The 70,995-nt window shown below is 47.1% G+C and overlaps 2 protein-coding genes, 1 non-coding gene and 1 pseudogene across 4 annotated transcripts; 2 read left to right on the top strand and 2 right to left on the bottom strand.

Moving 5' to 3' along the window:
* Nucleotides 1–27,394: 27,394 nt before the first annotated feature.
* On the top strand, nucleotides 27,395–27,527 carry LOC118643011. Its single transcript, XR_004961907.1, has one exon. It is a non-coding gene; the product is annotated as a small nucleolar RNA SNORA66 (small nucleolar RNA).
* A 10,342-nt stretch (nucleotides 27,528–37,869) lies between these two features.
* On the bottom strand, nucleotides 37,870–44,024 carry LOC118642171 (annotated as a pseudogene).
* Nucleotides 44,025–44,925: 901 nt separating this feature from the next.
* On the bottom strand, nucleotides 44,926–52,020 carry TRIM72 (tripartite motif containing 72). Its single transcript, XM_036280123.1, has 7 exons — nucleotides 51,830–52,020; nucleotides 51,160–51,556; nucleotides 48,731–48,826; nucleotides 48,413–48,643; nucleotides 47,925–47,947; nucleotides 46,456–46,574; nucleotides 44,926–45,524 (listed from the first exon to the last, which is right to left on the bottom strand). The coding sequence occupies exons 2-7, from the start codon at nucleotides 51,547–51,549 to the stop codon at nucleotides 44,953–44,955; spliced, it is 1,431 nt and encodes a 476-aa protein (XP_036136016.1). The 5' UTR covers nucleotides 51,550–51,556; nucleotides 51,830–52,020; the 3' UTR covers nucleotides 44,926–44,952.
* Nucleotides 52,021–68,292: 16,272 nt separating this feature from the next.
* LOC118642512 (apoptosis-associated speck-like protein containing a CARD) lies at nucleotides 68,293–69,563 on the top strand. 2 transcript variants are annotated; one of them, XM_036280321.1, is made up of 3 exons: nucleotides 68,293–68,608; nucleotides 68,837–68,893; nucleotides 69,250–69,563. In XM_036280321.1, the coding sequence occupies exons 1-3, from the start codon at nucleotides 68,338–68,340 to the stop codon at nucleotides 69,504–69,506; spliced, it is 585 nt and encodes a 194-aa protein (XP_036136214.1). In that variant the 5' UTR covers nucleotides 68,293–68,337; the 3' UTR covers nucleotides 69,507–69,563. The 2 variants fall into 2 exon arrangements, with proteins under 2 accessions (XP_036136214.1, XP_036136215.1); XM_036280322.1 differs by lacking the exon at nucleotides 68,837–68,893.
* Nucleotides 69,564–70,995: the final 1,432 nt, after the last annotated feature.

Here is a 70,995-nt window from a genome sequence, read left to right as displayed (position 1 = left end):
ACTCTTACTTAACATTGTACTGGAAGTCTTAGCCACAGCAATCAGACATGAAGAAAAAATAAAAGGGATCCAAATTGGAAAGGAGGAAGTGAAACTGTCATTATTTGCAGATGATATGATATTATACATAGAAAACTCTAAAGACTCCATCAAAAATCTACTAGACTTAATAAATGAATTTGGCAAAATAGCAGGATACAAAATTAACATAAAGAAATCGACGGCATTCTTGTACACCAATGATGAACTCACAGAAAGAGAAACTGAAAAGCAATCCCATTTACCATCGCACCAAAAAAATTAAGATACCTAGGAATAAACTTAACCAAAGAAGTAAAGGACCTATTTGCAGAAAACTACAGGTCATTGAAAAAAGAAATAGAGGAAGATATAAAAAAGTGGAAGCACATATCCTGTTCATGGATTGGAAGAATTAACATTATTAAAATGTCCATACTACCCAAAGCAATCTATAGATTCAATGCAATCCCCATCAAAATACCAACGACATATTTCATAGAACTAGAACAAATACTTCAAAAGTTCATATGGAACCAAAAAAGACCCCAAATAGCCACAGCAATCTTGAAAAAGAAGGACAAAGTAGGTGGGATCACAATACCAGATATCAGGTTATACTACAAAGCGACTGTAACCAAAACAGCCTGGTACTGGCACAAGAACAGGCATATAGACCAGTGGAACAGAACTGAAAACCCAGAAATTGACCCAAGGCAATACGCTCAATTAATATTTGACAAAGGTGGCAAGAGCATACAGTGGAGTAAAGACAGCCTCTTTAATAAATGGTGTTGGAAAAATTGGACAGCTACATGCAAAGAAATGAAACTAGACCATCAACTTACACCATACACAAAAATAAACTCAAAATGGATAAAAGACTTAAATGTGACCCGTGAATCCATAAAAATTCTAGAAGAAAATGTAGGCAACAAAATTTCAGACATCATACGGAGCAGAATTTTCACTGATACATCACCTAAGGCAACAGAAACAAAGAAAAAAATGAACACATGGGACTACATCAAACTAAAAAGCTTCTGCACAGCAAAAGAAACAATCATCAAAATGGAAAGGCAACCCACTGTATGGGAGAACATCATTGCCAATGATGTATCAGAGAAGGGGTTAATTTACAATATATATATAGAGTGCTCATACAACTCAACAAAAGGAAGACAAAAAACCCAATTAAAAAATGGGCAGAGGAGCTGAATAGACACCTCTCCAAACAGGACATACAAATGGCCAAGAGACATATGAAGAAATGCTCAACATCACTAATCATCAGAAAGATGCAAATTAAAACAACAATGAGGTATCACCTCACACCTGTCAGAATGGCCGCCATCAAGAAATCATCAAACAACAAGTGTTGGCGAGGGTGTGGAGAAAAGGGGACTCTAGTACACTGCTGGTGGGAATGCAGACTGGTGCAGCCACTATGGAAAACACTATGGTGTTACCTCAAAAAATTAAAAATTGAACTGCCATTTGACCCAGTGATCCCACTTCTAGGAATATACCCTAAGACGTCTGAAACACCAATCAGGAAGAATATATGTACCCCCATGTTCATAGCAGCACTATTTACAATAGCTAAGATCTGGAAACAGCCCATGTGTCCATCAGTAGACAAATGGATAAAAAAGCTGTGGTACATATACACAATGGAGTACTATGCAGCGGTAAGAAAGAAAGATCTCTTATCCTTTGAGACGACATGGAGGGACCTGGAAAGTATTATCCTAAGTGAAATAAGCCAAGCAGAAAAAGACGAATACCACATGATCTCACTTATATACGGAATATAATGAACATAACATTCTGAGGAATACGGTAGACCCAGAAACATGGCAGTAGGGCACAGACTGACATCCCTCAGAAGAGGGGGTGGGTGGGTGGGAAGAGATAAACCACAGAACTTATATGCATGTATGCATGACCAATGGACATGGACAACTAAGCCGGGACGGGGCGGGGATGGGTTGGGGAGGGGGGTGCCAATGGGGTAAAAAAGGTGAAATATCTGTAACAAAAAAATAAATAAAAAATTTAAAATATATATATATATAATTGAAAAACTGAATTCTAAATCATTGAAATATTTATATAGTATGGTATATGCGAAAATTAATTATATTCATAAGGTGACATTTAAAAACTTATTTTCATAAAATTACATTAATGATTATCTTTCATTCATAACATATATCATTGACTAAGAATTTGTTATTTATGTATTTGTTTTGAATAATGTAATAAATCCAAGTAAGCCACCACTGCAACATCAATAAACAACAAATATCTAGGAGTAAATCTATAGAAAATCTTGCAAGAACTCTTTACTGAAAACTAAAAATATTATGGAAAAACGTTTTGTAACAAGAATAACAAATCAATAAAATAAAGACTCCAGAAATAAATTCACACAGATGTTTCAACTTATTTTTGACAAAGGTAATATTGTGTAATATTTGGGAAAGAATTGCATTTGCAATAAATGTTTCTTTGTCAATTGGAAAAATAAATAAATAAATTCAATTGGAAAAACATTTTGAATCTTGCCTTGGCTGGTTTGAGCAAAATCAGTGGTTAGAGCGTCCGCCCACAGATCGGAGAGTCCCGGGTTTGGTTCCCGCTAAGGGTACGTATCTCAGTTGCAGTCTGTCCCCTGGTTGGGGTCATGTGGGTGGCAGCCACTCAATGTGTCTCTCTCACATCAATGTTTCTCTCTCTCTTCCTCCCTCTCTCCTTCCTGCTCTGTCTGAAGATAAATGCAAAAATGTCCTCAGGTGAGGATAAAAAAATTTTTTAAATGTTGAATCTTTTTATTTGCTTTGGCCGAAAGCCTTTCCCTTGGTATTGCTTAATCTAAGATCCAGTCCTTTGGTAAACATCGATTGTCCCTTTTAAAATCATTATCAGATAAAAAAGCTGTGGTACATATACACAATGGAGTACTATGCAGCGGTAAGAAAGAAAGATCTCTTATCCTTTGAGACGACATGGAGGGACCTGGAAAGTATTATCCTAAGTGAAACAAGCCAAGCAGAAAAAGACAAATACCACATGATCTCACTTATATATGGAATATAATGAACATAACAGTCTGAGGAATACAGTAGACCCAGAAACATGGAAGTAGGGCACAGACTGACATCCCTCAGAAGAGGGGGTGGGGGGTGGGGGGCTGGGGGGGGTGGGAAGAGATAAACCACAGAACTTATATGCATGTATGCATGACCAATGGACATGGACAACTAAGCCGGGGACGGGGCGGAGGTGGGGTCAGGGGTGCCAATGGGGTAAAAAGGTAAAATATCTGTAACAAAAAAATAAATAAAAATTTCATAAAAAAAAATAATAAAATAAAATCATTGTCAGAAGACTTATGAGGTTAGATCAGGGAATGCACAAATATATTAAGGAGACCTTCTGAGTTTTTGCAAAGAATTTCCAAAAGCTCATGAAGTTAATTTAAAGCTTGTAGAGCAATCTTTTCACAGTGCATTCCCAGGAGGTGAAATGTCAAACATCATGACCCACAGCCTGCAAATACAGTCCATTAAAAGGATAGCTCCAGGCGGATTCCTTCCAGCCCCACTGAAGGAGACCATCCTGGGGACTGATAGCTAATCCCTGTGCCACCAAGTTAAAAGGATTTATGTTTCCCTTTTTTCGTTTTGTTGTTGTGGTGGTTGTTTTTTATCCTCACCCAAGGACATTTTTTCATTTTTTGTTCAGATAGAGCAGGAGGGAGAGAGAGGAAGAGAGTAAGAGAGAAACATCGACGTGAAAGATACACATCGAGTGGCTGCCACCCGCACGACCCAACCAGGGCCGGGGACAAACTGCAACCAAGGTATATGCCCTTAGCGGGAACCAAACCCGGGTCTCTCTGAACCGCAGGCCGACGCTCTAACCACTGAGCCAAACTGGCCAGGGCTATGTTTCCCTTTTTAAAAAGGCTCTCACAATTGCACCTCATTCACCTGACTGGACGCCCCCGCCTATCAGAGACCTCAAATTAAAGGTATCCGGAGCAGACAACTAGTCAGACAAAAAGCAGATGGCCCTAGAAGACAATGGCTTTTCCTGGGATCAGGGACCAGTCCGGAAAAGTTAACTCCTGCTATTATATTTCATAATGTTGCCATGATGATTATATTCCTGGGCACATTACCGAACTTATTTTTCTGGCAACAAGCCAGTCACTTTCCCTGTGGTTTAGGTGGTATGTTCTAGTTATTCCATATCATTAGCTTCTAACTATATGGTTCTTCCTGATTTTTGCTGTTTTAACCCTTGTAAGTGGGAAAGCTAGGCCTAGAAATATTGTAATACAATGCTTCCCAGCCTAGCTCCTCGGGGAAGCTGTCTGAATGGCCATCCAAGGCCTGCCCCTGCCTCTGGCAAAGCTGATGATCCAATGGCTGATTCCTGTTAGCTATTTCTCGGCCACCTCTAATGCTACTGTTGATTTCACAAACCCTACTCTGTACTCCACTGTGGCAGGAAACAGCCCTATTCAGCCAATGAAGTTGGCACGCCAGTAACTTTACATACCGCCTAAGTGAGAATTGATTAATTTTTTGTTTAATCCTCACCTGAGGATATTTTTCTATTTTTCTTCAGATAGAGTGTGAGGGGGAGAGAGAGAGAGAAACATCAACGTGAGAGGGACACATGAACAAGTTGCCTTCCGCACGATCCTGACCAGGGTTGGGGACGAACCACAACCGAGGTATGTGCCCTTGGCCGGAATTGAACCTGTGATTCATTGGTCCACAGGCCAACACTCTAACCGCTGAGCCAAACTGGCCGGGGTAGAATTGATTAATTATTAAGGAAAACTTATAGCTCCACATTTCCCTTATAAGAAACTGTTTCAGAACTAGATGAATTTTCCCTGGATTCGGACCAGTCAATGAAGTCAATTTGTATGTTCTGGTAGAATGAGGTGCTGGCTAGTTTTTATGAAAAACACATAATATCAAATGTGAATCATTTTTTTTCTAGAGTTGTCCTTTTTATGCCAGAACTGGGATAACCCCTGTATTGATATGTGATTGGTTGTTCAAGTGGAAAGGACCTGTTCTCAACTGAGGTGATTTGGAGCAAAAACCGATGGCTAAGAGAAACTGTTGTATACAACCCTGATAAATATTTTGGAATGTGTATTGTTCTTTTCCCAATACCTGGAAACAAAGCAGGCAATTTTAAACATAAGAAAATTTCTTCAAATAGGAGTAATATTTTAACAGCAGTCAGTCTACTAACTTAAGGCTGTAACTTTTCTGTCTCTCTCGGGACTGATTATATCGAATAGAGTTCAGTATTTTGAAAACAACCTTCCTTTGTGAGTTCCTTATCTTTCACCTCATGCCAGTGCTTAAATATTGAAATGCATTTTAAGTGATGTCCGAGAGAATAAGCCTAACACTTAAATGTCTACTGGTATGGATAGCCTTTAACATAATTTTAAAAGCTAATGATTCTATGAATTGTGTTTTTTTATTTAAAGTGTGCTGTGTGGTGGATTGGTGTTTTCTCTGAGACAGGAAAAATCCTTTTTCAGATATTATCCACCAAATATGCTCATGCCCACAACACTTTAGTAGATGCTGTAGAGGATACAGGGGAAAAATGAGACCTGGTCCTATTCACCAAGAAATTTTAATTTGATAGAAAAGATCAAATTGTTCTCTAACAATAAGAGAACAGCCTAACTGCATTGGTAGTTGGTCTTAACTTCTCAATCATTGGTCCGGGAAATGTTTCAACCAGAGGCATGGCTTTCGGGTTGTCATGAGCAAGGGAGCGTCCCCAAAAGGAGTTACTCACACATGTTTGTATCTTTCCACAATGCCAGGTTTATTAGGGGAGACTCCCCAAAAGCAAATAGAGTCGCACGCAGGTTACACACAGAGAGGGGGAGCGTATGAGATGGAAGCGAGCAGAGCGAGCATCGGTGCGGTCTCAGTCGCTGGTGGCGTCTGCAGGTGTCTGTCTCCAGCCAGGTGGCTGCAGTGGTGGCGTGTGTCTGGCGCAGGAGCAGTCTGGCAGGGCTCCGAGTGTGACTGGTGGTATAGCCAAGCTCCACTGCTGAGTGGTCAGAGCTCTGAGTTCTAACAGGCCACAGTGGGCAGAGGTCCCACTCGTCCAGTGTCCAGATGGAGTTCTTATCCCAGGGTCCAGACTTGTGGTTTGGGGCATTCTAGGCCTCTCCTAAGGGAGTTCCCGTTACACCTTATTACCTCAGTCTTGACATAACTGTCCTGGCTGACAGTGATTCCATATTGGATTGTCAAAGTTGTCCAAAAAGTCTGTTCTTACTCTATACACTGGTAGACAGAATTATTGTACAATACCAGCAATCTTTTGAAAACTCTAAAATTCAATTCATTGGCTTTTTTACAGCATCTACTTTTGCCTAAACACTGTAACAACATTATATCAGATTCATGAGAAGGGGGGAAATGATGGAGAAATCAAACTGTTCCCCTTCCACCTCTAAAAGTATGATGATGTATTGGAAGGGGAGAAATATTTAAAATCTCTTCCAGTGGGGTAACATTTAGGTGAAACAAGTTAACACTGAAATAAGTGCTTAGAAATTTAAGGATATTGGGTCTTTACCCTTATAAATTTGAGCTACTTGCTTAATTGGTATAATTTGCTACATATTAATTCCATGTTCGTAAATATTTTTCCTGCCCTGGCCAGTTTGGCTCAGTGGTTGGAGCATCGGCCTGCAGACCAGAGAGTCCTGCAGGGGGCATGTACCAAAAAATAAATAAATAAATAAATAAATAAATAAATAAATAAATAAATAAATAATTTTTTTTCCCTGTTAACCATTACAAATTTCACAAACAGCTAATTGCATGGTAAACAAATTATTATGCCTCTTTGTAAACCTGAATACAATTCTGATACTTCCGTGGATGTAAATGATACTTCTAAATTCCAATACTAATTTATGTATATAGCCAACAAACCCTGTTCGGTGATTTTAATTGCCATCAGTAGAAAACATGTAAAGCATGTGAGGCTATGGTTTTAGTTATAGCTCCTGATTTCCATTAGTCCCATTCCTTTGAACTCTTCTCAGAGGTAGCTGAATCTCAATCATTCAAAGATGAGAGTGGATAGACTTTTAAGATTAATATGGAAGCAACCACCCCCTTAGAACTGTACGCTCAGTTAGACATACTGATGCAAAATGTAACCAGAGCATCAACAGAAAATCCTGCTCAGTCACTAGAGCCATTCGAGCTCAGCAAGTATCTTTAGGTTCTTTAGCATGGGCGGTTCTTGACAATAGAATTGCCCTTGATTATTTCCTCACAGCTCCAGGGGAAGTTTGTGCCATAGCTAATACCTCCTGCTGTACCTGGCTAAATACCTTTTCCCAGGCAGAATTAGAAACAACTAAACTCCTTAGACTTGAAAAATCTCTTAAGTGATATATATGGCCATTTGCTTCTAGCATCACTGGCTGGTTAGGATTGAAATTCTCTGATATTTTCAGCTGACTCCCAACTGAGCTCAGGACTATTTTAAGGTCTGGATTGCAAATTGCTTTGCTCACTGTTATTCTAACTTGTTCAGTATAATTTATTATCAAGCTATTGATGCTCTGCATTACCAAATATTTAAAGCCCCCTACTTGAGCAATTGTTGAACCAAGGATGGAAATGATTCATTAAGCCACTGCATCCCCTTCATGTTTGTATTTCATAATAGTTAAAATCTTTACTTCTGATGCCAAATACCCTTTTTATCAATAACCCCTGATTTTTCTTAATGTGAAATAAGTGTCTTTGTTGTTCTTTAGCCTTTCCCAAGTTGTTTTGACTGCTTTTATAGGAGACTGGCAATTTCTTTAATCCAGCAGGTGCTGAGAGACCTCTTGTGAACAAATGGCCTTGATGTTCCACTGGCTAATGCCCAACCACAGGAGTTTTGCCAAGAAACTAGATGGAACTGGGTTATGTAGCCAAGCTACTCCAGCACCAATATGCGACACTGACCTGATCAATCATCAATGCTGTCTGTCAACAGGTTTTTATTGAAAGGGGGAAATATCGACCCCAGGAAAGAATGTACCTTTTACGAAGGACTCCTTGTGGTTAATTAGGCCCAAACTCAGAGTCTAGCAGACATTGTTTATAGAGGCTTCCCATGTTTACTGCATATCAGGGAAAAGCCACAGGTGAGCTCTCTGCCATCTAAGCCAACCCTTATGAAGAAGCTCCTGGTATTATATTTCAACCAATGCAACTGAGACCTTTCTCATCCAATCTGAGTTCTGTGGCTATATCCTCATTTGCATATTTACCAACCAATCAGAGCAGCTCCATAACATAAAGTTCTGACAAATCAAGACAGTGCTATGTGGACCAGTCAAGCAGTGAGAATTTAGAGTCCTCGTTTGCATAGAAATGGACCAATCAGGGACCAAGTATGAGAACTTCTCCCCTTGGTCTTGAAGTGCAGGATCAAATACTACACTACCCCAACTTAAGGTGTTTCACTGGAGCTGTAACATTTGAGCTGCAACACAAGCTGTTTTACCTGAGCTGCTTCACTTGAGCCATTTCATTAGAATAAAGTTTCTCCCATCACTGCACTTCTATTGGCATTAAATTGGCAGCAGCAACCTTTTGTTGAAAAAATTCCTTATCACATCATCCCATTCCACAGCCAGATGTGCCATATCAAAGCAATACCCTAAACTGTAGTAAGTAAAAGTATTTGTTCTTGAACAAATATATAAGGCCAATAGAAAGAATGCTGGGTGTGTATACAAAAATCTGGTATTGAGAACAGTATAGGAACTTGGGCTAGAAATGAGAAATACTGGGTGGTCAGGAAGCCAAGTTAAGATTAGCAGCCCAGTGTCGAAACCACTGTTTCACATGCACAGTTGATCGAGGTTTGATCTTCCTGGGGTGGTGGTAATGAGCAACAACACTATTTTGCCCCCACAGCACAGACATGGAGATAGTTGCCAAGCAACCCAATAGGAGGAAGTAACCTCACCCTGACATGAAAAATGTCACTCCCTGAATCCTTCACAAGCAGGACTTTTGTGCAAGCCCACCCTTTAAAAAAGCCCACGTTGCCCTGTCCAGTTTGGCTCAGTGGTTAGAGTGTTGGCCTGAAGTCCAGAAAGACCGGGGTTCACTTCCCCCTAAGAGCACGTACCTTGGTTGCAGTTTGTCCCCAGCCCTGGTAGGATCATGCAGGAGGCAGCCACTCGATGTGTCTCTTTCACATCGATGTTTCTCTCTTTCTCTGTCTCTCTCTGTCTCTCCCCCCCCCCCCCCCCAACTCTATCTGAAAAAAAAATGGAAAAATGTCTTCGGGTGAGGATAAAAAAATTAAATTAAATTAAATTGCCCAACTTTTAGAGCAAGCCCATTTTTTTAACTTTTTTTTTTTATTAATTAATTTTTGTTACAGATGTTTCTCCATTTTCCCCTCACTGATTCCCCCTCTGCTTCCCTCCCTGGCCTGTCCCCAGCTTTGTTGTCCATGTCCATTGTTCATGCATACATGCATATAAGTTCTGTGGTTTATCTCTCCCCCACCACCCCCTCTTCTGGGGATTGTCAGTCTGTACCCCACTTCCACGTCTCTGGGACTACCCCATTGCTCAGACTGTTATGTTCATTATATTCCACAAATAAGTGAGATCATATGATACTTGTCTTTCTCTGTTTGACTTGTTTCGCTTAGGATGATACTTTCCAGGTCCCTCCATGTCGTCTCAAAGGATAAGAGATCTTTCTTTCTTACCCCTGCATAGTACTCCATTGTGTGTATGTACCACAGCTTTTTTATCCATTCATCTACTGATGGACATTTGTGCTGTTTCCAGATCTTAGCTATTGTAAATAGTGCTGCTATGACCATGGGGGTACATATATTCTTTCTGATTGGTGTTTCAGGCTTCTTAGGGTATATTCCTAGAAGTGGGATCACTGGGTCAAATGGCAGTTCAATTTTTAATTTTTTGAGGTAACACCATATTGTTTTCCATAGCGGCTGCACCAGTCTGCATTCCCACCAGCAGTGTACTAGAGTCCCCTTTTCTCCACACCCTCGACAACACTTGTTGTTTGATGATTTGTTGATGGCGGCCATTCTGACAGGTGTGAGGTGATACCTCATCGTTTTAATTTGCATCTCTCTGATGATTCGTGATGTTGAGCATTTCTTCATATGTCTCTTAACCATTTGTATGTCCTGTTTGGAGAGGTGTCTATTCAGCTCCTCTGCCCATTTTTTAATTGGGTTCTTTGTCTTCCTTTTGTGGAGTTGTATGAGCACTCTATATATATTGGAAATTAACCCCTTATCTGATATATCATTGGCAATGATGCTCTCCCATACAATGGGTAGCCTTTCCGTTTTGATGATTGTATCTTTTGCTGTGCAGAAGTTTTTGAGTTTGATGTAGTCCCATGTGTTCATTTTCTCCTTTGTTTCTGTTGCCTTAGGTGATGTATCAGTGAAAATTCTGCTGCATATGATGTCTGAAATTTTGTTGCCTACGGTTTCTTCTAGGATTTTTATGAATTCATGAGTCACATTTAAGTCTTTTATCCATTTTGAGTTTATTTTTGTGTATGGTGTAAGTTGATGGTCTAGTTTCATATTTCTGCACGTAGCTGTCCAATTTTCCCAACACCGTTTATTAAAGAGGCTGTCCTTACTCCACTGTATGCTCAAAGCAAGCCCATTTTGTCCTCAGCTTCTAAAAGCAGGCAAGCAAGACAGCCTCTTTAATAAACGGTGTTGGGAAAATTGGACAGCTACATGCAAAAAATGAAACTAGACCACCAATTTACACCATACACAAGAATACACTCAAAATGGATAAAAGACTTCAATGTGACTCGTGAATCCATAAAAATCCTAGAAGAAAATGTAGGCAGCAAAATCTCAGACATCACAAACAGCAAAATTTTCACTGATACAATGCCTAGAGCAAGAGAAACAAAGAAAAAAATTAATAAATGGGACTACATCAAACTAAGAAGCTTCTGCACAGCAAAAGAAACAAGAATCAAAATGGAAAGGGAACCCACTGTATGAGAGAACATCATTGTTAATGATATATCATATAAGGGGTTCATTTCCAAAATATATAAAATACTCATACAACTCAACAAAAGGAAGACAAACAATCCAATTAGATAATGGGCAGAGGAGCTGAATAGACACCTCTCCAAACAGGACGTACAAATGGCCAAGAGACATGAAAAAATGCTCAACGTTACTAATCATCAGAGAGATGCAAATTAAAAGGTATGAGGTATCACCTCACACCTGTCAGAATGGCCGCCATCAACAAATCATCAAACAACAAGTGTTGGCGAGGGTGTGGAGAAAAGGGGACTCTAGTACACTACTGGTGGGAATACAGAGTGGTGCAGCCACTATGGAAAACACTATGGTGTTACCTCAAAAAATTAAAAATTGAACTGCCATTTGACCCAGTGATCCCACTTCTAGGAATATATCCTAAGAAGCCTGAAACACCAATCAGAAAGAATATATGTACCCCCATGTTTGTAGCAGCACTATTTACAATAGCTAAGATCTGGAAACAGCCCAAGTATCCATCAATAGATGAGTGGATTAAAACGCTGTGGTACATATACCCAGTGGCATTCTATGCAGCTATAAGAAAGAAAGATATCCTTTGAGATGACATGGAGGAACCTGAGAGTATTATGCTGGGTGAAATAAGCCAATCAGAGAAAGACAAATACCACATGGTCTCACTTATTTGTGGAATATAATAAACAGAATAAGCTGGTGAATAAAGTAGATCCAGAGACATAGAAGTAGGGTTCAGACTGACAAACCTTAGAGGAGGGGTTGGGGGAGGAGGGAAGAGATAAACCAAAGAACTTATGTGCAGACTTCCGGTCAAGATGGCGGCGTAGGTAAACGCGGTATCGCGTCCTCCCACAACCACATCAAAGTTACAACTAAACTACAGAACAACCATCATTCAAAACCGCCTGAAATCAAGCTGAATGGAAGTCATACAACTACGGAACTAAGGAAAAAAAAAAAAGCAGCTACATCCAGACCGGTAGGAGGGGCGGCGGCGCAGCGGCGAGACGGGCTGGTCCCACACCCAAGCGTGGTGGATAAAAATCAGGAGGATCCCGCGGCTGGGAAGGTCCTTCCTGAGGACTGAGGGGTCCCCGTCCCACACCAGGTGTCCCGTTCAGGGTTCCAGTGCCAGGAAGAGAAGTCCCCATAACTTCTGGCTGGAAAAACCAGCGGAAACTGAGGCTCAGGGAAGCTGAAGCGGCTGGAGCCCCAGGCAGCTCCTTAAAGTGCCCACGCATGGACTTATCGGACTCTCTCCCTCTAAGCTCGGAGGGGAGGCAGCTCGAGGGGCACCAGAGACACACAGGGAAGAACTGAGCTATTTGGCACTGGAGCGAGAGCTGGAGAGGGGGCTTCCTCGGGTACAAACGTGCTGTCAGAGGCCTTTGTTCCTTTGGTGAGCCCTTCCCAGGGGCGGCAGACAGAAGCCATATCTGGGACTCCAGCAACCTGGCTCACACTCGTAGCCCCGCCCTGCTGACTCCCTGAGGCCCCGCCCCGCCCCACACAACTTTCAAGCTGTTGCCACTTGCTTAACCATAGAATTGGCAGGTCTTGGATCCTGCTTCAGGTTTTTCCTAAATTCTTTCAAACGAGCAGCACCGGGTCTCAGCGAGCCCCATACCTCTCATTAAGTAATACACAGAAACAAACACAGGGAGGCAGCCAAAATGAGGATACAAAGAAACAGGTCCCAAATGAAAGAACAGAACAAAACCCCAATAAAAGAACTAAGTGAAAGGGAGATAAGCAACCTAACAGATACTGAGTTCAAAATACTGCTTATAAGGATGCTCAATGAACTTAGTGAGAACCTCAGTGAACTTAGGGAGGGCATCAAGAGCATAAAAAAGTACCAGTTAGAAATCATGGATGCACAGTTAGAATTAAAGGAGGCATTAACTGAAATAAAGAATAATTTACACAGCTTCAATAATAGAGTATGTAAATCCAAGGAGCAAACCATCGATTTGGAATATAAGGAAGCAAAAAATCCCCAATCAGAAGAGCAAAAAGAAAAAAGAATCCAAAAAAATGAGGATAGAGTAAGGAGCCTCTGGGATAACTTCAAGCGTGCCAACATTCGCATCTTGGGGGTGCCCGAAGGAGAAGAGAGAGAATATGAAATCGAAAACCTGTTTGAAACAATAATGGCAGAAAACTTTCCTAACTTGGTGAAGGAAACAGACATACAAGTCCAGGAAGCACAGAGAGTCCCAAACAAGATGAACCCCAAGAGGCCCACACCAAGACACATCATCATCAAAATGCAAAAGGTTCAAGACAAAGAGAGAATCTTAAAAGCAGCAAGAGAAAGGCAGCTAGTTACCTACAAGGGAGTACCCATTAGGCTGTCAGCTGATTTCTCAAAAGAAACTTTGCAGGCCAGAAGGGAGTGGCAAGAAATATTCAGAGTGATGAAAAGCAAGAACCTACAACCAAAATTATTCTGTCCTGCAAAGCTGTCATTTAGAATCGATGGGCATACAAAAACTTTCCCAGACAAGAAAAAGTTAAAGGAGTTCATCACCACCAAACCGTTATTATATGAAATGATGAAGGGTCTTTTTGAAGAAAAAGATAAAATGTATGAACAAACAAAATGGCAATGAATACATATCTATCAACAATGGAATCTACAAACAAAATGAACAGGAAGAACAGAAACATTCTCATAGATACAGAGAACATTTTATTGGTTGCCAGTTGGGAAGGGGGTTGGGGGAATGGGTGAAAAAGGTGAAGGGATTAAGAAGCACAAACTCATTGCTAGACTGACAAACCTCAAAGGGAAAGGGGTTGGGGAGGTGGGAAGAAATAAACCAAAGAACTTATATGCATAACCAATGGACACAGACAATAGTGTGGGAAAAGGTGGGAGGGGGGCGGGAGTGGGGAGGAGGGGGTCAATGGGGGAAAAATGTGGAACATCTGTAATACATTTTACATCCAACAATAAAGATTTGGAAAAAAAAAAGAACTTATGTGCATATAAGCGTTACCAATGGACTAGACAACAATGCTGTGGGGGGAGGGGAATCAAGAGGAGGGGGTCAATGGGGGGAAAGGAGAAACATCTGTAACAAAAATTAATTAATTTTTAAAAATAAATAAATAAAATAAGAATAAAACACAAGACTTATATCGCTCCTCTGCTCAAAAACTTACAAAGATTGCTCACCTCACTGGGGACAAGCCAGTCTTTTCCATAACCTGCACGTCTCTGCATCATCTGTGACCCCATGTCCCCGCTTGCCTCCCTAAACTCATCTCCTTCTCTTTGTCCCCTTGCTCCTCCCAGTCCAGCAAAGCTGGCCTCTTTGCTGACCTTCAAGCATGCCAGAAACACTTCCATCCTAAGGCCATCACGTTGGCTGCTCCTCTGCCTGGACTAGTCTTTTCCCAGATCTCTGCATGGCTCAGTCCCTTGCCTCCTTCACATAAGTGGGTTTTGTAACACATGACACTCTATACTCAAGTTCACAAATCCTCTTTGTCATGTTGTTTCTCCCAAGTTTTTCTAGCTTTGCTCTCAAGGGAATGAAGGTAGTAGGGTCCTCATCTCTTATTGCCCCACATGTCACCCAGAATTATGGCTCCTCCCTTCCCAGTCTTTCAAACCAATCTCTCCAAATCATTTCCCCTTACCTACACAAACAGTTTACTTGTGTCTAAGACCCTCCACTTTGTTTGACCCACCACATTCAAAGGAACGAGCCACATAGGATCTACTCCCCTTGAGAAGGTTCTGGGAAGTACAAATAACAAATATTGTTTTTTCATTACACTGAATTGCCAGTAAAATTTCACCTGAAAGTCATTCTCAGCAATCAGATTAAGCCTTTGGGGTCTGGAACCAGACTGTACAGAGAGATAAAATCCTAACTCTATAAATGACCTGGAGCAAGTAAGTTACTCCCTGGACCTCACTATCTTCACCTAGGAAATAATTGTAATAATAGTCTTCATCTCTAGCCCTGGCTGGTTTGGCCTAGCGGTTAGTGTCGGCCCATGGGCCAGAGAGGCCCAGGTTCGGTTCCTGCTAAGGGCACGTACCTCAGTTGCAGTTTGTCCCCAGCCTTGGTTGGGGTCAAATGGGTGGCAACCACTCTATGTGTCTCTCTCACATTGATGTTTTTCTCATTCTCTTCCTCCCTCTCTCCCTCCTGCTCTATCTGATGATAAATGCAAAAATGTCCTTGGGTGAGGATAAAATAAAACAAAATAGTCTTCTTCTCTTGTGGTTGCTGTGGTGATTAAATAAGATAATAGATGTCAAAGTGCATGTAGTGAATATTCATCATACTACCCACTGTCTTGGGTAGATCAGCCCTGAAGGCACATGAAGAGACTTCCCGTCAAGATGGCGGCGTAGGTAAACGCGGTATCACGTCCTCCCACAACCACATCAAAGTTACAACTAAACTACAGAACAACCATCATTCAAAACCGCCTGAAATCAAGCTGAATGGAAGTCCTACAACTACGGAAATAAAGCAGCAGCCACATCCAGACTGGTAGGAGGGGCGGCGGCGGCGCGAGGGGAGGAGGCGGCGGCAGCGGCGGTGCGACGGGCTGACCCCACACACACGTGTGGCGGATAAAAATCAGGAGGCTCCCGAGGCTGGGAAGGTCCTTCCTGAGGACTGAGGGGTCCCTGTCCCACACTAGGTGCCCCGCTCAGGGTTCCAGGGCCAGGAAGAGAATCCCCTTAACTTCTGGTTGGAAAAACCAGCGGGAACTGAGGCTCAGGGAAGCTGACATGGCTGGAGCCCCAGACAGCTCCTTAAAGGGCCCGCGCACAGACTTATCAGACTCTCTCCCTCTAAGCTCGGAGGGGAGGCTGCTCGAGGGGCGCCAGAGACATACAGGGAAGAACTGAGCTGTTTGGCACTGGAGTGAGGGCTGGAAAAGGGGCTTTCTCGCGTGCTGTCAGAAGCCTTTGTTCCTTTGGTGAGCCCTTCCCTGGGGCGGCAGACAGTCGCCATATCTGGGACTCCAGCAACCTGGCTCACACTGGTAGCCCTGCCCTGGTGATTCCCTGAGGCCCCGCCCCGCCCCGCCCAACTTTCAAGCCCACCCAAGCTGTTGCCACTTGCTTAACCATAGGATTGGCCGGTCTTGGATCCTGCTTCAGGTTTTTCCTAAATTCTTTCAAACGAGCAGCATCTGGTCTCAGCGAGCCCCATACCTCTCATTAAGTAATACACAGAAACAAATACAGGGAGGCAGCCAAAATGAGGAGACAAAGAAACAGGTCCCAAATGAAAGAACAGAACAAAACCCCAGGAAAGGAACTAAGCAAAATGGAGATAAGCAACCTAACAGATGCTGAGTTCAAAATACTGCTTCTAAGGATGCTCAATGAACTTAGTGAGAACCTCAGGGAACTTAAGGAGGGCCTCAAGAGCATAAAAAAGGACCAGTTAGAAATCATGGATGCACAGTTAGAATTAAAGGAGGCATTAACTGAAATAAAGAATAATTTACACAGCTTCAATAATAGAGTATGTAAATCCAAGGAGCAAACCATCGATTTGGAATATAAGGAAGCAAAAAATGCCCAATCAGAACAGCAAAAAGAAAAAAGAATCCAAAAAAATGAGGATAGTGTAAGGAGCCTCTGGGACAACTTCAAGCGTGCCAACATTCGCATCTGGGGGTGCCAGAAGGAGAAGAATGAGAACAAGAAATCGAAAACCTGTTTGAAACAATAATGGCAGAAAACTTTCCTAACTTGGTGAAGGAAACAGACATACAAGTCCAGGAAGCACAGAGAGTCCCAAACAAGATGAACCCCAAGAGGCCCACACCAAGACACATCATCATCAAAATGCAAAAGGTTCAAGACAAAGAGAGAATCTTAAAAGCAGCAAGAGAAAGGCAGCTAGTTACCTACAAGGGAGTACCCATTAGGCTGTCAGCTGATTTCTCAAAAGAAACTTTGCAGGCCAGAAGGGAGTGGCAAGAAATATTCAGAGTGATGAAAAGCAAGAACCTACAACCAAAATTACTCTATCCTGCAAAGCTGTCATTTAGAATCGATGGGCATACAAAAACTTTCCCAGACAAGAAAAAGTTAAAGGAGTTCATCACCACCAAACCGTTATTATATGAAATGATGAAGGGTCTTTTTGAAGAAAAAGATAAAATGTATGAACAAACAAAATGGCAATGAATACATATCTATCAACAATGGAATCTACAAACAAAATGAACAGGAAGAACAGAAACATTCTCATAGATACAGAGAACATTTTATTGGTTGCCAGTTGGGAAGGGGGTTGGGGGAATGGGTGAAAAAGGTGAAGGGATTAAGAAGCACAAACTCATTGCTAGACTGACAAACCTCAAAGGGAAAGGGGTTGGGGAGGTGGGAAGAAATAAACCAAAGAACTTATATGCATAACCAATGGACACAGACAATAGTGTGGGAAAAGGTGGGAGGGGGGCGGGAGTGGGGAGGAGGGGGTCAATGGGGGAAAAATGTGGAACATCTGTAATACATTTTACATCCAACAATAAAGATTTGGAAAAAAAAAAAGAACTTATGTGCATATAAGCGTTACCAATGGACTAGACAACAATGCTGTGGGGGGAGGGGAATCAAGAGGAGGGGGTCAATGGGGGGAAAGGAGAAACATCTGTAACAAAAATTAATTAATTTTAAAAATAAATAAATAAAATAAGAATAAAACACAAGACTTATATCGCTCCTCTGCTCAAAAACTTACAAAGATTGCTCACCTCACTGGGGACAAGCCAGTCTTTTCCATAACCTGCACGTCTCTGCATCATCTGTGACCCCATGTCCCCGCTTGCCTCCCTAAACTCATCTCCTTCTCTTTGTCCCCTTGCTCCTCCCAGTCCAGCAAAGCTGGCCTCTTTGCTGACCTTCAAGCATGCCAGAAACACTTCCATCCTAAGGCCATCACGTTGGCTGCTCCTCTGCCTGGACTAGTCTTTTCCCAGATCTCTGCATGGCTCAGTCCCTTGCCTCCTTCACATAAGTGGGTTTTGTAACACATGACACTCTATACTCAAGTTCACAAATCCTCTTTGTCATGTTGTTTCTCCCAAGTTTTTCTAGCTTTGCTCTCAAGGGAATGAAGGTAGTAGGGTCCTCATCTCTTATTGCCCCACATGTCACCCAGAATTATGGCTCCTCCCTTCCCAGTCTTTCAAACCAATCTCTCCAAATCATTTCCCCTTACCTACACAAACAGTTTACTTGTGTCTAAGACCCTCCACTTTGTTTGACCCACCACATTCAAAGGAACGAGCCACATAGGATCTACTCCCCTTGAGAAGGTTCTGGGAAGTACAAATAACAAATATTGTTTTTTCATTACACTGAATTGCCAGTAAAATTTCACCTGAAAGTCATTCTCAGCAATCAGATTAAGCCTTTGGGGTCTGGAACCAGACTGTACAGAGAGATAAAATCCTAACTCTATAAATGACCTGGAGCAAGTAAGTTACTCCCTGGACCTCACTATCTTCACCTAGGAAATAATTGTAATAATAGTCTTCATCTCTAGCCCTGGCTGGTTTGGCCTAGCGGTTAGTGTCGGCCCATGGGCCAGAGAGGCCCAGGTTCGGTTCCTGCTAAGGGCACGTACCTCAGTTGCAGTTTGTCCCCAGCCTTGGTTGGGGTCAAATGGGTGGCAACCACTCTATGTGTCTCTCTCACATTGATGTTTTTCTCATTCTCTTCCTCCCTCTCTCCCTCCTGCTCTATCTGATGATAAATGCAAAAATGTCCTTGGGTGAGGATAAAATAAAACAAAATAGTCTTCTTCTCTTGTGGTTGCTGTGGTGATTAAATAAGATAATAGATGTCAAAGTGCATGTAGTGAATATTCATCATACTACCCACTGTCTTGGGTAGATCAGCCCTGAAGGCACATGAAGAGACTTCCCGTCAAGATGGTGGCGTAGGTAAACGCGGTATCACGTCCTCCCACAACCACATCAAAGTTACAACTAAACTACAGAACAACCATCATTCAAAACCGCCTGAAATCAAGCTGAATGGAAGTCCTACAACTACGGAAATAAAGCAGCAGCCACATCCAGACTGGTAGGAGGGGCGGCGGCGGCGCGAGGGGAGGAGGCGGCGGCAGCGGCGGTGCGACGGGCTGACCCCACACACACGTGTGGCGGATAAAAATCAGGAGGCTCCCGAGGCTGGGAAGGTCCTTCCTGAGGACTGAGGGGTCCCTGTCCCACACTAGGTGCCCCGCTCAGGGTTCCAGGGCCAGGAAGAGAATCCCCTTAACTTCTGGTTGGAAAAACCAGCGGGAACTGAGGCTCAGGGAAGCTGACATGGCTGGAGCCCCAGACAGCTCCTTAAAGGGCCCGCGCACAGACTTATCAGACTCTCTCCCTCTAAGCTCGGAGGGGAGGCTGCTCGAGGGGCGCCAGAGACATACAGGGAAGAACTGAGCTGTTTGGCACTGGAGTGAGGGCTGGAAAAGGGGCTTTCTCGCGTGCTGTCAGAAGCCTTTGTTCCTTTGGTGAGCCCTTCCCTGGGGCGGCAGACAGTCGCCATATCTGGGACTCCAGCAACCTGGCTCACACTGGTAGCCCTGCCCTGGTGATTCCCTGAGGCCCCGCCCTGCCCCACCCAACTTTCAAGCTCATCCAAGCTGTTGCCACTTGCTTAACCATAGGATTGGCCGGTCTTGGATCCTGCTTCAGGTTTTTCCTAAATTCTTTCAAACGAGCAGCATCTGGTCTCAGCGAGCCCCATACCTCTCATTAAGTAATACACAGAAACAAATACAGGGAGGCAGCCAAAATGAGGAGACAAAGAAACAGGTCCCAAATGAAAGAACAGAACAAAACCCCAGGAAAGGAACTAAGCAAAATGGAGATAAGCAACCTAACAGATGCTGAGTTCAAAATACTGCTTCTAAGGATGCTCAATGAACTTAGTGAGAACCTCAGGGAACTTAAGGAGGGCCTCAAGAGCATAAAAAAGGACCAGTTAGAAATCATGGATGCACAGTTAGAATTAAAGGAGGCATTAACTGAAATAAAGAATAATTTACACAGCTTCAATAATAGAGTATGTAAATCCAAGGAGCAAACCATCGATTTGGAATATAAGGAAGCAAAAAATGCCCAATCAGAACAGCAAAAAGAAAAAAGAATCCAAAAAAATGAGGATAGTGTAAGGAGCCTCTGGGACAACTTCAAGCGTGCCAACATTCGCATCTGGGGGTGCCAGAAGGAGAAGAATGAGAACAAGAAATCGAAAACCTGTTTGAAACAATAATGGCAGAAAACTTTCCTAACTTGGTGAAGGAAACAGACATACAAGTCCAGGAAGCACAGAGAGTCCCAAACAAGATGAACCCCAAGAGGCCCACACCAAGACACATCATCATCAAAATGCAAAAGGTTCAAGACAAAGAGAGAATCTTAAAAGCAGCAAGAGAAAGGCAGCTAGTTACCTACAAAGGAGTTCCCATTAGGCTGTCAGCTGATTTCTCAAAAGAAACTTTGCAGGCCAGAAGAGAGTGGCAAGAAATATTCAGAGTGATGAAAAGCAAGAACCTACAACCAAAATTATTCTGTCCTGCAAAGCTGTCATTTAGAATCGATGGGCATACAAAAACTTTCCCAGACAAGAAAAAGTTAAAGGAGTTCATCACTACCAAACCGTTATTATATGAAATGATGAAGGGTCTTTTTTTTTTTTTTTATCCTCACCCGAGGACATTTTTCCATTTCTTGTACAGATAGAGTGGGAGGGAGAGAGAAGAAGAGAGAGAGAGAGGGAAACATCGATGTGAAAGGGACACATCAAGTGGCTGCCACCCGCACGACCAACCAGGGCCGGGGACAAACTGCAACCGAGGTACATGCCCTTAGTGGGAACCGAACCCGGGTCTCTCAGGACCGCAGGCCGACACTATAACCGCTGAGCCAAACCAGCCAGGGCATGAAGGGTCTTTTTGAAGAAAAAGATAAAATGTATGAACAAACAAAATGGCAATGAATACATATCTATCAACAATGGAATCTACAAACAAAATGAACAGGTAGAACAGAAACATTCTCATAGATACAGAGAACATTTTGTTGGTTGCCAGTTGGGAGGGGGTTGGGGGAATGTGTGAAAAAGGTGAAGGGATTAAGAAGCACAAATTCATTGCTAGACTGACAAACCTCAAAGGGAAAGGGGTTGGGGGGGTGGGAAGAAATAAACCAAAGAACTTATATGCATAACCAATGGACACAGACAATAGTGTGGGAAAAGGTGGGAGGGGGGCGGGAGTGGGGAGGAGGGGGTCAATGGGGGAAAAATGTGGAACATCTGTAATACATTTTACATCCAACAATAAAGATTAAAAAAAAAAAAAGACACATGAAGAGTATTGACCTCAAAGTTCCTGCTGTTCAGTTGGAAGCATTCTAGATTGTTCTACCTGCTCCCTCAATAATCTAAGCAAAGGGACCAAATGTCAGGCAGGTCGGAAAAACAGGCTTTGTGAGTGGGGGTGCTTGGGTGTTTCCACCAAGATCATATTTAGAGTATGGTTGGCCAAAGGTCACTTGCAGGGCAGGGACAGCCATGTAGTGCCTCCACCCCTGAAATGTTTCCTCTTACTTCCCATCATTGAAAACAGTAGCATTTCAGGGCCTGACCTGGGCAGTACAGAGAAGAAAACTATTCATTCCTGGAATGGGACAGGAAGGACATTGTACTTCCTTCGCCGGGGAAGAACACACTCCTTCATGTGGATTCTTTTGCTTATAGGGGTGAAGAGGGCTAGAGGCAAATGTCAGAGAGCAACACCTGTCCCCAGCTCCACAGAAGAGGTCATTCCTAGAGAGTGGATCAGGTGTGTCCTAAGATATCTGACTCTGTTCAAGTCCTGAAAGGTTGAGTCAGGCCTAGGAAGCCATTGTAATTGTATTTTTTTCCTCCCAATCTTACTAACAATTCAAACAGTATTTTAAAAATACTGAAAACAAGTCAAGAAAAAAAGAAGACAGTCCCACCACCATAATATATCAGCTTTTCTTCATTCTCTCCCAGCACAAAATATCATTTACAAACTTGTCACGATAGGATAGGTTTAATTTTGTATCATGGTTTTGTCGTATAACATTTTAGCATGAATATTTAGTGTAGCTTTACAGGACTCAATTTTAATACATATAAGATATTTCTCGCCCTGGCCTGTTTGGCTCAGCGGTTAGAGCATCGGCCCGCGGACCAAAGAGTCTCAGGTTAATTCTGGCCAAGGGCACGGACCTCGGTTGCAGTTCATCCTGGCCCAGTTGGGGGTGTGTGGGAAGTAACCAATCAATGTATCTCTCTCACATGGATGTTTCTCTCTCTCTCTCTCTCTCTCTCTCTCTCTCCCTCCCTCCCTCCCTCCCTCCCTCCCTGCTTCCAGCTCTATCTGAAGATTAATGTAAAAATATCCTTGGGTACGAATTTAAAAAAATAAGTAAATAAAATAAAGATAAATAAATAAAATAAAATTTTTTTAAAGGATTAACAGGGGAAAGGGCTCCCATCAGATCCATCTTTGAGGCAGCATCAGTTAGCAGTAAGCTGATTGGGCGCAGAACTGCTCTGTGAAGACTCAAACATAAATGTAGCTGGTCTGAGTTTATAAAGCTCAATATAACCCCCCAGGAGCACTTTGCACCTCAGATCCCGAGGCCCATGAACAAGAGATGGACCCAGCCTGCACCAACGTGAAACTAGGGACCCCTCTGACCACCAATGGGCAACTGGGCACTTGAGGAACTCTGTGCCATCTCCCCTATTCTTTCCCCAGACTATTCATTTAACAAATATTTACTGAGTGCCTGTTTGCTGAGTGTGTCAGGTGCTAGTCTAGGCTCCGAAGATACAGGTGTGAACAGGAGAGGAAAAACCCCTACCCTCTGAGAGTTTATGTTCTCAGGGGATAATATCATCCCAGGTCTTCATAAAGGCAGGGGCTCCGTCGTGTTGGCTCTAGCCCAGAGCCCTACACTGTATTTGGATAGGGCTCCATAAATGTTGTTTAGATAAAGGACATCGTATTTTTGAATTTGTGTTGGACACTGGTGGTTGCCTCTCCAGCATCCACTTTCCCTCTTCCAAAAAATTCTCAATTTCCACTTGGAGGACTATGTTATTTGGGAAAAACTGACTTCACCCCCAGCTCCAAGGGTGGAGCCAATCCAGATATTCCATACCTCTGGCTTCAGGGATTTGTTCAAGTACGTGCACGTGACCTAAGCCAGACCAATCAAAGTAGAACTGAGGACAAAGGTGTTTTATTTCTTTTCGGTATAATGCAAAAACCTGGAAACACTGCAATTGTTTATGCTACTGTGGAAAAGAAAATACACCTGAGGATGAACCTCCACATCACCAAAACTGAGTCAGATCCCTCATGGAAATGTGAAACTCTGGATCAAACCACACCAGAAAGCCTTGCTGTCTCTGGACTTTCCCATTGCATGAGTCAATAAATTATTTTTATTAGTTAAGTCATTTTGAGTTAAATTTTATTTGCAACCAAAAGTATCCCAACTGATACAGGAAATATTAAGTTTTATTTTTATTTTTTTTTATCCTCACCCGAGGACATTTTTTGATATTTTGTTCAGAGAGAGTGGGAGGGAGAGAGAGAGAGAGAGAAACATAGACATGAAAGAGACACATCGAGTGGTTGCCACCCACACAGCCCAACCGGAGCCGGGGACAAACTGCAACCGAGGCACGTGCCCTTAGCGGGAACTGAACCCGGGTCTTTCTGGACCACAGGCCGACGCTCTAACTGCTGAGCCAAACCAGCCAGGGCAGAAATATTAAGTTTTAGAAGAGTGTTAAAGTTGACACATGATACAAACTAACAGTTTCCAAAAATAGTCCAACACAAAAATGACAGAATGGGATGTGTGTAAATCTACACGAGTTTTCACACACTCCAAAGAAAAAGCAGAGATAATCGAGGGGCTTACTTAAACATATTGGACAGCTTCTGCTGGCAAATTTGAATAAGAAGAGACAAGTCGACCCTCTAGGTGCCTTCTTAAAAACCTTGCGACATTTCCCTGTCACCAACAGTTAAAAGACAAACTCCTTAGCTCCTGACAGTTTAGTCCATAAATAATTTTCAGTTTATGTCTGACCAGTTATAGCCCAAGCACACTACATCAGCCACCCTTAGCCTGCCCTGCTTGGTAGCCAGCGTGGAGGGTGGCCCCTCATGATATTCCTCTCCAAGTATCCACAGCCTGGTATAGTTTCTGTCCTCACTGAATCATGGCTGGCCGGTGTGACCAACAGAATGCAGCAGAGGCAAAGGTGTGTGACTTCCAAGACTAGATTGAAAGGCTTTGCTCCTTCGGATCACTCTCTGGATGCTAGAGGAAGCCACTCACTATGCTATGAGGACACTCAAGCTACCTGGTAGAGAGCCTGGTGGGGAAGAACAGAGGCCTCCCACCAACAGCCAGTACCAACTCACCTCCCTGTGAGTGAGCTACTTTGGAAGCAGATCCTTCAACCAAAGTCAAGCCTTCAGATGGTGGCAGCCCCAGTTGACATCTGACCACATCCTCAAGAGACACTGAGCCAGACTGCTCAGCCACACCATCGCCAGAGTCCTGACCCAGAGAAATCATGGGAAATACGAAATAACTGTTGTTGGTTTTTGTTCATTTTGTTTTTTTTAAGTATAGACTTAATTTTTAGAGTAGTTGTAAGTTTACAGCAAACTGAAGGGGAAGATTTCTCATATACTTCCCACCTCCACATAGCCCAGCAATGTTTAACCTTTTTCATCTCATGGCACACATAAACTAATTACTAAAATTTTCTGGCACACCAAAAAATTATTATATGTTTTGCTGATCTCACATAAAAAAAAATAGGTATAATTTTGATTCATTCACACCAGACAGCTATTATTGTGTAGTTTGTTGTTGTTGTTTTTTTATTTAACAATCTAATGGAAAAGAGGTCAGTGCCTCTGATTAAATAATCAGATATTATATTAAAAATTCTTGCGGCACACTGGTTGAAAATCACTGGCATAGCCTTTCCCATTATTAACATTCTCCATCACAGTGATATATTCACTGTCTTCATAGTTTTGCCTTTTCCAGAGCATCATATAGTTGGAACCATACAGTATGTAGCCTTTTCAGACTGGCTTCTTTCACTTAGCAATATGCATTTAAGTTTCCTCCATGTTGTTTCATGGTTTGATAACGCATTTACTTTTAGTGCTGACTAATATTCCCTTGTCTGGATGAGCCACAGTTTATTTATCCATTTGCCTACTGAAGGACATCTTGGTTGCTTGAAGGACATCAAGTTTGGACAATTATGAATAGAGATGCTATAAACATCCATGCACGCAGGTTTGTATGGACATAGTTTTCAGCTCCTTTGGGTAAATACCAAGGAACGTTGTTGCTGGATTTTACAATAAGAGTATGTTTAGTTCTGTTAAAAACTGCCAAACAGTCTCCCAAAGTGGCTGCACCATTTTGCATTTCCACAGGCAATGATTATTGTTTTATAGTCATTAAGTTGGGGGTAATTTGTTATTCAGTTTTAGATAAATAAATTGAACATGTCTAGAATGCCTTCTGCATCTTTTTTTAATCCTTAAAAATTGTTATTTGTGCCCGGCTGGTGTCGACTCATGCATCAAGAGGTTGCCAGTTCAATTTCCAGTCAGGGCCCATGCCCAGGTTGTGGGCCAAATCCCCAGTGGGGGGCATGCAGGAGGCGGCCAATCGATGTTCTCTCTCATTGATGTTTCTATCTCTCTCTCCCTTTCCCTTCCTCTCTCTCTAAAATCAATAAAGAAAAAATATATTTTCTTACTTGTTCTCCAAGTGCCAACTCAAGCTGTCACCTTTTCTGAGAAGCCTGCCCTGATTTCCTACTCAGACTCAGGCTCTCTTGCACACACTCTATTACAAGTTCTCACACTGATCCCATTAAATGTTTATGAGGTTTTTTCTTCCATTATAGTTTATTGAAGGTAATGATTTTGAATTATCCAAATGTATATTCCCAAGACTGAGAATGGCACATGCCACATTAAAAGGAGCTTAGCCGCCCTGGACGGTTTGGCTCAGCAGTTGGAGCATTGGCCGTGGATCAGAGAGTCCCAGGTTCAGTTCCTGCTAGGGGCACGTACCTCGGTTGCGGTTTGCCCCTGGCCCCGGTTGGGGTGGTGTGGGTGGCAACTAGTCCATGTGTCTTTCTCACATTGATGTTTCTCTCTCTCTTCCTCCTTCCCTCCCTCGCGCTCTATCTAAAGATAAATGCAAAAATGTCCTCGGGTGAGGATAAAAAAATAATGATAAAATAAAAATAATAAAAGGGGCTTAGCAAATGTTGATTGCATACATAAATAAATAAATCTTCAACTCTGGGCAAGACAAAGAATGCCTTATACTGGCCTGAGGAGAAAAGAAAGGGTAAAAAAGAAGAAACTAGTGAAGAGAAGAATCAAAGATCTTGTTGCAGGACTGGTCTAGCTCCTAGCTCTTGAGTTCACTTTGAAATCTCCTTTCCCCGGTCATTAAAATGTCGACAAAACCTAGGTAAGCAGTAATGGTAAGCAGTAGTGGGTGTTCCATTTTTGCTCTAAAAAAATTCATCTGCATGTAGAAAAGTGTAAAAACCATTGCAACAGAGAACTGGAGCAATAATGTGGCAAAGGCTGTTTCAGGGCCATGTGGGGGAGGGGTGAGGCTGGATCTTGACAGCACCTATAAAGGGGGAAGGAACAATCTGGTTTTAGACACTTCCTGCTCACAGAAAGAGCAAGAGGAAATGTGGTTTTAAAAGAGGCCCACCAGCCTTGGCCAGTTTAACTCAGTGGTTGGAGTGTCGGCCCATGGACCAATGAGTCTTGGGTTCGATTCTGCTCAAAGGCAGCACCTCGGTTGCAGTTTGTCCCTGGCCCTGGTTGGGTCGTGCAGGTGGCAACCACTCGATGTGTCCCTTTCACATCGATGTTTCTCTCTCTCTCGCTTCCTCTCTCTCCCTCTCTATCTGAATAAAAAATGGAAAAATGTCCTTGGGTGAGGATTTAAAACAAAGGCTTTGCTAGAAGTAAATGATAAAGATTTATTCAAAGTTCTGAGAGTTTGCAAACTGGGAACATGGTTAGGAAACAAAAAGTGTTCCCAAAAAGAAAGAAAAGATAAGAGTTCTTATAATAAAAAGTGCATTCTTGTGCAAACTCGATCACTAACTCTGCATGATGTTGCAGAAGTGAGGGGAACTAGGTTTGCTAATGTAATTGTGGTGACAGAGCATCAGCCCACAGACTGATGAGCTGTGGATTCAATTCCGGTCAAGGGCACGTACCTCGGTTGCAGTTCGTCCCTGGCCCTGGTCAGGATCATGCAGGAGGCAACTGGTCAATGTGTCTCTTTTTTTTTTAATTATTTTTTCTTTATTTTTTTTATTTTATTGATTTTAGAGAGAGAGGAAGGGAGAGGGAGGGAGAGATAGAAACGCTGATGAGAGAGAACATCGACTGGCCACCTCCTGCATGCCCTCCACTGAGGATTTGGCCCACAACCTGGGCATGTACCTTGACTGGGAATCAAACCAGTGACCTCTTGGTGCATGGGTCGACGCTCAACCACTGAGCCGCACCAGCTGGGTCAATGTGTCTCTCTTTGATGTTTCTCTCTCTCTCCCTCCCTCCCACTCTATCTGAAAATAAATGGAAAAATATCCTCGGGTGAGGATTTAAAAAAAAAAGAAATGTTATTAGCCTCAGAAGCTACTGAGATGGTCCATTCTGTCCTAGTACAATGTAAAAAAAAAAAAAAAAGTGCATTTCTAAGAATAATCAGTCCTGCATTCTTAGCCCTAGAGTTGGTCCAGAATGGTTATCAGTCAGATGTCAGGCTGTCCGGATAATGGATGTATCAGGTGGATGTCAGGTGGCCTGAATTGGTGAGTCCTTCGGGCGATAATCAGAAGGTTATCTGGAGGTCTGGTGCATGTCTGGGTGTTACACATAGTGAGCTGCTGTGTGGCGAGGCCATGACACAGAAGTGGAAAGTTCAAGAGTGTAAGTTGCTAGACCAGTTAGCACAAGAACAGTATCATTTCCTCATGCCTCAGCCTATTTGATTTTAGTAATTTCGCAGCTTAATTACAGAGACCCCATTTTATTTCTCCATTCTTTTCCTCAGTAAAAATTGAGGTCAAATTCTGACTTAGTTATAGATGTGGGAATTAAGTGATTGATCTGAACAGCACAACTAACAAAGTAGCATTAATAGATATATGTTGAAGATTAACTTTTAGAAATAGAATGTCAGTTTTTTTAAAGAATTAAAGCACATTTTACAAAAACAATTTTAATTTTATGCCCCAAAAGGTTTAGAAATGATATATGCCATATTTTCTGATCATGATACATTAAAGCAAAAAAAAAGAAAAGAAAATATCAAAAATACAACTGAAAATGCTTAATTTTTTTTTTATCCTCACCCAAGGACATTTTTGCATTTATCTTCAAATAGAGCAGGAGGGAGAGAGGAAGGAAGAGTGAGAGAGAAACATCAATGTGAGAGAGACATCGAGTGGTTGCCACCCACACGACCCCAACGGGTCGGGGACAAACTGCAACCAAGGTACGTGCCCTTAGCAGAAACCGAACCCGGAACTCGCTAGTCTGCAGGCCAACGCTCTAACCACTGAGCAAAACCGGCCCGGGGAAAAAATACTTAATTTTTAAAATTAAACATTTTAAGCCCGGCCGGTGTGGCTCAGTGAACTGAGCTTCGTCCCATGGACTGAGAGGTCTTGGTTCAATTCCCAGTCGGGGCACATGCCAGGGTTTCAGGCTTAATCCCCAACGGGGGGCGTGCAGAAGGCCACCAGTCAATGTATCTCTTTTACATCAATGTTTCTATCTCTCTGTCCCTTCCTCTCTAAAAAAATCAATGAAAAAAATTTTTTATTTAACATTTATAACATAGAAGAAATAGTTAACACATTGTATAACATGTTATATCATAAAATAATAATAATAATAAAACACTAATACAACTGTCATTGTGTGAGCGTTTACTCTGTGCCAATATAAAGTGCTTTGCATGTGTTAACTCGTCTAAATCTTCATAGAAATCCTATGAAGAAGATATCATTTTCATTCTGTAGATGAATAAACTGAGGCACACAAAAGTTATGTCATTATATACCAAGTTTTTACAACAGAGATTATATCTATTGGGGTGCTTTGGGCTACAAATAATGGAGATCCCAACTCAAACAATAGCCAATGTATCATATCACAGAACAGAAGCAGAGGGGGACTCCAGAGGGCTATTCAGCAGCTCAGTGGCACTACTGAGGACCCAGTGATTTCATGTCATTTCATTTGAATTCCATGATTATGCTAAACTGAGTTGTTCTCAAGTTCCTCTTCATTACTATAAAGGTTCTCCTTGATCCTTCGCCTGGGCCCGAGAGGGTCTCACTTCTGCGGTATCTACTGCTGTAATCTGCTTGGCCTTTTTCTGAACCCTTACAACGAATGCATGAATTCCTCACTCATTTGTTCATTAACATACTACATATTGAACAACTATTATGTGCCGGGCATTGGGGATCTAGAAATAAGCAAAATACGCAAAGTCCCTGCCCTTAGACCTTACACTCTATTTGGAGAGTACAGCAGACACTGTCAGCACCCTGCCTTCAAATCCCTCAGATCCTAACACCTTCAGACCCTGCAGGTCAACCCCCCACCATAATCCATTAAGCTGAAAGTGCTACTCTGCTCCCTATCAACTACTTTCACAAGTTGCTATACACATGCCCCAGCTCCCTTGCACCTTAGGTGGGATAATGCTGAGGTGCGTGTGTTTCATCATTTCCCAGAGCTTCCCTTCTGGACTAAGTCCAGCCACTCCCTGAGGTAACTGGCTCAGTAATGCACCCTTTGTACAACGTTATACAGGCTGAGTAAGTTCTGGAGATTTAATGCACAGCGTGGTGGCTATAGTTAGTAATATTATATTGTATACTTGAAACATGCTAAGAGTAGATCTTTTTTTTTTTATCCTCATCCGAGGACATTTTTACATTTATCTTCAGATAGAGCGAGAGGGAGAGAAGGGGGAAGAGAAAGAGAGAAACATCGATATGAGAGAGACACATCGACTGGTCGCCACCCACACAACCCCAGCCGGGGCTGGGGACAAACTGCAACCGAGGTACGTGCCCTTAGTGGGAACTGAACCCAGGACTCTCTGGTCTGTGGGCCGATGCTCTAACCACTGAGAAAACTGGCCAGGGCAAAAGATCTTAAGTATTCTTCATCACAGGAAAAAAATGATTATGTGAGATGATAGCCATGTTAATTAGCTTGATGTGGGAATCATTTCACAGTATATACATGTATCAAATCATCACATTGTACACTGTAAGTACATGCAATTTTTTTCTTGGAGAGAAAGAAAAATAGAGGGAGAGAGAGAGAAATATCAACATAAAAGTGAAACATCAATTGGCTGCCTCCTGCATGTGCCCCAACTGATGATCAAACTCAGAACTCAGGCATGTGCCCTGACCAGGAATCGAACCAGCAACTTTTCTGTGCAAGGGACAATGCTCAACCAACTGAGCCACACCAGCCAGGGCTATGCAATTTTTATGTGTCAATTATACCTCAATAAAATGGGGAGGAGGGGTCCTGCACCCCTAATTGGCTGCCTTTCCTCCCTTGCCCCTCTGCCAGTGTCCCTGCACCACCCTCCTTGTACTAGAACCCTTGTCTCCGTGTCTGCTTCTGAAAGAATGCAAACCAAGACAGAGAGACAGCTGGTAAGCAAGAATAAAAAAACTAACTGCTTCCAAGAAGTCAGACATCAGCAACATAAAATACTGCTGAGAGGCTAAAATAAAAACAGAACCAAGTCCATTGAATTTAGCAACACAGCCCTGGCCGGTTTGGCTCAGCGGTTAGAGCATCGGCCTGCGGTCCAGAGAGACCCGGGTTCGGTTCCTGCTAAGGGCATGTACCCTGGTAGCAGTTTGTCCCTGGGGTCGTGAGGGAGGCAGCCACTAGATGTGTCCCTTTCACATCGCTATTTCTCTCTCTCTCTCTCTCTCTCTCTCTCTCTCTCTCTCTCTCTCTTCCTTTTTCTCCCTCCCACTCTATCTGAACAAAAAATGGAAAAATGTCCTCAGATGAGTATTAAAAAAAAAAAAAGAATTTAGCAACACAAACTTGAGCTTGAAAAAGGCCCCAGCAGAGATGGGGGGCATGTGGATATCAGACTGCTGTGGCTTAAAGAGGTTTTTTTAAAATAGCTGTAGGACTTTTGGTCAAGATGGCAGCGTACATAAACATGGTGCTCGCCTCCTCCCACAATCACATCAAAATTACAACTAAACTACGGAACAACCATCATTCAGAACCGCCTGGAATCTGACTGAATGGAAGTCCTACAACTATGGAATTAAGAAGCCACATCAAGACTGGTAGAAAGGACTGAGACCCAGAATGGGCAGATCCCACACCCACAAGTGGTAGATAAAAATCAGAACGATATCTTGGCTGCAGAAGTTCTCCCTGAGAAGGTAAAGTCCCAGCCCCACACCAGGCCTCCCAGCCCAGGGTTCCAGAGCCAGGAAGAGAAGTTCCCATAACTTCTAGCTAAAAAAAACCAGTGGGGATTGTGGCTCAGTGATGGAGGGCTGCTGGAGTCCCAGGCAGTTTCCCTTAAAGGGCCTGTGCACAGAGTTACTCAGACTCACTTCCTCTGAGCTCTAGTGCTGGGGCGGCAGCTCACAAGGCACCAGGGCCCTGGCCAGTATGGCTCAGCAGTTAGAGCATCTGCCCAAGGACCAAAGGGTGTTGGGTTTGATTCTGGTCAAGGGCATGTACCTGGGTTGTAGGTTTGATCCTCAGTCATGGTTATTCAGGGGACAACCAATTGATGTATCTCTCTCACATCGTCTCTCTCCCTCTCTTTCACTCTCTCTTTAAAAAAATCAATAGGAAAATATCCTAGGGTGAGGATTAACAACAACGAAAAAAAAGGCACCAGGGGACATATGGGGAGGAATTGAAGCGTGTGACATCAGGATGAGAGTGGGGGACAACTTGCAGACAGAAGTGCTGGCAGAGGCCATTGCTCCTTTTTATTTTTAATTTATTGATGGGGGGGAGGGAAGAGAAACATAGATTTGTTGTTCCACTTAATTATGCATTAATTGGTTGATTCTTGTATGTGTCCTGACCGGAAATTGAACCCACAACCATGGCATATCAGGATGACACTCTAACCAACTGAGCTACCTGACCAGGGAGGGGAAGCCATTGTTCCTTTGATGAGCCCTCTCCCACAGAGCTGGCACGTGGGTACCATATCTGAGACTCCAGCAACCTGGCTCACAAAGTTCACCCCACCCTGGTGATTCCCTGAGGCCCTGCCCCACCCAACTTTCAGGCCCACCTAAGCTGTTTCTACTGGCTTTTCGATACGAATGGCCTGTCTTGGCTCATGCTTCAGATTTTCCTAAACTCTCTCAAACAAGCAGCATCTGGCCTCACCAGGCCCCATACCTCTTGCTAAATGGCCCCAGGCCTGGCACTAGCAGCAGCCAGTCTTAGTTCACAGCTTGGCCTTGCCTGGGCACCTCCAAACCCAGAATGAGCAGCAGCCATCTGCAGTTTGCTTTGTAGCTCATGCTGGGCCTCAGGCAAAACACAGGTGGCCGCTGACCTTGGCCTGCACCTCCCAGGAGGCCCCAGAGCCAGCACACCCAAGGACAGCTTCAGACCACATTAAAGCACCACCACGCAACCACCTCCACAAGCAACACACTCAAGGGGCAGACTGAGCAGGCACCAGAGCCCTGCTGAAGTAAGTCCTGCTCTGTGGGGTAGGCCCCTGCACAGCTGATCCTCCCAGTGGTCAGTGATTGGTGGTCTCAGCCAGTCCTTGCAGCTGATCTGCCTGGGGGTAAATCCCTCCCACTAATGTACCAACAACAATCAAGACTCACCTACAAGAGGAGGATGTACACATCCCACCCTGAGGCAATTGGGGTGCACCTCAAGGGCCCAGCTTAGGTGATCGGGAGGCACCTACTACCTTAGGCCACTCTACCCAGCCTGGGAGACATGGCAACTATACCTAATACACATAGAAATAAACACAGGGAGGCAGCCAAAATTAAGAGACAAAGAAACATGTCCCAACTGAAAGAACAGAACAAAATTCCAGAAAAAGAACTAAACACAATGGAGACAAGCAATCTTCTAGATGCAGAGTTTATAACACTGGATATAGCCCTGGCCAGTTTGGCTCCGCAGTTAGAGCGTCAGCCCGCAGACCAGAGAGACCCGGGTTTGGTTCCCGCTAAGGGCATGTACCTCGGTTGCAGTTTGTCCCTGGCCCCAGTTGGGGCCCTGTGGGTGGCAACCAGTCGATGTGTCTCTCTCGCATTGATGTTTCTCTCTCTCTCTTCCTCCCTCTCTATCTCAAGATAAATGCAAAATTGTCCTCTGTTGAGGATAAAAAAATAAATTTAAATAAATAAATAAAACACCGGTTATAAAGATGCTCAATGAACTTAGTGAGAACCTCAACAGCATAAAGGAGTACCAGTCAGAAATGAAGAATGCACAACTGAAATGAAAAATAATTTATAAAGAATCAACAGTAGCCCTGGCCGGTTTGGCTCAGCGGTTAGAGCGTCAGCCTGCGGTCTGGAGAGACCCGGGTTCGGTTCCCGCTAAGGGCATGTACCTCGGTTGCAGTTTGTCCCCGGCCCTGGTTGGGTTGTGCGGGTGGCAGCCACTTGATGTGTTCCTTTCACATCGATGTTTCTCTCTCTCTCTCTCTTCCTCTCTCTCCCTCCCACCCTACCTGAACAAAAAATGGAAAAATGTCCTCGGGTGAGGATAAAAAAAAAAAAAAAAGAATCAACAGTAGCCCTGGCCGGTTTGGCTCAGCGGTTAGAGCATAGGCCTGTGGTCCAGAGAGACCCGGGTTCGGTTCCCGCTAAGGGCATGTACCTCGGTTGCAGTTTGTCCCCGGCCCTGGTTGCGTTATGCAGGTGGCAGCCACTCGATGTGTCCCTTTCACGTCGATGTTTCTCTCTGTCTTTCTCCCTCCCACTCTATCTGAACAAAAAATGTCCTCGGATGAGGATTAAAAAAAAAAAAAAAAGAATCAACAGTAGAGTAGTTCAGCTGATGTGGCTCAGTGGTTGAGTGTCTATCCATGCCCTAAGAGGTTGCCAATTCAATTCCCGGTCAGGACACATGCCCAGGTTGTGGGCCTGATTCCCAGTGGAGGGCATGCAGGAGGCGGCCAACTGATGTTTTCTCTCACTGATGTTTCTATCTCCCTCTTCCTCTCCCTTCCTCTCTCTCTAAAATCAATAAAGAAAAAAAATTATTTAAAAAAAAAAAAAAAAAAGCTCTGGTACATATACACAATGGAGTACCATGCAGCTGTAAGAAAGATCTCGTATCCTTTGAGACGACATGGAGGGACCTGGAGAGTATTATGCTGAGTGAAATAAGCCAATCAGAGAAAGACAAATATCACATAATCTCACTTATTTGTAGAACATGATGAACAAAATAAGCCGATGAACAAAATAGACCCAGAGACATAGAAGTAGGGTTCAGACTGACAAACCTCAGAAGAGCGGGGCCGGGGGAGGGAAGAGATAAACCACAAAACTTATATACATGTATGCATAACCATGGACTCAGACAACAATGTGGGGTAGGAGGGTGGCGAGATGGGGAGGAGGGTGTCAATGGGGGAAGAAAGAGAAAGAGCTGTAACAAAAATTAATTAATAAAATAAAAATAATAAAGCAAGTGCAGCAAAATCTTAATTGTTGAAACTGGGTGAGGTTCACGATATTTTTCTCTCTGTTTTGCGGGTTTGAAATTTTTATAGTAAAAAGCTTTTTAATAAACAAACCAGTCCCAGAAGACAAAACATTTTCATGCCTCTTTTATATAGTTCATAAACAAGTAAAATGAAACTAAAAATATGTGTGAAGCCCTGGCCGGTTTGGCTCAGTGGTTGGAGCGTCCACCTGCGGTACAGAGAGACCTGGTTTCGGTTCCCGCTAAGGGCATGTACCTCGGTTGCAGTTTGTCCCCGGCGCTGGTTGGTCGTGCGGGTGGCAGCCACTCGATGTGTCCCTTCACATCGATGTTTCTCTCTCTCTCTCTTCCTCTCTCTCCCTCCTGCTCTATCTGAACAAAAAATGGAAAAATGTCCTCAGGTGAGGATAAAAAATATATATATATATATATATGTGTGTGAAAATTAAAAGAAGGAGCAGGAAAAATAAAAACCACAAATCCAGGCAAATGGTCCCTCTGCAAGGGAGGCAGGGCTGGACAGTGCATCTGTACATTCCTAGGAATAGTCCACTTGTTGGGTTAGGTGCTGGGTTCACGGGTGCTCAGGTTTTTCAATAAACGGGTAACAGAATACAAGAGGGGCATGCTCAGACCCACTGGCGACAGCACTGGGCAGAAGCAATTCTGTGCCCCCCAGGTTAAAAACAGCACACGGTTTCTGTACTTAGGGATCTCACACTTCTTAAAGTGGAAGTGGTACCTCAGAAAATCTCTGAAGTGGGAATTGAGAATGAAATTCTCTGCTGTTTGTTCTGCCACTAACCTACCACATTGCTTTGTAAGCAAATCCTGTGGATGGCTGTTTCCTCGCCTGTGAAATGAGCAGTTTGGCCAAATCGTCCTGAAGCTCCTGCTGAGAGGCAGGGTGACTGGACACGGGGCAGAGAGGCGAACACGACAGGTGTCTCTGGCCAGGCTTCTAGCCCCTCCCAGCAAGAGATCTGTACCCCATCACCCTCTCCAGGGCTCTGGGTCTGGCCTCCATTCTTTCTGCCCCCCGCCCCCATTTGTAGACTCAGTGCTGAGCCCATTCCTCCATGTCCCCAAACCCACATCTGCCCCACAGTTTCCTTCTTCCTCCCCATTGTGTACTCCCCACCCAAGAACCCAGACACCCTGACCTCGCCCCTAATTATTCTTGGGAAATCCATTCCTCCTTGAGTACCTGGAGACCCACTGCAAGGCCTGGGGGTTCACAAAGCCACCTACACAATCCCTCCTTCAGACCTGGGTTGCTGTCCCCAGACTTCCAAACACAGGCAGAGCCACAGTGGAACTTGGTCCTCACAGCAGGGGTGACAGTCCACCAATGAACACTCAGGGAGCTGCTTAGCTGCTGTGTCCCTCCCAGGCCAGGTCCACACACCCCCTGCCTCTCCCTTTTGTCTCCCCCACAGCCAGGAACTGAGAGCTGTCTGCAGCCCTCCCGCTGCCTCCACCTTTATCCCGGGAAGCCCTCTGAGGCTGAGACTCCACGCCAGTCAGAATCCCAGGGCCCTGGCTTCTGTGTGCGCCGGACTGCCCACCCGTGCGCTGCTCCTCCCTCCTGGGCCGTCTCAGAGACCTCTGAAGGTGAGCTGGCCCTTGTGATGAGCAGGCTAGATATGGAGGGGAGACAACCTCCCCCAGAGCCATGCCCACCAGTGGCTGACAGGGGTGGGTGTCTAAGTACACAGACTCTTTATCCTCCGGTGGGATGAGGAGTGTTTCTAGGTGAGACGCTCCCCTCTCCACGGAGCTGACCTACTTAATAACGAACGCACCTTCCCTGGAGCCCATTCCCACACCCACGTGTTTCCTGCACCTCATAAATGAGCCTGCTTTCAATGGATCTTTGTCTTAACGTCTGTTTCCAGGGGAACCCAAACCAAGACAGTGGCATTCTTGAGGCCAACTCCTCCCCACCACAGATGAGAAAACTGAGACCCAAGTGGAAAAATGACCAGTCCTCCCTTCACCCCAGCACCTGGTCATCACCACAGACCCCTCCATCCACGTGGCCTCCTCCACTGGAAAGATAACTTGCACCCTGGGCCATGTGGTTCAGTTGGTTGGGCATTGTCCTGTGGTGGGTTTGATTCCCGATCAGGACACATACCCAAATTGTGGGTTCAATCCCCGGTCAGAGTTCATATAGAAGGCAACCAGTTGATGTTTCCCTCACACATCAGTGTTTCTCTCTCCCTCCGTCCCAATCTCTAAAATCAATTAAAAAAAAAAAAAGACTGTGCCCAGCTGGTGTGGCTCAGTGGTTGAGCATCAACCTGTGCACCAAGAGGTCGCCAGTGCAATTCCCAGTCAGGGCACATGCTCAGGTTATGGGCCCGATCCCCAGTGGGGGGCATGCAGGAGGCGGCCAAGCAATGTTCTCTCTCATCCATGTTTCTGTCTCTCTCTCCCTCTCCCTTCCTCTCTCTCTAAAAATCAATAAAGAAAAAAAATTTTAATGAAACTGTTATTCTTTGAAAGATAACTTTCCAAAATACTTCAAATCCTTCAAGCAGTGTTTCCCAGACTTCATTTATTCACGTATCATCTTCACAATTTTTTGCACAAGCCACATGCTCTTTCATATTTGTCATACCCACATATTTGTCATACCTGCAGTATCTATTTAATACATTTAATAGACTCTCTTTTCTACTTAAATTTCCTTTTTCCTGTTAATTTCTGTTTTTAAAATAAAATTATGGGTGTGTTTTTTTCTTTGGGGGGCATAAAATTTGATGAACAGGTCAGAGAAAGAGCCGGGGTAAGGGTCCCTTCCTCCCACCCCCTACCCAGGGACACCTTCTGCTGGAAGCAGGAAGCCCAGGAGGCCGCTGGACCTCGACAGGCCTGGTGGCGGCAGGTTGTAGCAGGCATGCTGGCCCTGGAGCAGGCTGCGGGAGGTGGTGTTCTGCCGCTCGGTGGGCACAAACGTCACTCAGCTGGGCTTCCACACTGCTTGTCAGGGAGCGCCTGGATCTGTGCCAGCAGGGCTCCAAAGCGAGCCTCTGTTTCCGCCAGTGTGCCTTCCAAGGTGGCTTTCATGTCCACCAGACCTGATGCACAGGCCGGTGACCTCCGTCTTGCTGATCGACTGTTGCTCTTTGTGGCCAGTGACCTCTGATATGGGTCATCTCTTGGGGGATTTTCTTTACATTGAAGAAATTGGACAGGGAACCAAATGGCCTCTCCTTCCCCCCTTTAAACTTCCTTCATATGACTTGCTATACAATGAGTTATAGGAAAAAAAAAACTCTAGCCCTGGCCGGTTTGGCTCAGCGGTTGGAACATCGGCCTGCAGACCAGAGTCCCGGGTTAGGTTCCCGCTAGGGGCACGTACAAAAAAAAAAAAAAACTCTATATGGATGAAATATATCCCACTTCTATGAAAAGATGACAAATTAAACCGCCTTCTCTGAGTTTATTTCGGACACTTTTGTTGTGAGCAGACTTCCCGAGGGAGGCCTCTGTGTGAGAGAGAACACCTTGTAACTCATTACAGCTGGGCGCTATTTACCTAAGCCCGAGCTGAGCCAGGCTGGACTTTTCTGATTGATTTATTTTTGTTGGAGTGAAATATACCATGCACCAAAATAAACAGAATCTCGACTATTTCTTTATTAAATTATACAAAAAGGGAAGGAGAGGAGGCGCTGTGGGGTTGGTCCCAGCCCCGAGCCCAGCCCTGCCCGGCACTGTCTGAGAAGAGGATCTGAGGGAGGGTAGGCAGGGTAGGCAGGGTAGGGACGGGCAGAGCAGGAGGTAGGAGGGAGAGGAGGGGTGGAAGGGGCTGGGGGGGCGGGAGGGAGGGAGAGAGAGAGAAGGAAAGGGGCCTCTGGGGAGCAGCTGGGGGCTCAGATGGAACAGGGCAGGAAGTGGCAGGGGGAGGGGCAGTGTGGAGAGGTGGACACGAGAAGGCGGGAGAGGCGCCAGCAGCTCTGGGCAGGGCCCGGGCAAAGGGCCAGGTGAAGGGTGGTGACTCGCTGGTCCTGCCCCATCTCCAGGCTCCTCGGTCTGGCTGGTGAAGCAGGCTTCAGTATTCTCCCGGTTCTTCTCGGCCATGACCTCATCCTGGCTTCTCAAGTCACTCAGGATCTTGGCTAGGTCAGTGCCAGGGCAGAATCCACACTGATCTGGGCCCGTCCTGGCCCCTCAGGGCACTGATTTCCTCCGCGTGGTCCCTCCTCGGGTGGGCCAGCTCTTCCTTCGGGCCTTCAGTCCGCATGTGCAGATGGGCCGGCCAGGCTCAGCTGGTCCAGCGCCTCGCAGGCCGCCAAAGTCTGTCTCCACGCTCAAGCGCAGGACCGGCTCCCTCCCGTTCTTGGTTTGGAAGTCATCCGCGGCCAGATGGGCACTGTCGATCTGCAGAGCAATCTTGGAGTTCTCAATGGTGGCACCAAGAAACTTGTCCCACATCTCCTTGATGGTCTTGGTGGTAGTGGCTGTAGTCGCCGGAGGGTCCGGGACCCTGCTTCTGGTACCAGTCGCGGATCTTCACCTCTGGGTCACCATTGGCCACCTCCAGGGCGTGCATCTTGTCCAGGTGGAAGGCCAGGTGGTTGTTGAGGTTCTGCATGGTCACCTTCTCATTGCCCACCAGCACCCAGTCGGACCCAGCCAGGGAGCCTACATAGCCGCAGTCATAACCCCCATAGGAGGACCAGACACGAAGCAGGCAGTGGACCCCCAGGCCTCGCCTCCGGAGCCCCATGGGTGCTAGCACTCCATAGGCCTCCTGCCCACAAGCACAGGGCGCCGCCACCCAGGCCCCGAAGGACAAGGAGGCCCACGACAGCCATAGGGAGTCCTAATGAAAGAGGATGTGGAGACACTGGTCAGAGGAGGTGTGCTCGGCAATAAAAGTATGTTTTTTAACAGGAAATACACCCACATGGTTCAAAATTTGAAAGGTATAATAATGCACACAGTGGAAAGTTTCCCTCCCAGTCCTGCCCCCAGCCTCCCAGAACCAAGATAATTCTCAAGATAATTTAGGGTGTACAAGTGTGCATATGTGTGTTTTTTCTAATACATGTTTTTTTCATCCTCACCTGAGGATATTTTTCCATTTATTTTCAGATAGAGTAGGAGGAGAGAGAGAGAGAAATATCGATGTGAGACAGACGCATCGATCGGTTGCCTCCCACATGACCCCAATCAGGGCAGGGGACTGAATGCAACTGAAGAACGTGTCCTTTATCAGAATCAAACCCACGACTCTTTGGTCCTTGGGCCAACTCTCTAACCACCGAGCCAAACCAGCCAGGGCTATCATGTATTTTTAAAGTTAATGTTCTATCAAAACCATAAATAAAAATCAGTCTCACTTGCTTATGAATATAAAGTAATGGTAAAAATAAATATGATGAATACAAAATAAAAGTAAATTCCTAGAAGACTTTGCTTGTTAAAGAGTCGAAGCTTGAGAGCATGCTCTCCCTCTCCAGAGCAGGCCCACACTGTCCCCTCTCGGGCGTGCGTCACCTAAACTCTGAAAGTCCCCACCAGACTTGCAACCAGGGAAGCAATGGGCAGTGGCAGCTTGTCCTGGGCTCATCCCCTGAACCTGTCTCCAAGGCCTCCTTTTCTCTGACTTTTCAAGGAGCTCAGAGCAGCTCTGCCTTGGCTCACTTCTGTCACTGTGACTTTTATTTCTCAATGAGCCAAAGCAGCCCCATCTAGGCTCAGTTCCCCATCTTGGCTCTCCTGTTGCTTCTTCTACCCTGGCCCTTCCTTGTTTCACTGTTCCCAGCTTTAATAGACATCCTCCCAAAATAAAAATAAAAATGTAAAAAGGAGTCTAAGCCTGAGATGTGCTCTTGCTCTGTGACAAAGACAAGTAAGTGGCAGAGAGGTGGTAAGGACCTAAGAGTCCCAGTGGAGATGCTCCCTAGACAGAATCGGCAGGATTGTGGCGGTACCGGGAAGGGAATAACATTCTCATGTGGCGTCACTGATGAATGCCAAGGCTATCCCAGTATAACCACCACACAATTGGTAAAACATCCCTTCCAGAGGTTGTTTACTTCATGGCCTTGAGCTGAAAAACTAGCTCTGAGTTAGAATCAGCTTTGCCACTTTCTGCTTGTGTGACCTTCTCTGAGGATCACTACCCTCATTGGTTTGAAAAAGAAAACAGCATCGAGAGTCCCCACCAAAGGGCGATCTTGAGTGCAGCCCACAAGACATCTCTGAGTCCCCATTCCTCCCCCCTGTGGACATTCAGAGCATCTCACTACCAAAAATGAGACTGCAGAAAAATGTAAAGAAGAAAAGTTAAATCACCAGGAATCCTGTGACTCACATGTTCTGAAATTTCTTTTGTCTTTTTTTCCCAGAGGAATTTTTTTCTCATAATTGCAATCATGCTGGATATAGCTTGATATGATGCTTTGTCATTTTTCACTTATATCATGAGAATTTCCCATTTCACTAAAAACTCTTTGTTGTTGTTGTTGTTAATCCTCATCCAAGGATATTTTTCCATTGATTTTTAAATAGAGTAGAAGAGACGGAGGGAGAGAGACAGAAACACTGATTCAAGAGAGACTCATCGACTGGTTGCCTCCCGCACACATGCTAGGACACAGAAGCTCTCCTACTCAGTATCTACTGCAGAGAAATCTTTGCACACATGCTCATAGAGACATGTATAAGGATGTTCATTTCAGCATTGTTTGCAATAATAAAACTTAGAAACAAATAGCAATTAATCAGAGCATGATTAGTAAGCAATGGCAGAGTTATAGAGTGGGATACTACACAGCAGTTAAAAAGGAAAAGGTATGCTCTCTATGGTAACGAGCAGATCTCCTGACTATGCCTGAATGAAAAAAAGGCATATTGCACAACACATAGAATAAGATGTCAGATTCACATAGAATACGATGTATTATATACTTTCTGTGGGACATAAACATGTACAGAAAGTCCTGGAAAACTACTCACCAAACTGGTGAGGGAGGAAGACAAGGGCTTGGAATTGGGGATCATCATCAGAGAACTTTCCCCTTATTTGTCTGATATTAAGTATATTCATGCATTATTTATAATTTTTTAATTTTTAAAATAATTTTAAGAACTCATATGCCTGAGAACCCTCAGCCAGCACCAATGCAAAACTTCATAGATATCTCTTATTTGATTTCAAAAATTCATGCAAATCCTATACTCTCAGATATGTTTGTTTTACTACAAATAAGATGTTTTCAATGTTTACTTATTGGTTAAATTCCCCAACTTTCCTCCCCCACCACCATCACCAAGAAGAGTCTGCAGAAAGTTAGTACTCCAAGAGGCACCAAGCACGTGGACTCAGGTACTTCATGGTTGTGCCACCCTTGTTCCCTGGGGATACTCGAACCCCCAGGGAAGAGGCAACCAAGCCTAGTGGAGTGTTAGCTGTTTTGAGGCCTGGTGTTGTGAGGATGAGAACAGTGAGAGTACAGAGTTATCGACACATAACAAGCTCTCAATAACTGTCTTTGCTTGCAGTTTAGCAGGGCGCTGGCAGGTGCCAGTCTGTCCTCGAACACCGGAGGTCAGGAGCACACGGATCCTCTGAGCAGCCTACTGCTCTGGGTTCCGAGTCTCCACAAGGGGGAGCAGTAAAGCAGGAGATGCTGATCCTTTGAGAAATGGGTGCTGAAGGAACCCACTTCTCTGTTCCCATTTCACCTCCTACATCCCCAGGGAGATTCTGGCTGAGCCAGGCAGCCACCATCCAACAAGGAACACCCTGGCTAGGCAGCTTTCCACAAACTGGCCTCATCATGACTGTCTTGGCTCAGGGACCTCCTCTCTCACTCCGCGGCCATGGCCAAGGTCAGCGGGTCATTTCCCTCAATGCAGAGCTCACGCCAGAGTAACTGCCTGCACGAAGAACCTAGAGGCTGTGAGAAGAAAGCTTCCTCTGCAGCTCCAGCAAGGAGGGCAGGCGACCGAGGGCGCAGCCGAAGGGCACTAAACCCATCCCTGCGTCTGTGCCAGGCCCAGTGCCCGCAGGCTGCCTGCAGCCAACCACTGAGCACGGCGGGACGCACAGGGCTCCTCGCAGGGGTGGCTTCGTGGAGCAGTCCCCACAGCAGTCACTCCCCACCCAGACCCCTCCCTGGCTCCTTCACTCGGGGCGGACTGGCATCCGAATCTGACGGCTCCATTTTCTCTCATCCGTCTTTGCACATTTGCTCCTGCCTCTGCGTCTGCTGCTCCGTCCCCATTTCCTCAGCGAGGGGCTCTGGACCCCACCGTCCCTCCCAGATGCCCATGACATGGGTTCGGGAGTGTGGGATGCACACTGTAGGAGGTGCTGGGGTTGAGAGAGGATGAGAAATGGTGGTGTTTCCGGGGAGTCCTGAAGGGTGAGCGAGAGCCACTCCTGGCGGGGGCGGAGCAGGGGAGCGGCCCGGGTGGGGCTGGAGAAGAGCAGGTCCCTCCATGCCCTGTGCCCAGCCAAGCACAGGGCTCTCCTGGAAGCAACAAGGAGCCCTCGAAAGGGTCGAGCCACAGAGTCACGTGACCACATTTGTGTTTTCCGAAAGAGTGGATGGGTCAAGAACAAAGGCCCCGGCACTAAGGAGGTTACTGCCCAGCAATAGGTCATTTGTCTCTCCACACAGATTTAATGAGGAAGCAGTCAGAATACAACAGTTTTTATTAATACTGCTGGATTTTACAACCAAATAACCCTTCACTTTATTGTTTTATTTTCTAGCATGAAAGAGCTCCTCAAATTAATTCTCTCGTCTGTGCCCCAGAGCCAGGGCCCAGGGGGCCTTCCTCCGGGACACAGCCAGGAGTGACCCCCAACCAGATCTTGAGGCCTTTCTTACCTACCCACAGCCTCCCTTTGGCCCCATCTCTTAGTTCCATCACCCAAGGAAACTCCCGCTTTGACACCAGTCGCCAGGGGTCCTCAGGCCCGCCGCGCATCCCCAGCAGCATCCCCGCCTGTGAGAGCCAGTGCCGGGGCCATCATCTCCCACCTGCTGAATCACCAGAGGCCTCAGCTCAGTGGTTACTGCAAAGCCCAGAAAATGGGTCTTTGAGCTAAAACCAAGGAAGGTGTGAACCAGCAGGTACACTTGGGGACCAACTCAGGGGAATAGGGTGGGGAACCTTCTATTCTCCACAAGGGGCAGGGCCCAGGGTGGGGTTGGCATCAGGCTTTTCTCTTGGTTGGCAACTTGGGGGATTTCCTCAAAGTCCAAGACACTCAGAAAACACTCCCAAAGGGAAAGGGAAACAAGCTGGGGGGCTCTGGCAGCTGTGCATGGTTGCTGAATGGAGGGGTGTATTTTAGATTTTCTATGCCTGGCAGCTGATAGCCATCTGATGAGCACCTAAGTCAGGGTTCTCCAAGGGTGACCTGCAGCATCAGCATCTCCTGGGAACCTGTTAGAAAGGCACATTTTGGCCCGCCCTGGACCGACTGAATCGAACCTCAGCCATCTCTCTGTGCTTTGCCAAGTCCCTGCAGTGTGCCTGGAAGAGGCGGTGTTAATGCCTGCTTCAGTAGAACACTAAGTGAAAGGCCCTCCGGTCTGGTGAGCCTGCCCCAGGTCCTCCAGGAGAGGAATGAGGCTGCAGGGGATGCCCCTCACTCTAGAGTCCTCCAGCTCCTCCCTCGTCCTCCCCAGGCCCCTGGCCCTTTTCCCTCCTTCCCTCAACCTCAGTTCTTCCTGGAACATTTGTGCCTCCTGGTTCCCAAACTGAGATTTCCTCCTTGACCGGACTTTAGACCTCCCTTCCCCACCACCACCTAACCCCTCCCTGGCAGCCCCTGTTCATGCCAACCCCCAACTTCTCAAAACTCTTGGAGACCCCAGCCCCGTCCTCCCCCCAACCCTGCACTCTCAACCCGGCCGGCAGCTCAAGCCTCCTGGGCCTCCGGCCCCACCAGCAGCAGGGGCTGAGCGTTCTTGCCCTTGTCGTGCCAGCACACGTCGAAGAAGGGGTACACGGCACCAGGGAGGCGCTCGTGGAAGGCAAAGAGCAGCTCCAGCGCGTCCGCGTCGCTGGCATCGTAGAAGGACAGGACGCCGTCGCGGAAGCTTAGGTAGACCCCGACGCGCACCGGCCGCCGCTCCGGGTTGCGCAGTGCCCGCGGCTCCTTGGCTTCCACGTGCGCCTCCAGGATCTTGCCGTCACGCAGCCCGAGCAGCCAGAAGCCCTGCGAGGGCACAGTGTGCAGCCGGCCTCGGCGGCCGGCCTGGGCGGCCATCACACCGAGGGCCCAGCGCGGCTTGTCGCCCACCTCCACCTCCCAGTAGTGCTCGCCCTCAGAGAGCAGCTGGTGCGCCACCACCGCCACGGCCTTGTCGAACTGGCGCGGGTCCTCTCCGGCGGGCGGCGCTTTCTGCTCCGAGCACTCCACGCGGCGGCCAGAGAGAGACAGCACCAGGCTCGGGTGGGCGGTGCTCGGGTCAAAGGTCAGCTCCACCACTGCCAGAGAGACCAGTCAGGCCCCTGCGTGTTAACCGCCCGGAGCCTTTTCCCACAACCAACTAATGAGCCAGCCTCTTCTCTAATCCTCCCGCCCCTCTGGGGGGTGAACCCCTCTCTGCTTACTGGTTGGGGGCACAGACTGCACCTCTCTGAGCTTCAGTTTGCTCAGCTATAAACTTAGGTCATAATTGCCTCCTCCCAGGGCTGTAGGTGGATGAAGGTGATACAGACATAAAACTCACCACCTAAGGCCCAGGTCACACAGTAGGAGACAGTCAGGAAGCCTGCCCTGGGCAGCCTCTATCTCACCTGCTGTGACCTCAGTCAGTCTTGACCCAGTCTCTGGGCATCAGTGTTCTCTTGGATAAAACAGAGGTCCCCCCATCCCCACCTCCCCCAAGGCAGCAAGGGCTGCACAGCCATGTGTACGTGTCCTGAAGCTCTGTAAACGGTAGCACCCCAATGTACTCTAGCTCTTGGGGAGAGGAGCTGAGCCTTTGGGCTGCCCCAGCCACAGGTCACCAGAGTCAGAGTCTGGCCCAGGCCAGTCCCGAGGGCTCGTCTGCAGACCCTCAGCCCCAGTCAGCAGGGATTATCATCTCCACTGTGCAGAAGGGGCAGAGACTGGTCAATGATCACACGGGGTTCACGCCTAGCCCCAGCCTCCCCTGCTGCAGCTGCAGCAGCACCCTTCCTGTAAGCAGCACCCTCTCCGTGTCAGTCACCCACCTATAGACCCCATACCCTCAAAGGTCCTTCTCTTAGCATAGGTACGAGGGTACAAAGGACACCCTAGAGGTGAAGGGGCAATGAGCGCTTCTTCAATGACCTTCGTAGCTGAGATTGGGAGGGAGGCCTCTCTGTGTGGCTGCGGCCTCCCATCAACCACACAGTTGCGAACAAGCCCGGAATCTGTCCCTCCCAGTACCTGGCATCAGAGCACGGAACATCTTCCTCCACACCTGGAATTTGAAGTCATCTGAGATGACAGGCAGCTGGATGTCCAGCCGGGCTGGTGGTGGTGACTCTGCCAGGATCTTCTGCAGCCTGGGGGTGGGAGGTGTGGGGAGGTCTGTGAATGGACTTCCCGGGGAGGCCTGGAGGGGGAGGGCAAGAGGCAGTGCCAGGAAGAGAGGAGGACAGGGCTGTGGGGGTTCCAGGATCTCTCCACATCCTCTGCTGAAGTCTCATTTCGGAAAGACGAAAAGTCCTGGCCCTGGCCAGGTGGCTCAGTTGCTTGGAGCACTGTCCACTGCACCAAAAGGTTGAGGGTTCATTTCCTGGTCAGGGCACGTATGGGAAGCAACCAATTGATGTTTCTCTCTCACATCAATATGTTTTTCTCTCTCTCTCCCTCTCTCTCAATTTCTAAAATCAATAAACATATTCTCAGGTGAGGATTTTTTTTAGAAGATGAAAACTTCTGGAGATGGATGGTGGTGATGGTTGTACAACAACATGAATGCACTTAATGACACTGAAGCTAAAATGTACACTAAAAAATGGCTTAAATGGTCAATTTTGCCCTGGCCGGTTTGCTCAGCGGTTAGAGCGTCGGCCTGCGGTCCGGAGAGACCCGGGTTCGGTTCCCGCTAAGGGCATGTACCTCGGTTGCAGTTTGTCCCTGGCCCTCACTGGGTGGTGCGGGTGGCAGCCACTTGACGTGTCCCTTTCGCATCGATGTTTCTCTCCCTCTCTTTCCCTCCCACTCTATCTGAACAAAAAATGGAAAAATGTCCTCAGTTGAGGATTAAAAAAACAGGTCAAATTTATTTTATGTACATTTACCAGAATTGTTTTAAAGTCCTGGTGGGATAAGGTCCGAGCCTCAGCTCCACAGCTTGCCCCTGCTATGCCAGCACCATCTTGCCTCCCCCTCTGCCCGCAGTGCTCTTGGCCAGCTCTTGCCCTGACTAACTCCAGCTCACTCCTCCAGGTCCAGCTCAGTGGTGCTCTCCTCTGGAAACCCACCTGGCCCCCCCCTTCCCTCCAGGGCAGCACAGAGCGCGCACTGACGCCTGTGTCCCTGCCCACCTCTGTCTGGGAGGTTCCTGAGGAGAAGGTTAGTTTCTATGTTCAAAACACCATGCAGACTCTGGGGCAGGGGGGAGGTAAACCAAAGAACTTATATGCACATATGGGTAACCAGTGGACATAGACAATAATGCTGGGGAGGGGGAGGGATCAGGAGGAGGGTGTCTAGGGGGAAAAAGGAGAAACATCTGTAACAAAAATAAATTAATAAAACTTGCAAAAAAAAAAGAAAACCACCGTGCAGGGAAATTGTGGAGGGCTGAATGGGAGTAGGCAGGCATATTGTGAGTAGAGGGTGAGCCAGCCAGTGTCCCTGAAGACTAGGGCAAGTTGGGGAAACGGGCAGGACCAGGTTGATCTCACCTGCTGGTCACCAGGCAGTATTTCTGGGGAGAGAGAAAAAGAAAATGGAGGTGAGGCAGGCAGGAAGGACACTGAAGACTTCTCAGGATGAGGTGTTCCAAGAATGCTGAGCAGGGTCAAGAAGAATTAGAAAAGCCAAAAAAAAAAAAAACACAACAAAATTCAAGCCCACCCCCTAGCTCTTTATCTGTGTAAATTAGAAAAAGATACCTCCTTCCTTAAGAAACTAATTGTACGTAGTAGAAGATTGTCCTAAGACATACACAAACCTACAATGTCTATTCTATGAATGGTGCCACTTATAGTGCCCTAGTGCAGTACCCAACCTAGACAACTGTAACAGCAGCCCTGGGGCTCACCCCTCCTCCATGTGTGACCCTGGCTTGTCTCTGCCCCTCTCCAGACCTCAGGCTTCCTGCCTGACCGTGGGATGAGGCATCTGGGGCCTGAACCCTGAGGGGCAGAGAAGGAAGGTCATCCAGGCTCACCATGAGGAACTCAGTCTGCGGCTTGTCTGCCACCTCCTCCAGCACCTTCTCCATCTGCCGCAGCTGCTCCAGGTAAGAGTTCAGGCTCCCCAGCTCCCGCTGCAAGGCAACCGCCGCCTCGCTCCGCACGCGCTCTGCCTCGCGGTCCAAGGAGCCCTCCAGCGCAGCCAGGAACAGCCGCATCTTGCCCAGCTGCTCCCCCACAGCCCCCTGGAACTGACGTACTGTCTCCTGGGAGGGCAGACAGGCAAAAGCACTTGGCTGGGGACCCCTAGCCTGGACCCCAAGTCCCCGGGCTCTGCCATGCTGAGCCCTCACCTCCACCTCCATCAGCTGATGCTCCAGCACAGCCACACTCTTCTCCTTGCGCGTACAGGCCTCCTGCAGCTGCAGCTTCTGCTGTGGGAGCTGCGTCTGGGGGTGAGACATAAAGAACAGACATAGCGGCCCCCAATCTGAACTCCCCCTCTACAACTCAGCCTCAGCGCCAGCTCCTCCTCCACTCCCCAAACCCACTTGCAGGTCTTCAGGCCCTTACCAGTACTGGTCCTGATGTCTAGAACACCTCCACTTGCCGGTTTAGGTTAAGTCCTCTCTAGCCTGAGCCCATCCTCTCATTAGTCAGCCCCCCAGCACAGGTCTTTGTGAGGACAACAAACACAAGTGTGATTGGGTCTCCTCCACCAGAGGGGTATGGAGTTGGCCCCTGCAGTCTTCAGAGGGTGAGTGTAGGATGTTTGAAGTAGAAATGCAACCTTCTCCGATCCTGGGCTTCACCTGGGCTTCATTAGCAGAACTAATATTAGCAAAATACCCCAATCAGCCTCCCTGCGCACCATGGGCTACCAGTTTGTTCTTGAAATGCAGATTTAGGAGCTCCAAATACCTCCTGCCAAAGCTACTCTATTGGGAGGTGCGTGGCCCTGGAATGAGTTTTCCATTCCTGCCTCCATAGCTTCCAACCTCAGTTTCCTCTTCTGCAGAATGGGAATAGTCATCTGTACCTCACCTATGCTTGCTCCAAATGTGCAGCCTCCCCCCACTTCCCCTAAGGGACACTGGGAGAGCCACTAGGTGCTGTTTGTTGAGTGCCTGCTGGGTGGGGCCACTGGATTGACCTGTGGGGCTTTCGGTGCCTGCACCAGGACAATCCTCTCCAGGAGGTCCTCCAGGGTGACAGCCCCGCCTGCTGTAGGAGAGGATGGGCCTGGTGGCGCTGGGCGCATGGCCATCGCAGGTTCAGAGAAGGCAAACCTGAGCCAGGGGGAGGTAGAAGCGATGCCCTCCTGGAGGCGCTGGAGAACCTGACCGCAGATGAGCTCAAGAAGTTCAGGCTGAAGCTGGGGGCGGCGCGGCTCTGCAAAGGTTTGAGGAACACCCCACGGGGGTACGCTGGACCTCACTGACAAGCTGGTCACCTTCTACTGAGACAACTAGAACGCCGAGCTCACCGCAATCAGCCTGTGTGACATGGGCAGGCAGGAGGAGGCTGCATAGCTTCGGGGACTCGCGTGAGTTTCCCGTGTCTGTCAGATCCTATTCAACTACTCTTGAGTCTTGGCACATGGTCAAGTCTGGACCCAGCCCCTCTTCCTCTCCAAAAGCCTAGGCATCCAGTCTGGTCCCAGCCTTCCTGTCCCGCCCCAGTGGTCCTGTTCCCCTCCTCCAGACCTCTGGCCAGTCCCTCCCTGACACTTAGGGCTGAGCCTATGTATATCCTGGCAATTTGTATCCTGCCCCACTTGTCCCCTGGAGGCTCCTTGGACTCCTAATGCCCTGTCTCATTTCACACACTGTTATCTCTTCACAGATAAGAGTGGACGAGGTTAGGAGTTACACGGTTTGCAGCAGAGGTGAGCCTGAGTGGGAGGCTCCTGGGAGTTGGAGCCTCCTGCTCTGGACTAGGAGGCCACCAGCCTGCATGGGTTTGACCGTGTACCGCAGGCAGGTTGGAGGGAGGGAGGTGAGGCTGGTCCCTGGGGGAGTCTGGAGGCCCCGAATACGAGCCTGAGGACTGGGGTCTATCCCCTCAAGAAGTCTGGGGGCCAAGGAGAAATGTAGTGCAATGCTGGTGTTTGTGGGCAGAGATGACCTGCAGACGCCCACCGGGACCACCAGCCCTGAGAAGACGATGGCAGCTTCTTCACGGCCCCTCCATGCCTCCAGCCTCCTCCTCCTCCTGCCCCTGCACCTGTTGTTTATTCTAACACATCACAATAAAGGCTTCATGACAGACTTTGCTGGGCCTGTGTAGACACATAACCTCCTGTGATTTGCCACACGTATGGCATGGGCGAGCCAATATGCGCCTGTGTCTCCATTTGCCAAGGTCTAGGTTTCTTTTCTGGGCCCCCGTGGGAATCGCAAACCTCGGAGTGCGCACAACTACGTGTGGGCTCTGGAAGCGTTGAGGACTAACAGGTCCAACCAGTTAAACAGTCTTGTCTCGAGCCTGGGTGCCAGCCTGCGCCTGCGCACAAAGCCGCGTGCCCGGGCATGCCCGGAAAACCGAAGTTTGCGCCACGCCGGTCCCCCCGGGCTCGCCCCTGCGCACGTCCCGAACGCTTCCCGCTCCTGCGGCCCCGCCTGCAGCTCCGCAGCCCCGCATTCCCTGGCCGCCTCGCCCTCCCGCAACGCCGGCGCCCCGGCCCTGAAGGTCAGAGTCAGTGCAGCAACCCGCGACGGGCCCTGCCCATCCAGCAATCCCCTACGACCCCGAACCCGCCGGCGGCCGCAGGGCCCCACACCTTGAGGCGCGCGTGGGCTTCAGCTGCGGGCAGCAGGCGGTGGCCGCGGTGCGAGCCCAGCGAGGCGCACACGCCGCACACGAGCGCGCGGTCCTGCTCGCAGTACACGCTGAGCGGGTCGAGGTGCTCCTCGCAGTGCCCCTGCGGCACCTGCGCCAGCCCCTCCACCAGGCGCGCCAGCTGCAGGTTGGTGCTGAGCGCCTGCGGCCGCGTGGGTGCCTGGCAGCACGGGCAGGGCGCCGTGCCGTCCGCCGCCGGCTCCCCGGCCACACGGCTCAGGCAGGCGCGGCAGAAGCTGTGGCCGCACTCTGCTGTCACCGGGGCGTCGAACAGCTGCAAACACAGCGGGCAGGACAGCTCCTGGCGCAGGAGGCCGGGCGCAGCAGACATGGCGGGCCTGGGTACAGAAGAGGTCAGTCAGGGAGGCTCAGCGGAGCCGCGAACCCAGCCCAGCCCCAGCCCCAGCAATATCCCGTATCAGGGACGTTGTCTCAATCCAGTTCTAAACACGGACCCGGATTGCAAACACAGTTTTACCCGCTGCCTTTCCCCTGTCTTAGCCCCAGGTTCTCCAAAGCTCCCAAGTCCTCCCCTCCCTCACTCATCCCCCCAGGATTCCCAGCCCTCCCCTCCCCCACATCTCCAGGCCCACAGGATCCACAGGACTCACGGGTCTGGTTGGAGATCTTGGGCAAAAAGAGACTTCCAGAAGGCTCAAAGTCAGGCCTAACTAACCGCAGGGGCGTCAGAGTTGTGCTGAAGATAGGTGAGAGGCAAGCAACAAGCTCAAAGCAAGGACAGGGGACTCACCAGGACAGCTAGCTAGCAGTGGACACCACAGGTGATGGGCAGCAGTGAATAGCATTCAGATCCTCCCAGACCGAGCCCTGGCCCCAAGACTATATTTAGCTGCCCTGCCTCTGCCTCCCATCATTTCTGGAAGCCGTTCTAAAAGTGAAGGCTGAGTGGTCAGGGAACAAGCAACACATGTCAAGGCCACCTGTCCTGGCCCATCCAACTGTCCCCTCCCCTGCCCAGTATGAAGCCAGAGCTCAGAGCCAGCAGGAGACATGGCCTCTCCATACCAGAGAGAAGAGACTGGTCTGCCCTTTCTCCCCCACCTCTACTTCCATAATCTCCAGCTTCCCCCTTCCCCAAGTGTGGCCCCTCCCCAGCTTGTCACCCACATATTTCCCAAGCTTATAGCTCTCAAAGTCACACTAACAGTAATATCTCCCCGTGCAGGGGCACAGGACCTCACCCCCCCCCCCCCCACCACCACCACCACCACCACCACCCTGAAAGGTTTTCCTCCTCCAGAGCTGAAGGAAGAGTCTTTTTTCTGTCTCTCCAGAGCTCAGCACAAGCCCGGGGACAGAGTTGGCCTCCTTAAATGCTTGAAAAATAAATAATAGAGTGACCATTGACTAAATGAATGAACTGAATCCAGAGCCTACAGCCCAGAAGTAGATTCTGCCCTGGGAGCCTGAGGCCTTCCTGTATTCTCATCCTTGAAATTTGTTTAAATTGCATTCAGAATAAAAGCCAAAGTCCTCACTGTGGCCTACAACTCTGCCCAGTTGACCCCATTAATCTCTCACCCCTCACCCGCTGCTCGCCCGGCCTTGGCCTTTGCACTTGCCATCCCCTTCGTCTGGGAAACTCAAACCATTCCCTCCCTGTCCTCACTCAGATCTTCAGCCCATGTCACCTTTTCAGTGAGACTTTTCCTGGCTCCCCAGTTTTAAATCTTACATCTTCCTTCCCTGCTTTCCCTCATAACATGTATCACCCTCTGACATGCAATATATTTAACTTGTTGGTTTTTTGTCTGTCTCCTCCTACCAGAATATAACTGCTTGTCTCCAACTTAAAGTGTGAGGCACAGCCCTGGCCAGTTTGGCTCAGGGGTTAGAGCGTCTGCCCACAGACCAAAGATTCGTGGGTTCAATTCTGGCCAAGGGCACGGACCTCGGTTGTGGTTCGTTCCGGCCCTGGTTGGAATTGTGCAGGAGGCAACCAATTGATGTGTCTCTCTCACATAGATGTTTCTCTCTCTCTGTCTCCCCTCCCACACACACACCCCTTCCACTTTATCTAGAGATAAATGGAAAAAATATCCTCGGGTAAGAATTAATTAATTAAGTGTGTGGCACACAGCAGGTGCTCAATAAATACCCAACAAAGGAATCAAGTCCTGGCCAGTTTGGCTCAGTGGTTAGAGCGTCACCCTGCGGTCCAGAGAGTCCTGGGTTTGGTTCCCACTAAGGGCACATGCCTCAGTTGCAGTTTGTCCCCAGCCCTGGTTGGGTCGCGTGGGTGGCAACCACTCGATGTGTCCCTTTCCCTTCAATGTTTCTCTCTCTCTCTCTCTCCCTCCCACTCTATCTGAACAAAAAAAAAGGAAAAATGTCCTCGAGTGAGGATAAAAAAAAAAAAAAAGGCATCAACACACAAACTCTTCTGGCCTTCGTTCCATTTTCTCTCAGCCTTTACCGGGATTTGCTCTTTCTCCCTCAACCACTCTTTCTCTCTCTCAGAAATTCTGTTTCTGTTTAGTCTCTTTATTTTCCCCTTGGACTCTCTCTTTGCCTTTCTCTTGGGTTTTTAATATTCATTTTATCCCAAATGTGCACACAAGGTGTTCTGGATCAGAGACAGACTTCTCATTAAATACCTTACAGTAAGTAGTCAATGTTTGGGCCCCCCTGTGCCCTAGGATGATGCAATGAGAGCCAGGTCCATTGTCCTGTGAGAGTAGCCAGACACCCCATAGGTGAGCAACAAGACTTATTTTTCCTGCTTATAAAGGGGAAGAAGGCCTCTGACCCCTTCCTCTCCTTAAAGGTCTTCTTACTCCAACTCTTTGGCAGGTAAATAAATCTCCCCAGGAGTCAGATGGCTCCTTGCACATCTTGAATTTTATGACAAGTCTGCAAGTTCTGGATTTGTCTTTAAGCTGTGGGCTCATATCTTCTTCTTTAAAAAAAATTATAATTTTTTATTTTATCCTCACTCGAGGACATTCTTCCACTTTTTGTTCAGATAGAGTGAGAGGGAGAGAGAGGGAGGGAAGAAGAGAGAGAGAGAGAGAGAGAGAGAGAGAGAGAAACATCGACATGAAAGGGACACATCAAGTGGTTGCCACCCGCACTACCCAACCAGGGCTGGGGACAAACTGCAACCGAGGTACGTGCCCTTAGCGGGAACCTCCAAACCCCCATCTCTCTGGACCGCAGGCTGATGCTCTAACCACTGAGCAAAACTGGCCAGGGCTAATTTTTTTTTTTTTTTTATGTGAGAGAGGAAGGGAGAGGGAGAGCGAGAAACATCTCATTGCACCAGCGACATTTTGGTGCATGGCAGGATGCCCAACCAACTGAGCCACACCAACCAGGGTGGGCTCATTTCTTCTTGAATGCCTGAAGCTTTTGCATGTTGCATGCTGGCCTTCTTAGGAAGCTACTCCAGGCTTCCTGGCACCTAGTGTAATAACTCCATTCTGACCCTCAGTTACTGCACATACACACCCTGAAAGACTCATTTTTTTGTAAACATAAGGGCCTTGAGAAACCCAAAAGAAGACTATAAAGATAAAGGGTTAATAATGGCCTTGGGAAACTCAGAGGAACCATGAGAAAAAAGAGATTAATGGTTGCCCTGGCCTCTGACAGCTGCTCTCACCCCCTTTCTATCAGGTCCCCTCCTTAACGGTGCCAAAAGCAGCACCAAGAATGTAGTTTTTTTCTCAATAGTTTGTGTCTATATAAGCAGGCAACAAAGAAGCCTCGGGGCTGTCTATTTGGGGAGAGCCCCCCTTCGGCACACCAGTGTACTAAAGTGCTCCTTTACAACTTGGCTGTGCATTTCTGGTCATCTCGCTGACACCTTACAACATTTGGAGGCCCCAGTGACATCCCTGGTACTTCATGGCATGAGGGCATAGACGCCTAGGATGAATGGCCTCTCCTGGTCCAGCCACTGGATACCTGTAGTTCTTTAGGGGGAGTACCCCTTGAGACGTTCCAGGGCCCCAAAGATCCTGCTTAGGTTTCCAATGAGCGGCTGGGAGATGCCAAGATTTAAGGAGCCCTGATAAAAAGCCTCCGGAGGTAGGTTCAGGGTGATTGGTCTTTCTGGGAGAGAGTGAGAGGGCCGGATGCAGCTTACTCTCCTCTCCGGGATCCCCCTAAGACGTTAGGTGGGGTTTATTCTGTTCCTACTGGATAAGACATTTTCCTTGGCCTGCCGCTGGGGCGGAAGGGGAGTCTGATCACTTCCCAGGAACTTCTGATGTGTGAATGTGACTGTGTGAATGTAATTGTGTGTGAGTGACCGTGCTCCACGACATTTGTTACGGAGCCTGTATAAGTCCTTACCTGTGGTCCCGTGATGACCTCATAAAGCTAAGGGCAGTCTGGCTGGTTTGGCTCAACAGTTAGAGCATCGGCCTGCGGTCCAGAGAGACCCGGGTTCGGTTCCCACTGAGGGCACGTACCTCGGTTGCAGTTTGTCCCTGGCCCTGGTTGGTCGTGCAGGTGGCAGCCACTCGATGTGTCCCTTTCACATCGATGTCTCTCTCTCTCTCTCTCCCTCTCTTCCTGTCTCTCCCTCCCACTCTGTCTGAACAAAAAATGGAAAATTGTCCTCGGGTGAGGATGAAAAAAAAGCTAAGGGCAGTATCAGATTCTTGGGGACATTCTGGTCTCCACCTGCGAACCTGATTCATGCCGGGGGGGTTATACTGGCCTGCCGATGCCAAGAGGCGTCTAAATCTCCATGAAGGAAACGTCCAGGTAGACAAAGCAAAAAGTTTCTGTCTTATGTGTCTTCCCTTGTTTTTGTCCTCGTTCTCCTCCCTACTGTGTCTCCCTCAATTTTGTTACAGTTAGTCTAATCATGGATAACAGCCCTAGTGCCCAGAAGACCTCATTGGGTTGCATAGTAAACATTCTTAGAGAAGGATTTGAGGAAGGTTCTGATTAGGGCACAAAAATACTAAAGGATGCCCTGGCCGGTTTGGTTCAGTGGTTAGAGCGTCGGCCTGCGGTCCTGAGAGACCCGGGTTCAGTTCCCGCTAAGGGCGCGTACCTCGGTTGCAGTTTGTCCTCGGGTGAGAATAAAAAATAAAAAAAATTTAAAAAAAATACTAAAGGAAAATTAAGGACCTTCTGTGAATTAAATTGACCCACATTCGGGGTGGGCTGGCCTGACATGGGATCCTTTAACCCTGAGTTAGTGCAGGCAGTTTGGAATCAGGTCACAGGGGAGCCACGACACCCGGACCATTCCCCTTTACTCATCAATAGCTTGATTTAATGAGACATCCACCCCCATAGTTAAAGAGCCATGCCCTCCGGACCAGGGCACAAATACTAGTAGTGGGCCGCCAACTGGGCCCCAAGAGAAACCTGGGAAAAGGTAGGGCAGTGCCTGCGAGGCAGAGATACAGCAAAAGGCCTGAACAGGGTTCCGGCACAAACATTTACTCTTTGGTCCCTAATTAAAAATTGCCTTAATCCAGTGCAGGAGACTAATAAGGTAGAGAAACAGGGTGTGGTAAAAAAAAACTTGGCAAAAGCCAAGAAAGGGGGAGTCCTTAAAGACTCCCCCACTGCCTTCCCTCCAGCTGTGATTAATATCTGTGCTTTAAAAGCCTGGAAAGAGCTCCCAACAAAAGGAGAGAATTCACTAGATCTTACATCCATCAGACAAGGACCTGAAGAGCCATATCAAGATTTTGTAGCTCGGTTGCTACAGTAGGCAGTTAACAGAATAATAAATGATTCAGGGGCCGGCACATCAATAGTTAAACAGCTTGCCTATGAGAATGCTAGTAAGCCCTGCAGAGAGGCGCAGAGCCCTCACCACAAAGACAACCACTTGACCCCAGCAAGGAAAAGGCGGGCAGGGCCAGCCCCAGCCCCGTCATACAGTAGGGGAGATGTCTGTCACCCCTGCTCAGGTGTTCCAACCGGGGTGGAAACCAGAACTGCATTCTGGGATCTCAGGGAGTGCAGGACTGGACCTCTGCCCCACCGCCCGATAGGTATTAACACCAGAGATGGGGCCACAAGCTATTCCAACAGGGGTCTATGGGCCACTACCTAATGGAACAGGAGGTTTAATCTTAGGAAAGAGTAGTCTCACTATAAAAATGTTCCAAGTGTTACCTAAGAGTTATTCATTCTGATTATTTGGGGGAAATAAAAGTTATGGCCCAAACCACTAAAATCGAGTTTTACCTGAAACTAGGGTAGCACAAATTGTAATTTTACCGCATCAGGCGGCTGGAAAAGTGCTATCAAGGGAATGGCGGGGAGAGGGAAGATTCGGCCCCACAGACGGAGCCTACTGGGCACAGCTAATTACCCAAGGTCGCTGGAAATAGAGCTCAGTTTGAATAGAAAGAAATTTAAAGATATTTTAGGTATAGGAGCAGATGTTTCTATGGCCAATTTACAAGAAATATGACAGGTTTCTAGGCCCCAACAAAGTGCACAGTTTATCAAATGGACAGATTCTAAGGGAAACACTAGATATTTTTTAATCCTATATGTTAGATTATTTGCCTGTTAATCTATAGGGATGGAACCCCATCCTTCCACCTCCTCAGAGGAGGCGAAACTCCCCCACGCACCAGGGCCGCAACACACAAATGGCTGCGGCAGATGTACTGAGAAGAGGGAGTGGCTGGAAAGGGGCTGTCCCTGCCGGTGGGCCACTGTGCACATCCCACGTGGTGCAGAGTTCCCCGCCGTGCCTCAGGACCAGGGTCCAATGTGGAGAGCCCCTTATCCTGGGAAACAGGAGTGGGGGGTGGCAGGCAGGCGCGCAGGCACTCACCCAGAGGCCGCAGGGGCCTACAGGGTTCCCCAGGGAAGGCGGCCAGGCCACAGAAGGGGCATGTTCTTTCAGTGCCAGCCAGGAGGACCCGCGGGTTTGGCGACAATGAGCGCAACAACGTAGGTTTCCTATGGAGCTGTTAACTTTAGGAAGTTGGGCGCAGGTGCAAAAGGCTCTTAGAGAGAGTTGAAAAACACTCTGCCCTGCATAAATATGTGCACTAGGATAACGCTTCCCTTTCCTGCATCCTTTTGAAAACCTGGGGTCAGAGAAAATTTTCCCATCACTCGGCCCACGGTGGGACCCAAATACTGCCAGGGAGGGCTTCCTTAGACACTTTTCACCATGTTCTCCTGTTAGGCCTAAAGGCCCAATTGGTTAAAATAGCTCAAAATAAATATAATGATAAAGACACCCCTAGGGAAAAACAAAATAATAGAGTAGCAAAAATAATAACAGCCTTAGGGGAAACAGGGCCCATAGAAAAGGATCACCCTAGAAAGGAAAACAAAGAAGAGTCAGGACAGCAAGCCTAGGTCCCGATTAGGGATAAAAAAGACAAGGACAAAGTCAGGTATAGAGAAACAAAATAAAAAGCCATCCTTAACTTAGAAAAATGACAGGGCTTCCAACTGAGCCCTCCAGAGCCCAAAATAATATAAGACAATAGGGGACAAATTAGTTAGTTTCCCAGTAGATACTGGTGCAGCAGACTCAGTCCTGACCAAGCCAACGAGGCCCTAACCTACCTCTGGACTTCAAAGAGAACTATAGACCTTGGGGAAAATACTGTGACTCATTCATTTCTGGTCCTGCCAGAGTGCCATACCTGCTACTCAGACATGATCTCCTCCAGAGATCATTCAATTGCTGGCCACTGCCACTCCAGGCCAGCCCTCGCATCAAGTTCCACAAGACATTGGCCATCAATCCTGCCAGCCTGCCTCCAGACGATGACCCGGAGAAACCTCTGCAGGACTGCCTGGAGGTAATCGACATGGTGCAGATGGCCTTCCCAGACCTCAAGGATGTCCCACTGCCATCATTATTATATGAGGTATGGGTCACCGATGGACAGGAATAGCTATTTCCAGGGAAAAAAATTAGATATGCCAGAGCAACAATAATAACTCTGGATTGTGTCATCTGGTCATAGTCATTAAGTAGGGAAACTTCAGCCCAATGGGCTGAACTCATAGCCCTAATCCAGGCTCTCTAATGGAACAAGGAAGATCTGCTGCAGATCAGAAAGCTTAAGAGGCAGACCTAAAACCAGTGGGGCCTCTCCAGAGACACTAGGTCAAAAAATGACTTAGCCAAACAAAAGCAGCCATAAAAAAATCAATAGATAGTAGACACTGCCTGATGGGAAGTTGTTAGTCCCAGAGGCTCTGGGACTAGTCAACCAGCTGCACCAGCCCACCCACTTAGGTTACACCAAGCTCACTGAACTCCGGAGAGGCTCTCAGGCTCATGTCAGGGGAGGGACTAGAAAAGTCACAGAAGGTCTATCAACAAGCTGGGAAAAGATTATAAAGAGGAAAAAACATTTTTAAAGGATTATACAGAGGAAATTAAAAAATAAAAAAAGGAAACATGCATATTACAGGAAAACAAGACATTAAAAATATACTCAGAAAGGGAAAAAAAGTAGGACACTGAGAGAGGGAGAGCTTGCCCCTGATAGTAAAATAACAGTCTAAGATGTAATAAAGGGAGTAACAGATTTAGGCTACTTCTGACCCTTAGATCAGACAACAGCCCCACCTTTGTACCGAAGATATCACAGGATATCTCTAAGGGATTAAATATGAATTAAAAACTCCATTATGCTTACCACCCATAGAGTTCCAGGCATGTAGAGCACATAAACAGGACCTTAAAGGAAATCTTAACCAAAGTTACTTTAGAAACCAGTAAAAACTGGACCACTCTGCTCCCCCTCGCCCTCCCCAGTTCTTGCAGGCCCTGTAGTCTGCCCAAAAGGCCATCCATAAACACATCTGTGATGCCCTGCCTATGCCCACCTCGGACCCTGTGCCCCCTTTCCAGCCCAGGGACTCGATGTGGGTAAAAAAATTCACCACCCAGGGACTAACTCCAGCCTGGAAGAGACCATACACTGTCATCCTGCCTGCACCAACGGCTGTCAAGGTCAACGACATCCCCGTCTGTCTGCACCGTTCCTGGCTAAAGATGGAAATAACAAAATAGACGGTCCAGGCCTCTCCAGATCCTTTAAAAATAAGACTCTCACATTTATCAAGACTCTAATTTTTCTGGTCATAACTGTTCAGGGAAATCTTTATAGATCTAAAAACTTATTGAGGGGGGTCTTAAAAAATGTCACCACAAAGGGGATAAAAAAAGCCTATATTCAATCTCAACCTATGTGACCTCATTAGAGGCACCATAGGCACAGATAATATTATTAAAAATTGATGTCATATAGAAGGACCCCTACCCTGGGGTTATGGGACATCTATGTGAAAATGGGGACTTCAAGGGGTAGGAATCTATATATGCTCAGGGAGCGATACAGTCAGCACAAGTTGCTTAAATTCAAATAAATACTTTTGTCCATCTTGGGGTTGTAAACTATATATATATTACTAAGGGCTATCTGAGAAACAAAGACCCTCATATAGCCAGACCTTTATTAGGCCACAGGAAGGACATAGGGGCTGACTGCTGATTATGCCTAAATTTGGGGCCACCTTATTATATAGGGCCAGGCCTCTCCAAGGCAATTTTCCAGGCCCCAAATGCTGACAACTATACATGGGACCAGCCCAAGTTAACTTTGGGGGATATCCAAGGGCAAGGGACTTGCATACTCCCACCTAAATATAACCTCCAACAATACAAAACAGGCAAGGTTTAGATCTCCTTTTCCTCAAACAGGGAGGACTCTGTGTGGCACTAGGCAAAACCTGCTATTTTTATTTTTATTTATTTATTTTATCCTCACCCGAGGACATTTTTCCATTTTTTGTTCAGGTAGAGTGGGGGGAGAGAGAGGAACAGAGAGAGAGAGAGAAACATCGATGTGAAAAGGACACATCGAGCGGCTGCCACCTGCACAACCGACCAGGGCCAGGGACAAACTGCAACCGAGGTACATGCCCTTGGCGGGAACCGAACCCGGGTCTCTCCCCACCGCAGGCCGATGCTCTAACCGCTGAGCCAAACCGGCCAGGCCATTTTTCCATTTTTTGTTCAGGTAGAGTGGGGGGGGGGAGAGAGGAACAGAGAGAGAGAGAGAAACATCGATGTGAAAAGGACACATCGAGCGGCTGCCACCTGCACAACCGACCAGGGCCGGGGACAAACTGCAACCGAGGTACATGCCCTTAGCAGGAACCGAACCCGGGTCTCTCAGGACCACAGGCCGACGCTCTAACCGCTGAGCCAAACCGGCCAGGGCAAAACCTGCTATTTTTATGCCAATAATTCAAAAATAATACAGAGACAAAATTTATATCCTTAATTTAAAAAAAAAAAAGTTCAATGATTTGACATATACATAAAACCAGTGGGGATATAATAACTCCATTCTGAACCCAGTTACTGTACATACACACCCTGGCAGATTATTTTTTTTATAAACATAAGGGCCTTGAAAAAAAAAAAAAAAAAAAACTATAAAGATAAAGGGTTAATGATGGCTTTGGGAAACTCAGAAAAAAGATAAGAAAAAAAAAATTAATGGTCGCCCTGACCTCCAACAGCTGCTCTCACCCCCCTTCTATCAGTTCCCTCCCTTAACAGTGCCAAAGCAACACCAAGAAGGTAGGGGTTTTTTCTGAATAATTTGTGTCTATATAAACAAACAACAAAAAAGGCTCAGGGCTGTCGATTTGGGGAGAGCCCCCCTTCAGCCCGCCAATGTAATAAAGCGCTCCTTTACAATTCAGCTGTGCGTCTCTGGTTATCTCGCTGACACCTTACAACACTAGGAACTTTGTTCAGGCTATAATCATTTGGGCCTCTCAGGAAGAGATAAAGAGTTTTTGTTGTTGTTGTTTTGAATTGGAACAATTAACTATACAAATTACTCCAGATTTAATTCTCATGATATGTGAGCAGCTTCAGGAAGCTAAGGCTTTTTACTAGAACCCTGAGAAATTCAGAGAAGTTTGACTTCCCCACGGTATCTCTACGTCTCTGATTTTCTCTGCCATTTTTGGTGGCTCAGATTTAGCCTTGGGTTGGCAAACAGGAGGGGGTTGGAGATAAGAGCATATCTAGAGCTAAACTCTGAAACCACAAGCCAATTCACTTTGGCTCAAAATAGTCAACCCAAAGGTGGATCTCACCTGTCATTTTTTTCTGCTGCCATGCTGGAACTGAAGGTTTTGGACAATAGGATTGGGAACCCAGGACAGGGAGGTGACAACTCATTCCCTCTCTGTAGATGGGCCAGGTCTGAACCATGGAAGGGACATTGATTGTCTACAACAGGTTGGAGGACAAGAAGGGGCCAGAAATCATATCTAGGGAAGGAGATGAGGAAAAGTGTTGCTGACCCTAAGGCAGAGCTAGCGTCCACAGAGCTCAGAGGAGACAGATTTTAGCTTGTCCTAAGGGAGAGTTTCCCAAGAGCCAGCAGTGGTTCTCAACCTTCTAATGCCGCAACCCTTTAATACAGTTCCTCATGTTGTGGTGATCCTCAACCATAAAATTATTTTTGTTGCTATTTCATAACTGTAATTTTGCTACTCTATGTCTTAGACGACCCCTGTGAAAGGGTCGTTCGGCCCCCAGAGGGGTTGCGACCCACAGGTTGAGAACCGCTGAGCTAGAGTGATAAGTGCAGCAAGAGATGAGAGCTGCTTGTACTGGATAAATGCAAAAGCCAGAAATCCCCAATCAGGACCACTGCAGAAGCAGGTCTTGAATGCTGACATCACGAGCTCAGGAAAATCACCTACCTCTCTGGGCCTCAGCCTCTTCAGCTACAATATAAGGATAAGGAGGATAATAATACCAGCCCTGGGTGGTCATGAGAATTAAACTAGACAATATAAATAAACACCAGGAGCTGACTAGGTGGCCGAGTGGTTAAGGCGGTGGACTGCTAAATAAACACCGGGATGGGATGGTGTGCTGGTACCAAAGTGCTTAGGAAGCAGTGACTGCCACTGCTAGATTAGCTCTTCCCTTGTGTGTGACCTTGGACAAGTGACTTAACATAGCTTTCTCATCTGAAAAAATAAGGATTAGTATCAAAGCTAATTTGTGTAAAGCTCTTAGAACAAGGCCAAGTCCATAGGAAATGTTCACTAAATGTTGGCTATTGATATTACAATTATTATTACTAATTGTGCCAATGAATCTTCTCTACAACCCTGTAAGGTCAACAACATCCTCCCCACTTCACAGATCGGGAAACTGAGGCTCAAAAACTTTAATAATGACAAAGCCACCTACTATGTGTCAGGCCTGTTCCAAGCACTTACCATTCTTGATCCACTTATAATCTCATATCTTCACTTGTGACCTCATGACCTCATTATTCCTATCTTACAGGGAGGCCATGAGATGCAGAGTGACTTGCCCAGTGTCCTGGAAGTCTGTGGTCCTTCTGGCCCCAGAAGGAGCAATCTGACTCCAGCAATGAAAGGGTTACTTTTGTTGGGTAGAGGGTCATGCCCAGGAAGCATCTTACCACCAACTGCTCTGGCTCTAGACCAGTGGGCAAGGATGGGCCCGAGGTAAGACTGGAGGTTCTTTCTTGCCAGGGTTCAAAGCTCAGACCAGAGACTTCCCCCAGAAAAGGGGGGCAAGGGAGCAATGACTACCAAGGCTTCCCAGAGAGAAGCCCAAGGCTTCTAGTCTCCACCTTCCCAGGGCAAAACCACCTGGCAGTCCCCACCCTGGGGGACCCTGGGCAACTTACTGACCTCTTCAGTGAGGTGATTATATTTATGACACAGGATGCATACCCCAGAGAGGGGCTGTGACCTCCCTAAGTCACACAGCTTAGAGGCAGAGGGTCTGAGAATCAAATCTGAGTGGGTCTGACAACCCTAACTTCCTGCCTTTCCCACTATTTCACAATCTTCTGAATGTGCATTATAATTTTTAGAGCATTCTGCAAAGAGGAGGAAGTTAATGTTATCATTACTATTATTGCAATATCTGCCCTCCTAAGGGTGTTTGTGGACAGTCTGGAGGAGGCATAAATTTCCATATACATAATCTCTCCAAGCAATTTGTCAACTTTTGAGGACAGACACTGGGACTTTAAGATGGTGGTTGGAACCTAGGCCTAGGAGTCAGATGAACATGGTGCAATCTGTTTTCTTAGATATTACCCATGTAAGCTTCCAGGTAACTTCTGAATACCTGTTTTCTCCTCTGTAAGGTGGGATAAATACACATACCTCATGGAGTTATTGGGAGAATTAAATGAGATTATGAATGTTAAGTGCTTAGGACAGTGCCTGGAACATAATAAATTCACAAAATGAAAGCTGCTTTTACTATTATTTGTCTCCCACCATCATGGAGTTGGGCATCTAGTAGATCTTCAATATCTATTTGCAGAATAAGATACGTTCTTCAAAAAACTTGTGTTGTTCTGAGTTCAGAGTCTACAGTGTTCTCACAGAGCATTGGCACCTATCAAAAGGTATAACTTGTTCCCACTGAGTTCCAGCCTGAAGCCACTGTAGGAGGCTTCCAGCTCCAGGAGAGGAACAGCTGTGTGTCCCTGGCTCTTTGTCCGTTACCTCCGTGCGACATCACACCAAAGTGTTAGCACTTGCTCTGAGGTGAGGTCAGGTGAAAACACAGTCAGGTTCTCCCATGTCTCAGTCTGCATATGTGAGCAGGAATGTGACTGGGATCGGATGCCAAGGGCAAGCTGGCCCAGAAGAAAGGCTCCTGGGTGGTGATATGCAGGAATAACAGAAGAGGTGCAGTGTCACAGTGGTGTGTCCTTAGCCCCCTCGTCCCCAGAAAGCCAAGTATGAGAAGCCCACCCTCTCCTCCTAATCATGACACACACTCCCCCAGGTGCAATTTCCTGCAGCCCCAAAGGTTCGGTTGAAATGTATTACATTGGTTTTACTTAAAGCTAAGGTCACCTCATCCAAACAAGGGTTCAAGTGATGTAGTCAATGGCCATGTGGCCAAGGGGACTCTACTCTGTGCAGGGGATAAACTGGACAGTTGTTTTTAAAATTCTATGGCTCAAACACACAAATCTTCTAAGAATCTACCAAATGTGAAAAGAGCAGGTTTCTATGATTCTAGATTCTAGGGTTCTTTTGTCATCGCATAGACTTATCAAGGCTGAGTCTGTGCCAAGCCCTGTGCTGGGTGCTGTGGACCAGAAAGGGGCCTCAAGGAGCTCAATCCGGTGGGGAATGCAGAGCGAATAGACACACTGTGTGATAGACACTGCAGCAGAGGCATAGTAGGGGCATCCTGTGGGCATGGCCAAGCAATAATTCATTTTGCACAGAGGACAGAAAAATCAACAGGAAAGACTAGACAGAGGACAGACAGAGAAGCCTAGACAGACAAGCTATATGATCCCCCTCAGGTACATGACCTTGGGCAAGTCCTTCAACTTCTCTGAGCCTCAGTCTTCTCATTTATAAAATGAAGCTACTAATCCCTATTCCAAAAGGGATTGTTGTAAGGCTTAGAAATAATGCACGTGAAAGACTACAGCCTAAAGAGGGACTACAATGTCTGTTTCTTACAAAAAATGACTTTTTTACATTTCTCTTTTTTTTTTTTTTTTTATCCTCACCCGAGGACATTTTTCCATTTTTTGTACAGATAGAGTGGGAGGGAGAGAGAAGAAGAGAGAGAGGGGAAACATCGATGTGAAAGGGACACATCGAGTGGCTGCCACCCGCACGACCAACCAGGGCCGGGGACAAACTGCAACCCAGGTACGTGCCCTTAGCGGGAACCGAACCCGGGTCTCCCCGGACCGCAGGCCGACGCTCTAACCGCTGAGCCAAACCGGCCAGGGCTTACATTTCTCTTTTTAAATATGTTGTTACTGAATTTTAGACAGAAAGAAACATCAATGTGAAAGAGAAATATAGATCGGCTGCCTCCTGCCCACTCCCTACTGGGGATCAAGCTCACAACCCAGGCAAGTGCCGACTGGGAATCGAACCAACGACCTTTCGGTACATGGGACGACGCTCAGTCAACTGAGCCACACCAGCCAGGGCAAAAAGTGACTCTTGATGAACTCTGGAGTACAGGCAGAAACCCACAAAGCAGACCAGGAAGGAAAAAGAGCCAAGCAGGGAGCAAGTACCCTGCAAGTACCACATGTGCAGAGGGCTAGAGGACAACATGGTAGAAGGTGATGCTGAGGAGGTAGGCAAAGGCCTTAAGGCCAAGCCAAGGAGCTTGGACTTGATTCTGAGACACAGACTCATAGCAGATTTCTGAGCAGGGCAGGGACAGGATCGATGTGTGGGCTAGGAAGATGTAGCCTTCTGGCCACAGTGCACAAGATGAGAGATTCTGAAAGGACAAAGACCAGCGAACAGACACAATAATAAACAGCCATGAGCCAGGGAACACTGGCTGTTGGACCACAAATGCCACCCATGGTGAGGACGTTAGCACATAGTACTACCCAGCCCATGTGGGGCAACACATACAAGGATGGGGAGCAGGGCCTGCTACCCTTCTGGAAGCTGTTACATACAACATGCTGCAGGTAACAAAGCTTCATTCAGCAAATCTTCACTGAGCATCTACTGTGTACCAGGCAATCTTGAAGCTGGGTATTCAGCAATGAAAAAGACAATGTCCCTGCACTCATGAAACTCAGTCTGGTGGGGAGGTGGCTGCCAAATAAATGTATAATATGTCAGGATCACATCACTGGAAAGAATGGTGATTGTTACAGCCCAGGTGAAACGGAAACATGAAGGACTCCCAATACCCACCTAGGAAGGAGAGCCAGAATTCAAACTAACCACAGTCCTGCTCTTGGAAGCTGCCTCTCTTTGAAGAAAGGCACACCTTACAGTTCCTAGTATTCTCCCTTGAGCCACTGGGCCCATTCACTCATTATTGATTCCACAAGAATTTATTGAGCACTTACTATAGGCCAAGCATTGTTCTGGATGCTGTGGCTGTAACAATGATGTGGACAGGCATGATTTACAGGCTGACGGGGAAGATTGGTGCTAAATAAATAGAGTTAGTTGCAATTTATTCACAATTGCTATGAAAACTACAAATAGGTAGCAGGTGATATTAACTACTCTGAGAGGGATTCCAAGCCTGGTCCCCCTGAGAAAGTGACATTTAACTTGAGACCTAAAGTCTCGAGAGTTTGTCGAGCAAAGAGTGAGGGAACAGATTTCCGGGTTGAGGGAACAACTTATAGAAGCCAAGGAGCCTGGCACGTTTGAGGAACTGAGAGGCCAGTGTGGTTGGAACTCAAGATGGAGGGAGAGCAGGAAGTGGTGCAAGACAAGGCTGGTGAGGTCCACAGGGCCAGACCAATGGGGCCTTCCCAGCCACGTCAAGAGCAAGTTAAGGACTCTTGGCAAAGCTTGGGCTCCAATCCCCAAGCTTTCACCTGTTCTTCTGGGTCAAGCCCCTTGGGCCCAGAGTAACTTTCCACCCATGACTTCCCACCCCACTTCCACCCCCATCGAGAATTTTCTCAACCATTACAAATGTCTTGTCATCACTTCCCAAGAAATTCCACTCCTGGGACCAAATCCTGGATCTCCCAGGAAGCATTTGGCAAGGTTTCAGGAGCCATCAGGTAGCCCATGTCATGTTGGAATGTTTACTAAATGGATGAGCTTTATTTCCATTTTACAGATAAAGAAACTGAGGCTGAGATAAAGCACACACAGCTCTTCTTCGCCCCTCTTTTACACCTCATTTCCCTCCACTATATGGAATTTGGGGAGCTACAAGGTTCTGGCTGTTAGAATTCTGCTTCTAAGGTCCTCTAACATGTGAGAGAGGATACTAAGGTTCAGAGAAAGAGATTTCAGGGCTCTAGAATTCCAAGATTCTAAGCCTTGGCACTCCAGTAAACTGAGTTGCTGGTCTGTGCTAGCTAATGCAAGCCTGGAGTCACAGGCACCACCCACGAGCCCCTCCCTCTCCCGTCTGGTCTCCGGTCCCTCAGCCCCCTGCCAAGGGACTGACACCTGAGGCCTGGGGGGGAAGTTTAGGATGACCTAACCTACGCTCAAGGGCAATGGGCTGGGGCTGAGGCGAGTCGGAGGCGTGGAGCTACAGGTTCCGCCCCAGAGCAGACTTCCTGGTTGGTGGATACCCCAGTGAGCCACAGCGGTGGCAGGGAACCCCGGAACCATGGGGTGCACGCGCGACGCCATCCTGGATGCGCTGGAGGACCTAACCACCGACGAGCTCAAGAAGTTCAAGCTGAAGCTGCTTTCAGTGCCCTTGCGCGAGGGCTATGGGCGCATCCCGCGGGGGGCACTGTTGCCCATGGATGCTGTGGACCTCACGGACAAGCTCGTCAGCTACTACCTGGAGGCGTATGCCGCCGAGCTCACTGCCCTCTTGCTGCGCGACATGGGCATGCAGGAGACCGCGGAACGGCTGCAGAAAGCGAGCCAGGGTGAGCGAGCCCCCTCCCGGATCCCCTCACCTACTCCCAACCTCCAAACCCCAACCTGAACATTTGCCCCTTGGGCTCTTTCGCTTTCTGTTCCTCCTACCCTGTAATAAAACTTCTACTGGGAGGGGAGGCTTCCCACCCTTGGTCCTGATTGGCTTCCTGACCAAGGGGCCCCTGACCCCAGAGAGCCTGGAGATTAATAGAAAAGGACCACTAATTTCCTTATAGGTCCTGGAGCTGCACCAGCAGGGTTCAAGTCTCCTCCCCAGATGGCAGCCAAGTCAGGTGAGGCCTTCACACCACACCCAAACTCACCTGCCTGGGCACTTCATCAGCCCCACCCACCACACCCCTGCACACTGTCCCCGCAGCCAGGAGCACCAGGAGAGCGCAAGGCTGGGCCCACCCTTCCCACTCACCCACCTACTCACACACCCTTTTGGGCCAAGCCTAGTTGTGAGGAGAAAGGGAGACAAAAGTTATATTCATCCCACATCTGGAGTCCATGGGCTGCCCACCCTGAGCCCCACCCCTTAGGGTGCATTCAGAGCAATGTCTGAAGAAAGCAGTGTTCAGCAGGAACAAGCCCCAGCTCCCACCCTGGGTACCAGCTCATCTGCTCTACCCCCTTCTTCCCCCAGCACCGCACTTTATGGACCAGCACAGGGAAGCCCTCATTAAGCGGGTCACAGACGTGGATGGGGTGCTGGATGCCCTGTACCAGAAGGTCCTGACAGAGGAGCAGTACCAGGCAGTGCGGGCAGAGGCCACCAATCCAGCGAAGATGAGGAAGCTTTACAGCTTCGCTCCAGCCTGGAACCTGACCTGCAAAGATCTGCTCCTTCAGGCCCTGAAGGACACTCAACCCTACTTGGTGGACGACCTGGAAAAGAGCTGAGGCAGCAACTGCAACTACCATGGGTTGTATATGCTGGATTTTTATACACAGTATATTAAAAATCCACTTGTACTTGTGTGGACTGTTTCTACTTCCAGCCTGGAAGCACTTGCAGAGCTAAGCTATGTATCTAAACGCCACAGAGATTTAGGTCAAGCACTACTCCCCTGCCTTTCCTGGAGCACAACAGGCTCCCCAAACACTTCATCCTTCCTGCCTAGTCACCATGGTGCATATTCCTTCATTCACCATTTAGTGGCTCCTCCCTGTAGTCTAAAAGTGAAAACAGAGGTATGTACAAAGGGTCTGGAACTGTGGGGATCCAGACTTGTCAGAAGGCATTTAACTTAGGACATTCTTTGCTAGACAGCACAGTGTCTTTTGCTTTTTCCATGGGAAAGAGAAATTGTACAATTAGAGCAATTTTCAGGGGAAGAGACACTATCATCTAAACATAGAAGACCAGCCCTGGCCGGTTTGGCTCTGCGGTTAGAGCTTCAGCCTGCAGTCCAGAGAGACCTGGGTTCAGTTCCCGCTAAGGGCACGTACCTCGCTTGCAGTTTGTCCATAGCCCCGGTGGGGTTGTGTGGGTGGCAGCCAGTCGATGTCTCTCTCTCACATCGATGTTTCTCTCTCTTCCTCCCTCTCTCCCTCCTGCTCTATCTGAAATGCAAAAATTTCCTCAAGGATAAAAAAAAAAAGTAAAATAAAATAAACATATAAGACCACAATAGCCACCAAATACAATTGGGTTCCTTCTGGCACCGATATCAGCAGGCTAAACTACTCCCTTTGCTCCCTCCCACCCCCTGGAGGCAGGGGGTTACAGCTTACACCAGGCCCAGAAAACATGCCAACCACAAAAGCAAAACTTTAGGAAATGAGTTCTAGTAGCTATTTCTTCTCATGATGGAATTAAAGGAACTATAACTACAGTTCATCCTTAAACATGGCGGGCGGTTAGGGGTGTTGACCTCCTGCAGTCTTAAATCCACATACAAAACTAGTCAGCCCTCACAAAATAAAAACAAAAATAGAAACAAACTCATAGACTGACAACTGTCAGGGGGAGGGGAATTGCAGGGCTGGGTGAAAAAGGTGAAGGGATTAAGCAGCAAAAAAAAAAAAAAAAAAAAAATCCTGGCTGGGTTGCTCAGTGGTTAGAACAGTGGTTCTCAACCTGTGGATTGCAACCCCTTTGGTGGTCAAATGACCCTTTCACAGGTCGCCTAAGACCATCAGAAAACACATTATTTCCCATGGCGATTCATAACAGTAGCAAAATTACAGTTATGAAGTAGCAACAAAAATAATTTTATGGTTGGGGGTCACAACACGAGGAACTGTATTAAAGGGTCACGGCATTAGGAAGGTTGAGAACCACTGGGTTAGAGTATAGGCCCAAGAACCAAATCGATGTGTCTCTCTCACAGGGATGTTTTTCTCTCTTCCCACCTCCCTCCTTTCCACTCTAAAAATCAATGGAAAA

Source organism: Molossus molossus, unplaced genomic scaffold, assembly GCF_014108415.1.
Source record: "Molossus molossus isolate mMolMol1 unplaced genomic scaffold, mMolMol1.p scaffold_m16_p_3, whole genome shotgun sequence".
Lineage (NCBI taxonomy): Eukaryota > Metazoa > Chordata > Mammalia > Chiroptera > Molossidae > Molossus > Molossus molossus.
The sequence above is the reverse complement of the archived record's forward strand: the minus strand, read 5'-3'. Positions and strand labels throughout refer to the sequence as shown.

Bases quoted from the DNA above. Each gene is read 5' to 3' on its own strand.
- TRIM72 (XM_036280123.1), bottom strand. From the start codon at position 51,549: ATGTCTGCTGCGCCCGGCCTCCTGCGCCAGGAGCTGTCCTGCCCGCTG. The intron at 48,644-48,730 runs GTGAGGGCTCAG...CTGCCCTCCCAG, and splicing joins ATCAGCTGATGGAGGTGGAG to GAGACAGTACGTCAGTTCCA. The intron at 45,525-46,455 runs GTACTGGGAGGG...TCTCTCTGGCAG, and splicing joins GTTCCGTGCTCTGATGCCAG to TGGTGGAGCTGACCTTTGAC.
- LOC118642512 (XM_036280321.1), top strand. From the start codon at position 68,338: ATGGGGTGCACGCGCGACGCCATCCTGGATGCGCTGGAGGACCTAACC. The intron at 68,609-68,836 runs GTGAGCGAGCCC...ATTTCCTTATAG, and splicing joins GCTGCAGAAAGCGAGCCAGG to GTCCTGGAGCTGCACCAGCA. The intron at 68,894-69,249 runs GTGAGGCCTTCA...TTCTTCCCCCAG, and splicing joins CCAGATGGCAGCCAAGTCAG to CACCGCACTTTATGGACCAG.